Raw genomic sequence first — 69,162 nt, forward strand, 5'->3', positions numbered from 1 at the left:
GATGCAAAGGGGAGGGCCAGGGAAGGAAGGAGGGCTTCGCAGCCTGTGAACATCAATCCAGGGCATGAGCCAGTTCATACATGGCCAAAATTGATTACAACAAAAGCCCTGGAGCCAGGAGTAAGCTTTGCTGCTTTAAAGATGATGACAATGACTGCAGAAGAGGAATCTGACCTGAGGAGGTGTGTGTGAACATCAGGGTTCCCTGCAGTGGGAAGGCGTTAAGGCTGAAGACTATTTCCCTTGGTTTCTGGGTTTGTCAAGAAGCACGGGGCAGTGGAGACTAAGCATATGGCACAGGCATACGGTGTGTTTGGTCTTTAGTGAGGAACAGGAACCCAACTGTCTATTTTTGATGCATTTCTTATAAGAATGAGAAAAAGAACTACTGGAAAATGGTGCTTTAATGTGAACATTAGTCTTCCAATCCTCTTTAATTGGAAGTACCATCATACAAGCTGGAAAGCAACCCGTCTTAAGGCTTTCCAAAGCTTTTTCAAGGCAGAGGTGATCTATTTTCTAGGAAAGGCCCCTAACAGGTTGGGTGCTTGGACATGCTCTCCTTCACTTAAACCTGGCAAGCCCCTGGTAACACAGCCTGAGCTGTGTATTATCCTCTCTCAGCAGGAGGAGGCTGCTCTACGCAGAGCCAGCTCATGGGGTGACAGCTCTCCAGCAAGCCCCAAACTGCAGAGATGGATGGCAGAGAAGGTTTTGGACTGGAACATCTACGGTGCTGGAATGAGCCCCTGTTTTATGGGCCTACAAACACCAGCACAGAGCCCAAAGCCAGAGAAGTGGGAGACAAGAACAGAGAAACAGATGGGAGCAATTTATCTGGCTGTTCTCATGAGCATCTTCCAGGGAAGAGTGATTAGCCTTATTAACTGATTAAATGATTAATTAACTGATGAACTGAAATTATGGATCAAGGATCAAATGATTGCAAGGTAAGTGTATTTGGAGTACTTTTCCAGGAAGCGATGTATTTCACGTGCCTTTCATGAAAACCAGAGGCCAGGAGGGGAACTGTTTGCAGCAGCAGCAGCAGAGTGTGGGGTCAGCAGGACAGGAGCAGAGGCACAAGGAGCTGCAGGGCCCCAGCAGGACACGGGAGGTACAGTGCCTGGTGTGAAGTGGGAAGCGGGACAGACCTACTCCCTCTCCTGGGAAATGTGACCTGAGATAGGCTGAGAAAGTTGGTTCTGTTCAACCTGGTGAAAAGAAGGTCTCATGGAGATCTCATAGCAACCTTCCAGTATCTGAAGAGGGACTACCAGGAAGCCAGAGAGGGGCTCTTCATCAGGAGCCGTACTGATAGAACAAGGACTAATGGCTACAAATTGAAAGAGGGAAATTTAGGCTGGATATTAGAAAGAAATTTTTTACTGTGAGGGTGAGAAGACACTGGTTGCTCAGGGAAGTTGTGGATGCCTCAACCCTGGCAGTGTTCAAGGCCAGGCTGGATAAGGCCTTGGGCAATCTGGTCTAGTGGGAGGTGTCCCTGCCCATGGCAAGGGTGGTTGGGACTAGAGGATCTTTAAGGTTCCTTCCAACCCTTAACACTTTATGATTCTAAATGTGGCAGAAAATCTCCCCTGCTTAAGACTGGATTCTTTTTTTTATAGAACTCTTCTTCTTGCTAAGAAAATGGGAGGTTGGATTCATGCCCAGGGGAGCATTTATTCCAGTGGCACCAGCCACTCCCTATGCATGCCATCTCCTCCAACCCACACCTATATCCAACTGTGTCACCAGAAAAGGAAATTTGAAGGGCTGAGACCAAGCTGCACAGGATCTGCCATCTCTGGTAGACAGCAGCAGCACTACATTCTCTGCATGCACCTCATGCAGGCCTGGGAATGAAGAGGAAATGGAGGAAAGCACAGGATTTTGTTTTATCAGTCTAGTTCTCTTCATTCCTTCATTCCTAAGTCTATTTCTCTCTTTGGAACTTCTTCTTCTTTTCCTCACCATCTCCTAAGCTGAGTCTCTCTGAGCCCACAAAGCCAGCTTGGGGGGACAAGGGACAGGCACTGTGGAGCTGGCATCCCACTGAGCCTCTGCAAGTGACAAGGGAGGCAGTTCCAGCTCTAATGATGTTTGTCTCCAAAAAGGCTGTTTAGGTGAGACAGTTACAAATTGTATTTTATAAACTGTATTTCTATAAGTGGATTTTTTTTTATTTTGCTAGCGGGAAGAGGCACTTTAATAATCCCACTTGTGATTAATGGCAGGGTGTCTTGTCAAAGCAAAGACCGCTGCAGCTTCGGTTCTTTCTCGAGGAGCAATCACAAGTGGAAAATAAAGAAGAAAATGCACAACCTCTCTGCCTGGAAAATATTGATCTAGACTCTTCCTAGGTAAAAGATACTCAGTAAAATTCTCTAAAGAGTTTTTTAGCCTGTGAGCTGAAGAGATTTGTAAACCAGATCCTGCTCTTTTAGGGGTAGAGAAAATTTCAATCACTCTGGCATGAGAACATTTGGGATTTAATGATTTATTGTCCTCATTCCCTGAGAAGAAATACTAACCCAATTACAGAGACAGGGACCCAAGGCACTGCTGTATTAAATCACTGGCTCATGGTCTCCTGGAGAGGCTGTAGGGCTGAATCCAACTTCCAGCCCTAGGTCTGCCTCCAGCAGGTCCACGGAAGCCATCAGGGACAATTGGAAAACTCAAATATCACACTGTGAACATAGCAAGGACAACTGCAATTCCCATTCACCATCTTCACCCATCTTTAACTCTCAAAGTCAAGTGGTTTCTGTAACACCCTCTAAAAACAAAATGTTGGTTGAATGATCATACAACTACAGCCTGAAAAGTACCTGATTTTCCACAGCATCATTGCAGAGTTTGGAATAAATTTTTATTTTAAGAAGTTGTATGTGTGAGAAAATGAAGAAGCACATCATTAAGTCATGTTTCCTGTCCTAGCATGTGATTTTATTGACATATTTCTTGTCCAGAGTCCTGTACATCTGTTCCCTATTAAAGTCATCTCTTAACCTCTATCTCCATTTTTATCTGGGAAAACAGGAATTTACCAACCGGACCTCAAAGTAACTCCATCATATGTATGTACAGAAAACTTAACCAAATGGGAACTGCACATTAATAGTTGAAATCTGTATTTGACTAAGCTGAGGATCAATATTTTTCTGATACATGATTTGTAAATTAAGTTGAACTCAAGTTTTCTAAAGGAAAAAAAAAAAAAAACAAAAAGGCAAGTCATTGACACCAAAACGATTCCCAACAGGCATTTGCCATAGGGCTGAACACCTCTGCCAAGAGAAGTTCCACAGTCCCAGAAGTGTAGCCACCATTAGCACTGGAGATGTTTCTGACCCCACCATTGTCTGGGCTGCTGTGCTCTGCTGAGCCTTCACCACACACAGAAAGCCAAGTTTTCCTCCTCTTTATGACATCTGGGTACAAAGTGAATGGCTTTTGTCCATGTTACCCCCAGCTTTTACACAGCTTTTTTGGTTTTAAAAACCAAACTCAAGCATTTTAATCACTGGGGCAAATTTACACTATCCTTAACAATACTCTCCTTCACTCCTGCATATTTTTTCTCTATTAAGTGGCAATTAAGCAGGAATGAAATTTTGGTAAATGACAGTATTGTCCCAAAATTGTTTTTTTCACCCAGCCTGCAAGAGGCCAATCCACACACATAATCCAGATATTTGATTTATTTACAGTTCTGCATAGAAAGAGGTGCTAGCTGGCAAATCCACAAAGCCAGCACAACAACTACCAAAACTTCTCATTCTTTATATATTTTGGCAAACGAAGGCAGTAATGACCCTTGGCTATAAGTTACCTAATTCTCTTTTTAATTAGTATTCTGTCTTCTATTGGTTAATGGGCCTCTCCCTGCTCATGCTAATTAGTCTGCATGCTCAGTGTCTCTCTCCTTTTGAGCTGGTGGTTTCCTGGGTCAGTGGCCATGATCTCCCCCTGCCAGAATTACCTTTTACTCTGTAGGAGCTGATTCAGCACAGCTGCTGAGCTGTCTTTATTAATTTCTTCCTTACCTTGGGGGTTCTGCCAAATGTCTTTGTGGCTTGTAAATTCTGCATTCTTCGTGTCCACTATCTGTGGTACAACCCTCTTCCCAAGCTTTGTTAACCTCCCCTGAGGTCACTGAAGAACGTTGATCCCTAAACCTTAACAAGGCAGTTCTACTGTCAAGTAATTTGTCTTTCTAACACCTGGACATCACTTGGAGTTTGTTTGTTAGCTCCTGTTCCACAGATTAAACCTCTTTTCTTGTTGATCAGAGTTGAAAGTACTCAAAGATCAAACATTAAAGAACAACTTCTCTTAAGAAATTTTTTTTAATAGTTGACATTTTGCGACAACGCTGTCGCTTTACGGCAGCCGCGCTGGTTGCTCGCTTTTCCGGGGGCTGGCGGTTTTCTGCGTTTACGACAGGGCGCTGCCGTCGCGCGGCGCTGACGCGAAGGGCGCGCCGGGGCTGCGCGCGGCCCTTTCCCCGCCCGCCGCCGCCGCCGCCGGAGCCGCTCCCGGATCCGCCGCCGGATCCGCCGCCATCGGGGCCGCGCCGGGGCCGTGCAGGTGAGGGAGGCGCTGGGGTCGCACCAGAGCCGCTCGCCTGCTGCGCTGGCACCTCCCGCGCCTACCGAGACCCCCCCAGCCCCGCCCCGCCGCTCCCGCCGGTTCCGGTGGGGCCGCGTCCCCGCCTCTCCCCGGCACACGCAGCGCCCACCGGGCCCCTTCCTTCCTCCCCGGGCCTGGTTGGCGAAGGCGCCTTCCCTTGGCGGTGGCTTGTGCCGGAGCAAGGCCTCAGGTCTCGGTGCCACACCGTGCGGCAGCTGAGGGTTTGAGAGTTTTTTTTTCATTTTTCCACCTTTAGAAAATTTAAAAATGGCGAAGTTTGTGGCACCTGTGATCCAGGACAACCCCTCCGGCTGGGGCCCGTGTGCTGTGCCCGAGCAGTTCAAGGACATGCCGTACCAGCCCTTCAGCAAAGGAGACCGCCTGGGCAAGGTACCTGTGCCGTGCTGGGGCCCCCTGCATGCTGCCTCCCGTGCTCGCTTTTGTTACCCTGGCTGCTCCTCCGGCACCCTTGGCAGTGCGTCCTAACACACTGTGAACACCTAGCAGGGCTGGCAGGCAGAGCTGGGAGTCAAAAGGATTAGACATGGAGCATATGTTGTGTTAATGCTTACTTTTAACTGTTTGTGCTCGTTCTTAGGTGGCCGATTGGACAGGAGCCACGTACCAGGATAAAAGATACACAAGTACGTGTGGTCTGCTGGCTGTTTCTGGGGTTTGTTTTCTGCAAAGTTTCCTTCCAAGCGTCGTTCCTGCTTCCATGTCTCATACCCACCCTGTAATTACCTGCACACCTCAGCAAGACAGGCAGCTTACTTTAGGAAGCGTGCTTTACCCTTGGGAGAGCTCTGTGGGGCTCTCCCTGTCCTTGCGGCTTACTCTGGGTTTTTGTACTGCCTGGGCTTGTAAGGGAGGTGTGGAGGGGGAGTAGACATGCAGGTGTAAGGCAGGAGTCCTAGTTTAGATATCACACTTTGGTGAAGGCAGATGGGGAGAGAAAGAGGCAAAGCATCAGGGTTTTTCCTTAGGACCTTGGTGCTGAGTTGCTTTTTTTTGTTCCCAGACAAGTACTCGTCACAGTTTGGGGGCGGAAGCCAATATGCCTATTTCCACGAGGAGGATGAGACCAGCTTCCAGTTGGTGGACACGGCCCGGACGCAGAAAACAGCGTACCAGAGGAACCGCATGAGGTTTGCACAGGTAGGGTGTCCCTGAGACAGGATGAGAGGGAGCTTCAGCCCCACAGGATTCTTCCCAATTAATCTGTTCCTTTTTCTCTCTGTCATTTCTGCAGAGGAACCTTCGGAGAGACAAGGACCGTCGGAACATGCTGCAGTTCAGCATGCAGACACTGCCAAAGAGTGCCAAGCAGAAGGAGAGGTGAGGCTGCAGAGATGGGCATACTGAGCTCGGGTTGGAGTGTGTGAACATACTGTTGATGAATTTGAAAACTTACAGTAACAGAATCTGCTGGAGCAAACAGTCAGCAGAGAATTTCAGGGTGTTTTGAGTCCAGTGCTGTTCTAGTGTCAATAGTACTTAAAAGCATGGATTTCAAATGGCTTCCTAATAATTTAGGAGAAATTTTTAGTTGTGTTTAGAAAGTAATGGTGGTATTCTAAAGAGTGAATATCCTTTCTGAAAACTGCATTTCAGTCTTCAGGTAGAACTATATAAAGAGCTGCTCAGAGCTAAGAACAGACTTCTTAATGCCTTGGGTGTCTTGATCAACAGATGGCTCAACAAATGTTTCAGGAGATCAGTGTCTGAAAGCAGTGCTCCTCTGGTAGTGGTTTGGAAGTGGAGGAGTGGTTGTGGCATATAGGAATCACAGCTTTTCTCACATTTGTCATTTTAGAGATCGTTTGCGCCTACAGAAGAAGTTTCAGAAGCAGTTTGGAGTGAGGCAGAAGTGGGACCAGAAATCACAGGTAGACAAACTGATGAGCATTGTGCCCCCTCTGATGGTTAGGTTTCTGTGGCTGCACTCACAGGGCAGCTCCTCTCGCACAAATCCTGATGTGTCTCCATTTCTCTCTGTACGTGTCCCCCCTCTGGCCGCACAGCAGAAACCTCGTGACTCCTCTGTTGAAGTTCGCAGCGATTGGGAGGTGAAGGAGGAGATGGATTTCCCTCGGCTGATGAAAATGCGCTATCTGGAGGTGTCAGAACCACAGGACATGTGAGTTCCTAAGGCAGCCCTTTGCTTGCTCCTTGAAGTGACCGGATTTTTGGAAAGCGGGAGCTCAGAGGTCTCCTGCCTGGTCCCAATGTTCTCTATGAAGTACCAAAACCAAGGGGAGGTAATGAAACACCCAGCAGGCCCTGTGTGGTTCATGGGTGGTGTTATCTGTAAGAGGGGTATCCAGATGGTCCTCTTATCTTTGCAGAGAGTGCTGTGGAGCCCTAGAGTACTATGACAAAGCCTTCGACCGCATTACAACAAGGAACGAGAAGCTCCTGAGGAGCATTAAGCGCATCTTCCATACCGTCACCACTACGGATGACCCAGTTATCCGAAAGGTATCCACCAGTTTGTGAAACTCAGTGTGGGCTGTTGTTGGAGACCAGCTGTCACCATCAGACCAAAGGGCAAAAGCAAGAAGCATTGGTACCAGTATTTTTCTGAGGTGGAAGGCAGAGCTAGATTAAGGCAGAGGTAGGAACACTGGCCAAGGAAAAGCTAAAATTCTGGAAGGGCAAGCAGACCAGTACTTGAGGTATGTTGGGAAGAAAACATAGATCAGAAACATGATCCTTGGGCCTTGCTTTTGAAGGTGAGGAAGGCTCAGACATTTCTTTTTTGTGACTTGATTTGCAGTGAGAAGCTGTGCATTTTCCAACAGAATTAATATTTCTTAGCAGTTTCTTACTTTCCCCTTGTGTGGGTGAGGGTGGGCCAGGATTGCTGTGTAGTACCTTACGCTTTGCTGGCAGTCGATGGGGTACTCACCAGTACAGCTTTCTCAGTCAGAACAGCAGAAGTCAGTGATCTGGTTTGCTAGCACTTCTTGTCCTACCTAGGGAAGGGATATCTATTCTTATTGCTGAAACAGTTTTCTCCTCCTTCTGTATTCACAGCTGGCCAAGACACAAGGGAATGTGTTTGCCACAGATGCCATCCTGGCCACACTGATGAGCTGCACTCGTTCTGTTTATTCCTGGGATATCATTGTCCAGAGAGTTGGATCCAAGCTTTTCTTTGACAAGAGGGACAACTCAGATTTTGGTGAGGAAAAGTCCTGAAAGGAATTTCTGCAGCTGTAGGGTCATATTTTCTTCATGCTTACTTAGGTGTCCACACTGAGCCCCCTGAACAAGCTTATTACTGCAGTATGTGTGATAGCTGTGTGGGGAACTTCAATATTGATCTGCTCTGATGTGGGGCTAGCAATTCACTAAAGCTGACATAGTTACTCCCCCAAGTATAACCATTTGCATCTGGTTTTCTTCCCAGACCTCCTGACAGTGAGTGAAACAGCCAATGAACCACCACAGGAAGAGGGCAACTCTTTTAATTCTCCACGCAACCTGGCCATGGAAGCTACCTACATCAATCATAACTTCTCCCAGCAGTGTCTGAGGATGGTAAGGTAGAACTGTGATGAGTAGTGGGTCTGTGCTCCAGAGTCTCAAGAAGAGGCTTCATTAAGGCTGCTTTAATACAGAACAGAAGCATTTTAATTGACAGTTGTGTTATACCAGTGGTCTTTCAGTTTTGAAAGAGGTGGGATTATTTCTGGTGAGCAGTGTGACTTTGTTGTAGAAAGATTTTCACCTTGATTTCACAGAGTATCATCCTACTCCCATTGATGATGTAGACAGGCTTCTCAGTACACTTAAGGAAGCCTAAGTGCCAGTACAAGTACTGCTTATAGTGCTGTGACTAATGTGGGCATGAGGCTTTCATCAGCTGTCTTAATGTTTTGGTGTTTCTCTACATAAGGGAAATCAGCTACTGTTGCTGTAAAAGAATATTTTTCCAATAGAGGAAAGCTGTCTCCTAACATGCTCTGCTGTTTTCATCTTCAGGGAAAGGAGAAGTACAAGTTTCCCAACCCAAACCCCTTTGTGGAGGATGACATGGATAAAAATGAAGTAGCCTCTGTTGCATACAGGTAAGTTGATATTTCTGATGCCCAGATTTGGCAGGGGGCAGGATGTCAGTGTGATACAGAAGCAAAACAGGTTGGGAGTGTTATTGATAGAAGCTTTACCTTGAGAGGGATTCATGGATGACCTCACAGTGAAAAGATAAAGGAGGAAAGGATTTTGCTGAATGCTTACATGGATCTGGAAGAGACCGAAGGTCAGAAATAACCAGCTGGATTGTTTATTGGCAGGTACCGAAGGTGGAAGCTGGGAGATGATATAGATCTCATTGTCCGCTGTGAGCATGATGGAGTGATGACAGGAGCTAATGGAGAAGTGTCATTCATCAACATCAAAACACTGAACGAGTGGGATTCAAGGGTGAGGAAGAACAGGATCCCCAAGCTAGCTCTAACTGCTTCACTGCTGCCTGACATGCCAGGTACAGCAGGGAAGATAAGACAAACATCTGGCCGTGTTCCCCAGATGTTACATTCCACTAAGGAGTGTAACTCTGGTAGACAAGCAATGCTGATGAGATTCTCCCCTAAATGTGAGGTAGCTGGCTTGAACCCTCTTGTCTCCCTGGGTGTTCAGCATAGTAGCCAGTCTGTTCTTATGGTTCTCTAGAATTCTTTCCTCACAAACTGCCCCTTCTAACCAGTGCCACAAATGTTGAGCAATCCCAGCTGTTTGGATTTCTCCCTTCCCAGTGCAAGAGCTTTCTCTGTAGGCTGCAGTTCGCACTCCCTCACGTGGTACCATAGGCTAGACAGCTTCCCTCTGTGATGACAAGGTGGCTGAAGAGATGGCTGCTGCTGGCTTGTCAGGCTGACCCTGGTTCCGATTCTCCTCTCAGTATTGCAATGGGGTGGACTGGCGCCAGAAGCTGGACTCTCAGAGAGGGGCTGTCATTGCCACGGAGCTGAAGAACAACAGCTACAAGCTGGCCCGCTGGACATGCTGTGCACTGCTGGCTGGATCAGAGTACCTTAAACTCGGGTAAGGGGGGCGGTTCACACCAAATGTCTTCCAGGTGCATTTTCTAGTATTAAACTTGGTGTATGGCTGAGTGAAGCATTTACAGAACAAGTAATGCTAAAATCACCCAGTGTTTGAGTGGCCAAAAAAGGAAAGCTTGTGGTGAGGGCACCAGCCTTGGTGTAAGCTGCTTCCTCTCAGCATCCAGCTGTGACTGACCCCACACACGAGGGACAGGTGGCCTGTGTGGGCTCTCAGCCTCTTTGCTGTGGTCACCAACAAGGGAAATAAATACAGTGACTGTGGTGCCTCTCAGGTATCTGATTGAGATCTTCAGTGCCCTGTAACTGAGAAATTAGGTGGTATGGGGAGATACAGCCACACCTTTTTTTTAAACTGTCAGCTTAAAATCAGTTGAGTACTGCAGGTAATGAACAAGAGGTTTTTGCTAAATGAATTCTAGTGGTTCTGCCACCCTCAGTTCCATCCACAGACACAGAATTTATTCTTTTCCATCTTTTTCATTCCAAACTCCCAGCTAATCGTGCTATTTCTTAATTTTATCTGTGGGGCTAATTCTTCTTTATCTTTTGTACCTCTCCATCCGATTTGGGGATTTCCAGGTGCATCGCAGATTGACAGTTTGTAGCCAAGAAATCCTCTTAGCTTTCAGTGTTGGAGTATTAGGATTTTTCAGCCCAGAAAACAAAAATAACATGACCACGCTGCTTTTCTTGCTGGTGTTCTGCTGTCTGGGCGTAATCTCCTGATACCCCTGTGGTTTCTTCTTGCCCCCCAGGTACGTATCCCGTTACCATGTGAAGGATTCTGCCCGCCACGTGATCCTGGGCACACAGCAGTTCAAGCCAAATGAATTTGCCAGCCAGATTAATCTGAGCATAGAGAACGCCTGGGGCATCCTGCGATGCGTCATTGACATCTGCATGAAGCTGGATGAGGGGAAGTATCTCATCCTCAAGGACCCCAACAAGCAGGTGATCCGCATCTACAGTTTGCCTGATGGCACCTTTAGCTCTGATGAAGATGAGGAGGATGAGGAGGAAGAAGAGGAAGAGGAAGGTTTGTAGCCTACTTGGGGCTTTATGCTTTAAAGTGATGTTCTAGTCTGTTATGTATGATTAAGTCCAGAGTTAAAGGGTCAGATCTGACCAGTGCAATGGCAGGAGAGGAACAAGGCTGGAGAATGTATGGTCCCAAGGATGGGACTCTGTTGAAAAGGTGTGGGTGACATTGGGAGTACTCAGCTGAAAGAAAAACAGCACCTAGTTGGAGATGCAGATGTTGTGCCTCTGTACAGATACTTGATGAGGACTGATTTTAGCAGGGTTTGTGGGGAGGTCCCACATCCAGAGCACTGTGTGGCAGAATGAAGCCTGCCAAGAAGCCCTTCATTCAGCGGCCCTAAGGTCTGCAGGAGTGGGTGGGTGCTAATTTCTGTTGGTTCTGGGATATTTTTTGACTGCAGTTTTAGAAATGGCAGTGACTATAAGGTGACACATTTCAAATGCGTGGTGACAGAGCGCAATTGAGGGAACGTGGTGAAGGCTTTTCTGAGGTGACTCTTGAAGCTGAGCAATCACTGGCTGGTCTGGATATGAGTTTTGGAGCATCAGTGGTGCCCAGTGGACAACTGCTGCCTTCCCTTTGCTGCCTAAAACCATCTCTGATGTGAGATCTATATGTGCTCCACTGACAGAGGGAAACCATTTATCCTAGAGCTCTTGCTTCTGTGATAGGAAAATATGCCCCAGATTATTTTTAGGCTGTAAGCTTAGCCTCGCTGCTCTGGATTTTATTATGGAAATGTTAGTTGGGTTGCTGCGTAATTTGCTTAGGAATGTAAATTGTTTATGACGAGTGTGTGGTCTTGGCTGATGGGCAGGTTTGTTGGGAAGCTGGACAGAGGCAAGGAGACAGTTGGAGGTGGGATGAATTTCCCAAAGTGACAGCCTTGGTTTTTTGTGTTCCTTGTGGCATTTCCTTGACAGCAAGGGTTTAATTTTGGGGTTTTCTTCCTCCAGCTGCATTCACCTAATTTCTGCTTCTCTTCTTTTTCAGAGGAAGAGAGCTGAACCCTGCAACCAGCACTGAGGGAGGGGCTGCAGTGCCCGGGGAGCCCCAGTCCCGGGGCTGGGCTGTGGCTGTACCTTTGCCCCGGCTGTGCTGCACATCGATCATAAACGGGGGAAAGCGGAATAAAGTTGATTTTGCCGACTTCCGGCGCTGTATGTGTGTGTGTGTGCCTGGTTCGGGTGTCCCCCGCGGTCACGGCTCCGTCCCGCGCCTGCCCCTTTAAGCGCCGCCCGCCCCCGGACACGTGGTGCGCGCGCCGCCATGGTGCCGGCGGCGGGAAGCGGCGGTGGCGGCGTCACGTGACGCGGGGAGCGCGCCGCCCCCCTCGCTCGCCCCCGCAGCGGGCGGGAGGCAGCGCCGTGCCCGCCCCGCCCTGCCCGGGCGGCGCGGGAAGGAGCAGGGAGCGGAGCGGGAGGAGCGGAGCGGCGGGAGCTCCATGGTGCAGGTACGGCCCCGGGCGGGACGGGTCCGGGCGGGCGGCGGCGGCCCCGCGCGTCACGTGCGCTCCGCCTCGTGCGCCGTTTGGCGGGGGCGGGGGCATCAGGGCTGGGACCGTATTGGCGGGGGAGCGAGGGCAGTGCAGGGCACCCCCTCTCCCATTGGTTGGGGGGCTTGCGCCGCCCGTCCCCATTGGCTGGTGAGGCGCAGAGGCGCTCGCGACCAGCAGTCCACAGGTGCTGCCCCACCTTGCCACCTGTGTGGTGTGGCGGGGGCCGCTGTGCGCCCATTGGCTGGAAGGCCCGGGACCCCTGCTGCTATTGGCTGGCAGGGAGAAGGGCCTCGCTCCAACTCCCCACGCTGTGTGGGGGGGCGTCATGGCCGCCGGCTCTGGGCGGCGGTGGGCCAAGACTGGTGCGGTCGGGGATCTCCTCTGGGGAGGCTGCAGCCCCTGGGGTGACGCCTCCCGGTCCTCTTCCTTTCAGGGCCGGCTGCGGCAGCCCCGCCATGGCCCCGGCGTTCTGCGGGACGCTCCTGGGGCTGGCCCTGTACGCCAGCAACCTGTGCGCGATGAGTGGGGCCGCGTTCTTGTACCACGACTACTGCGTCATCGGGGCCGGGCCCGCGGGCTTGCAGGCGGCCTATTTCCTCCAGCGAGCCGGCCGGGACTACATCGTCTTTGAGCGGAGCCATGCTCCCGGCAGCTTCTTCGCGCTCTACCCTCGGCACCGCAAACTCATCAGCATCAACAAGCAGTACACGGGCAAGTCCAACAGCGAGTTCAACCTCCGCCACGACTGGAATTCGCTCCTCAGCCACGACCGGCGGCTGCTGTTCCGACGCTACTCTCGAGACTTCTTCCCCAACGCTGACACCATGGTGCGTTACCTGGAGGACTTTGCTTCCCTGCTGAAGCTGCGGGTTCAGTACAACACAGCCATCATCCATGTGACATTGGAGAAGAATGAGCAGGCCTGGAACGGCCATTATTTTCTCCTGACTGACCAGGACAGGAAGAACTACAAGTGCAGGTAATGGGCAAACCTGGGGCTTGACATTAAGCTCAGAGCTTTGCCCTGTTGAGGCATGAGTATCTCTGTGGATGGAGATTTCACAGCCTCTTAGAACCTTAATCACCATCAGGGGCGGAAAACATTTTTTAGGGATTGGCAGGCAGATGGGTGGAATAACTGCTCCTGGGAAGGCATTGCCTTTCTCGAGCAGTGTTTTGCTTTGGGCGGCTGAGGAGGTTGCGAGGGCAGACACAAATTGGCTGCCATGGTCATCACTGCAGCGTCTGTCCTTGATAAGTATGCTTGAAGGCACTTTTGTTTTATCATTAGATAGTTGCTGTCTGTGGAAAAAGTAACTTAGCTGTACTCACAGCCAACACTGCCTTTATTACAAACTGGATTGAGTCAGAGCAGTGACATCTTGTTCCCGTTTTCCCGCATGGGCTATGGGGTGTGTCCCAGACAAGTGAAGCCCTTGGTTAGTAGAGAGCTGGAACAGGCAGGGGGGAAGCAGAGGAAAGTGGGATTTTTTGGGGAGGGGCAAGGATTGTGAGAATACCCTCAGGGCTGCTGGTCGCTGAATTCCCCTTCCACTCGTCCTATTTACGTGTGTATATCCCGTACCACCACTGAGCTCCATTCCTAAAAACCTCGAAGTTACTCGTGTGAACATACGGAGTATATTTCTCACCTCTCCTGAGAGCCTCAGCTCTATGACAGCAGGTCGTGCTGGCTGTCACTTGCCGGTGTGCTGCTGGCAGGCTCCGAGGGGACAGAAGGCAATCCCGGACACCCACGTACCGCAAGCGAGCTGCTCTCGGGATGCTGTGTAAGCAAGGCTGGGACAGCAGGCAGTGCTGCTTGCCTCAGCCGCCTGGTGCTTCCATCTAAGTCACAAAAACTTCCTCAAGAATCAAGTAAAAGCTCTTATGGAGTGATATAAAAAGATCACTGTAGTTATTTTTGGTGTTAACAATTAGCGATGTTGCTAATGTGTTTTTATGACTGGCAGTTACATTTCAAAATATCAAAACTATTTCCTGTCTGTCTTAAAAATGACTTCTGCTCTGCCAAATGTCAACTCAAATTTTAAATCCAAATCATTTTTATGCAACATGTTATCAACCTGTGATACTGTCAGTGAGTTCATACGAGTAGAAGTTGCATTCATGAACAGGCGAGGGAGATGCATATATACACAGCACCCACACTGACTGTTGCTATATATATAACAGTGTTCCTAGTTGTCCTGAGGATAGGGAAGAGAGGAGCAGGTCATTAGTTGAAGCTAGGTAGAGGTTTCTCTTGAAACCATGGCCTGTGCAGCTGGTCCAGTGTCACTGTGGGGGTCACATTGCAGCCACCTTCCACAGTGGGAGGAGGGAGGAGGAAGGAATAAGGAGATGGAGCCCCTTTCCTGAAATTCCTGCATTTCCATGTGCTATCCCTGTTCTTGCAGCTCTTTGTTGGTTGCTGCTGGGACGTGGGTTCCCAATGTGGTAAACTTTCCTGGCTCAGAGTATGTTGAGGGTTACGAGACTGTGTCCATCAACCCGGAGGACTTCACTGGCCAAACCGTGTTGATCTTGGGCCGAGGGAACTCAGCCTTCGAGACAGCAGAGAACATCCTGGGTGTCACGAATTTCATCCACATGGTGAGCCGCTCCCGCGTGCGCCTCTCCTGGGCCACCCACTACGTTGGGGATCTGAGGTAAGGAACTGCTCCTGTTCCCAGGCAACACGCTGGACTGGTGCTGTGGTCATGGGGGCCATAGGGGAAATATGGGGCTTTCCATAGGTTCTTGCTTTAAAGCAATCCAGGTTGCGGTTGCTGAACACAGAGGCTTGGTGAGAGCTTTTTAGGACCTAAAATAGAAATGTGTCCGCTTGGAAACTATAATCTTTAAAATGTACTGGCTCTCAAGTTATTCCCTTGCTTCTAGTTACAGAGGAAAGTTAGGAGGTTGGCTACATCCTGCAAGGACAGCCAGGCTATGTTACCTGTGCTGTTCCTGTGAGCCCTGAGGCTCTGGGGATAACCCTTACACTGAAGAGGAGTTGGGATGCCTGATGAATTATCCCATTTTCAGAAGCTAAGACAGAACCTCCTTTCTTTACATTCTTGTATTTTCCGTAGAGCAATTAACAATGGCCTGCTGGACACCTACCAGCTGAAATCTCTGGATGGGCTTCTAGAGGGCGACCTGGAAGATCTGGCTATCGTTAAGGACAAAAAGGGAAAGCTGCACATCACACTGCGGTTCTACTTGGAGAACAGGAACATCAGCGCAGGCATCGACTCCATCACCCTCCCTCAGGATGAACTGGACAATTTTGCCACCCGCGCACCTTACGACCGTGTCATCCGCTGCCTGGGCTGGAAGTTTGACTTCTCTATCTATAATAGGTGAGGGAGAACCAGGATCTCCATGAAAAAGGGTATTTAGGCTGAAGGGCCTGAGTAGGGAGGAAAGGGAAGAACAGGTCTTCTCCTGGCAGTATTGCTTGGACCTCCGTGTGCTCTGAGCTGCTTGGTGCTGCACAGTCCTTTGTTTATCCTGCAGGTAAGGCTGTGTCCCAGTGGGAATGTGTGTCACTGCCCTCTGACCAACAGGCTTTAAGGCTGTGCCAATGGGAGCAATGAGACCTGAGTGACACAGAAAAGCTTGTACCTTTAGAACTTAACATCTTGACCTGCCAGATCACATGGACAAGGCTAGCAATGTTTGGGGTTTTTTTTCTGAAATGAGGATGATAAAGGTGCAGATTGCTACAAAAAGGTTTTGTTGAGGAAAAAAAAATTCTCTGAGGATGCAACCTTCATTCCACCTTGGTACATCCTGCAGTTGAAAATGATACTGCTAACTTCACTGTCTTCCAAAATTCGTTGTTAGTGGGTCAGCTGAGAATTAGACTTTGTCCAGGGCTATCTTGAGATGAAAACCCTTATCCTCCAAAGATCCTCATTTTAGTAGTAAACTCCACTGAAGGCAGCAGGGGTATGAAGCAGAATCTTGCGGTGGCTGCAAAATAATGTGTATCAGAAACCCTTTTTATTTTTCTACTCCTGTCCTTCCTGATAGTCTGCTCTTCTCTTTTGCATATCAGATCCCTGAGAATGATGCCAGGAAAAGGGAATATTAAGAAGTATCCTCAAATCAAACCCAGCTACGAGTCTAGAGGCACTCGGGGGCTCTTTGTTCTTGGCACTGCTAGCCATTCAGTTGACTTCAGGAAATCTGCTGGGGGCTTCATCCATGGATTCCGGTATACAAGTGAGTACTGGGGTGTACAGAAAGGGCAGAGGTGGAAATCCTCCCTCCCTTCAAAGGAACAATCCATAGCTTACTGCTGGAAAGCGATTGCCCTTAGTCTTGTTCTGGCAATAAAAAGGACAAAACACAGTCAAGCTGCAGCTGCATCATCTGAAGTGGAGGAGAAGTGACTTGGGGTCATATACAAAGTTTTTGGTTGTCTGTCTTTGTTTTGTCTTGTATCTCTCTTGCCCACTGTCTGTTATTTATGTAACACAATAGATTTCTTCCTGCCAGAGGCTCTGCCTTGTGACAGGCTGTGGGTGAGAGGTCTGTGCTGTGGAGTTAAAACCCAGCAGCTGTGGGCAGTAGAGAGAATTTCCTTCTTTATGTGTGTGTGCCCATCCTTATCATTAAAGGACTGCTGAGAAGTAATAAAATATCCCCAAGGACCCCCCGCCCCCTCCCCCACCACTTAGCATGACATCAGCTTTCTGAGGGCATCTCCACTGCAGTTACCAGTGATTGGGGTGGGAGATCCTGAGCACTCCTCAGGATCTATTTTATTGCCTCCTGCTGCAGCACAGAGATTGGACTTCTTACAGCATGAGCTTGCCTTGTTAAATAAGCTGTCTTTGTTTCTGTTCATGTCTTAGCTCGGGCAGTCCATCGCCTATTGGAAAACCGTCACCATGGTGTCCCCTGGCCATCCACAGTCTACCCTATTACACAGCTGACCAATTCCATCATCAAGAGGGTAAATGAGGCCTCAGGCCTCTACCAGATGTTCAGTGTCCTGGCTGACATCATACTGCTGAGAGAGTGAGTGAGTGAGTAATTATTCCCGGCACTGCGCTCCATAATTTCATTTCTGTTTCTTTACCACTGCCTCCCATGTTGCCCCCACACCAGCTGTGCTGTTCCTGCCTAAGGATGTTACCATTGCATAGGCAGCCACCCTAAACCTGTACTACTGCTCCAATTGGTGCCCAATTGTGCACTCTGTTTCTCCCTCTTAAAGGGCTGAAATCGTCCAGACCTTCCCTCTAGGCTCAGAGGTGTAGTACTCTTTTACTGACCCCAGGAAAAAACTTTGTTGAGCAGTGCTACTGTAGAGAGACTCCCATAATCTAGGAAAATAATGGTATCTTGTAACAGTATCTGCAGCCTTTATAAGCTCTGCATCAAGTCCAGCTCAGATTTGTAATGACCAAAGAAAATTACTATCTGATGACGTTTTGGCTTTAGCCTTGACCAGCTGGGAGTGGGTTGGATCCCAGCTGGCTTTCTCTGGTGGAAAATTCCTATGGTGTTTCAATTCACAGGAATGCCACAGAATTTGAATACCTGGAAGAGTACCCTATTGGAGTCCTGGCCGAGCTCGAAATGCAGACAGGAAGAAAGGCTCGCAATGGGCTCTTTGTCATCATTATGGAGTATGGGAGGAATTTCTCTGGGGCTGACAAGGATGTCTTCTACTACAACCGTGCTGTGGGAGAGGCGCAGCACGCCTGGCAGTCCAACTTTTTACATCCTGTTATTTACTATTACAAACACCTCCCAACAGGTAAGCTTTCCTGCTAATTGTGTGACACAACCAAAACAAAGAGGGATAAAGATAAATCAGAGCCAGAGTGGGGGTGGTACCTGAAAGCACTATTCACCCTTCCTGTGAGACACCTCCCACCACTGGATGAGCTGAAAAGGAAGCTGAGAGTTGGCAAGAAAGTTCCATCCATAAGACTGATATAGGGACTGGAGGGTTGTACCAGAGACCTCACATTTGAAAATAGGAACAAACAGGCATACTGGAAATTTCCCCATGCCCAAAAAGAGGAACAGTTCTTCCCTTTGGCTGGCACCCTATGTGAATTTTGCAGAACCTGACAGATGAGGGTGTTGTTGTTTGGCCATCTTGCTGCGAAGAAAAAGCTGCTCTCTGGCAGGCCCAAGTCTGAGAGGTCACACAGACAAAGAGGCAGCCAAAGGCAAGGATTTGAAGAGGAGTGTTCTATCCAGCAGCAAGCAGGCTTAGGGCAGACTTCCTTGGGAAATGAGAGTGTTGAAATCTTCATCTCCAGAAACCCAGGGTTAGGGTCCAGCTTGCCTTCTCGGAAATCAGCATGATGGGTAGCAGCATTAAACACAACGTAGCCCATCTGGCAGTCCCTGCCCAGGGGGAACAGGAGTGAAATGACAGGAATGCTACAGACAGGGACAGAGGGCAGCTGTGTGGTGGCAGGGCTGTTAAGGACAGAGCTAGCAGAGTGGATTGCAAATGAAAGTAATGGATTAAAAGGTCAGGACAAAAGCGGAAACAGCTGTCACAGCTGCTTTCCATTCCCCAAGCTCTTTTTAATGCCATTTTGCTTCTAAGAGACTCCCTTAGTGTTCTCTTGGCAGAGCGTGAGATGAGACTCCGTCCCCCGGACTGGCCTCTGCCCCGGCCAAATGCCATCCATCACGTTGTGGAGGACTTTCTGACAGACTGGACAGCCCCGAATGCTCACATCCTGCCACTGAGGCGGTTTTTGGAGAACTGCCTCGGCACTGACCTGCGCAATTTCTTTGCAGGTAATTTGTGCACAGGGTTGAAGTGGCAGGAAGAGGAGGAGCAATGTGAGGAACAAGGGACAGAAGTGATCTCATATGCAAATAGCTGAGATCTCCCTGTGGTGAGCTGCTTGTGTCTCACCATCAGTCACACCTCCTCAAGGCACTCACCAGATGGTACAAAGTGCTGTTCTGTGTGTATGTTCCCAAAGAGTCCTTGCTCTTGTCACCATTAGAAGAAGACTAGCCCAGGCATGCCAGGACTTAGAGAAAGGCATATAAGGTCGGGTTCAATCCATTTTTTTAGCTGCAGCTTTCTTTCTTCTTCATTATCTGAACATGTCTTTGTGCCATTGTGTACTAGATCTCATGTACTGGTGATTGGATTGCTTTCCCATGGGAAACGGGAGTGCTGTGATGTGAGAGGTGAAGAGCCTCTGCTGCCTCCCTTCCTGGTCTTAACACTGGTGTGGGACCCTCCTGCAGAAAGCCCATGTGGCACACAGAGGGAAGCCATCTTGTAGCACAAAGAATATGCCAGATGGATACAAGCTCAAATACAGCTCCTTTTTCTCTCAGTGTGCAGACTGGGGATCCCTCTCTGCATCTCCTGAGCTTTGCAGAAGTACATCAACTACTGTGCTGCCACCCAGGGAAGGGAGTGGGTGGGAAACTCCAGCCATCTTCCCTCATCCTTTCTGCCTTTTGTTTTGAACAAGTCCCTGATAGTATATGGGAGTATTTCCCTACGGGGTATCTCTGCTGACTCTTAACTTTTGATCCTTTCCCCTGCAGAGTCCTGTTTCCTGTTTGCCTTCACCCATCAGAAGCTGCCTCCCTCCTGCCAGCAGGGGTACGTTCGAATGCAGGGGCTGCTGGGGAGCCAGGAGCTCCGGCAGCGTGCGGTACAGGCTGGGCTGCTCCAGGATTACACTCACACAGACTTCTCGGGTGACAGACCCCCTGACAGCCACCATGGGTCACAGGAGCACTTGAGGAGAGATCATGGGATACCACTTCGTCCTCTGCAGCATCTTGTTAATGCCAAGGATGAGCTTTAACCTTTCTTGCTCCACACTGAAATCCATAGGTGCTCTCGTGACAGTACTGTAACAGAGATCCACAGCAGGATTCTGCCCTTTCCAGCATCCCTTTTCCATCCCCATGCCTCCCACTGATCGTGAGTTGCCAAAGACCTGCTCAGATCTTGCTGTTACAAAGAGGACCAACATCCTCTGGAGGACTGAGGGACCAAAACCCAGCGATGCTGAGGTTCCCATGTTGTCCTTGCAGAGTTCAGAGTTGCCTGAAGACAGTGTTGGTGTTTATCTCACTGACCAGTATCTGCAGTGATGTACAGAGGCCACAGAACTGAGCACAGGAATGCCTGGGAAACTTCACATGTCATGTCCCCCTCAGAGATGGCCTGCTCACAGCCTGTGGCTCTCTGGTCCCTGGATACCCTACGCTGTGTATACTTGAAGATTTTTTTCTGCATTGAATCCTGAAGTGGTACTCCAGGCAAACTTCCTGGTATTTTTCCTGCATTTGAGTTAGGGCAGTTGTGTAGCTTGAGTGGGGAAAGATTATTTTCTTTTAGTTGCTGTATAGGTCAGATAATTTATAATTTCTAGAGAACACTACAAGGGACTCTTTCCTCCACAACAGATGAGTAGCTTGCTTGGAATGCCTGGGACACAGAGACTTACAGAGTTTGGGTCTGCTGTCCTCATGTTTTTTTTCTCCCACACCAAGCAGCCTAGAAGGTTAGCCTGTCTTTTATAAAGCATGACCAATATTTCTCCTATTTGCACTATGTCCCATCAAGAAAGTTTGATGTTGTTAAAATGCTCTTTCTCTGTTTTATTCCCCTCCAGTCACCTTGAGATTTTAGAGGGACTGACAGGGAGGTTGTCTGCACTTTACTGCTCCCCTTATCAACCACATATGCTTGCCTATCACCTCCCCTTGGACTCCTTCCGTGGGCCTGGAGTTGCAAAGCAAGAGCAGTTTTGAGCTTGACCTCATGATGTCCCTGTGATTTCTAGGAAATAGAGGAGGGATGAAGGGAACAGGCTTTTATCTCCACACGTTTTCCAACTTTTTAGCTTCTTGAAAAATGCACACTATTGCTTCCAAACTGAGGGGGGCTGTACCTTACATGTACCTAAAGCTCTCCCAATCCTATGAATTCAGCTGCTGTTTCCCTAAAACCTCAGTTCCTTAGAGAGGCAGGGAAGCAGAAGAGGTCAAGGAAGCAACAGGGGAGTTCTTGCTCTCTTTGAGAATGCTGGGCTCTGCAAGCAATGCTGCTGCTGGAAGACAGTGCCTGTTCACATGCAGCTGGAGAGGGTGGCATGGGCCCGCTGGTCTGTGGTCACCCCTGAGTGTAGGGATCCAGGTTGGTCCCGGTGCCCTTCCCGTGCGGCGCGTTGTGGAACGGAGTTAATTGCTGTCGGGGGGACTGTAGAGCTGTGCACTGCCAGGAAAGCTAAAAGCAGGTGAAGCTCGCAGCCCCTTGCCTAGCCTCAAGCTGAAGAGAGCCGCCCGACGGAGGGACCGGCCGTGGCACCGGGACCGGGATCGCCCCACGGCTCGTGCTGCGCTAGCCGCGCCCATTGGAGGGCTCCGCCGCCAATCAGCACCGAGGGTCCGCCCTACGTGACACATCCCACCGTCCCTCCAGGGGCGGGGCGAAGCGGCCTAAAGGACAGGCACGGCAGCCAATAAGAGTTCCCGGCTCTCCGGGCGGCTGCCAATGGGCTGTGAGGACGGCCGGCCTGTCCGTAGAGTCTTCCGGCGGCGGCGGCCAATCGGCGCAGGTGGGCGGGAGTTCGGTGTGTGCGGGTCGGCTCGCTGTGTCGGTCCTCGCGAAGGTGCGGGCGGGCCTGCGGGCTCGGCGGGTGCAGCGGGGCCCTCCCTGGCCCTGCCCTCCCGCCCTCGGGCTCGGAGAGCAACGGGGGCACCGGCCTCTGGGGCTGTTCTCCCCCACAGGGTTGGGGCCCTGTGCCACCTGTTGGACATGGGCTGACGGAGCCCCGCGGTGTCGGAGCAGGCCTGGCTCTGCCCTGTGGGTGGGGGGGGGGGGGGCTGCCGTGGGGGCAGCAATGCTCCGCAGGGCTGAGCGAAACGGGGAGGCTGTGCCTGAGCTGTCTCCCTGTGAACGGGGAGGAGGCGGGCTCCAGCTGGCAGCCCCGTGCCCGTTGGGCTGGAGCCGCAGAGCGGGGCAGGGCTGGGCAGGGGGCCGAAAGCCATCCCGTCATACCCCATAAGCTTCTCTCCTGGCGTGGGGCTGTCCTGCCGCGGGGGCTGGGATCAGGGCGCTGCTGCAGTGGGACCAGCCGTGGGGTGCACCCGTCCCAGCAACCACTCTCCCCACAGATGGCCCAGAGGCTGGCGCTCCAGCGGCTGCTGGCGCTCCCCACGCGGGGGCCCCTGGCATCCCACGGCAGGGCCTTTGGCACCTCAGCCGGCCGCAGGAGCACTTTCAACGTGCAGGATGGCAGCGACTTCCAGGACCGGGTGGTGAACAGCCCCAAGCCCGTTGTGGTGGACTTCCATGCACAGTAAGTTCCACTCGTGGCTCTTGCACCCCTCTCTTCCACCACCCGTGCAGGTGTGTTCCTGTGACTTTCCTGATGTGGTGGCACTCCAGGCTCACCATGGAAGAGCATGCCTGAGGGCTTCCCAAGCTGTGGAGTCCAGTGTTGAAAGATGCTTCTGCTCGTCAGGCTCAATCCATGAAGATTCCCCTCACAGCTACAGCCTGCAGCAGTGTCAAACAGGAGTGCCAGGAAGGCTTTCCCCAGGGTGGTACAGCTGCACCTTCCAGGTGCTCAGGTGTCACCCCAGCCTCAGTGTTGCATCATCCTACAAAAGATGCCTCAGGAAGAAGCTCTGATATCTGCCCTATTTGGCTTCAGGGATGCAACGTCCTCAGAGAGCTCTGCACTTGCTATGCCTCACCATTGTTAAGGTGTATCATTCCATGTTTCTTAAAGCTGCATGGTTTTGAGGCTCTTTATAGCAAATGTTTTTATGTGTTAGTAACAGCCATGTGACACCAATGACAGCATTTGTCATCAATAAAAATGCTGTGATCCACCTGCCAGTAAAAATATTCCTAGATGCTATCTGCTCTATTAACAATTATCTTAACTGATTAAGATAATTAACAATATTAACTGATTATCTTTGAGTTTTTCACGTATTTTCTTAGTCCTCCAGTTACTGTTACGTGAGCCTGTTACGGCTGATTTGGTGCAAAGAGAACACAAAACAGCCAAAAAACTTCTGCTCTAAATAAACCAACAGACAAACCACAGTGAGCACCAGCTGGGATCATCCAGGGAGGAGAGGACAATTAATTGAAGCCTGAAGCTGGATGCAGAGCTTCCTTAACCTTTGACAGCTCCTTTGTGAGAGAAGTGTTTTTCTAAGCCTTGGTTCAGGAATTGTATTTCCAGGCTGGCTCTTGAGTGGAACAGCAGTGGTGGTAAAGGCACTGGTGTTCCAGCATGCCTTCCATGGCTGCACCTGCCTCTCCTAATGTGCCCTCTCTTTTCCTGCTCCATCAGGTGGTGTGGTCCCTGCAAGATCCTCGGCCCCAGGTTAGAGAAGCTGGTGGCCAAGCAGGAGGGGAAGGTGCTGATGGCCAAGGTGGACATTGATGATCACACAGACCTCGCCATCGAGTACGAGGTAGGAGGTGGAAGAACACGGACTTTGTTTGGCTGGCAGTGCAGAGGTGCCTCCCTATGGAGAACTGTGCCTGCACAGCAGCAGCACTGGAGGGGAGGGGAAGCCCAGAGCCTAGAGGTTCCTGATCCATTGGGTCACTTGTCAGTAGGTGGATTTTGCTGCTTGGCTCTGCTCCAGCTCTGCTTGTTGTGCCCAGCATCCCCACCTCTGATTCTGCAGGGAGGGCTCTCTAGGCCTTGCATGTGTCTGTGAGTGTAAACACTTCCCTGGCCTCGAGGAGCCTGGAGTACACATGGCATTTTGCTGCCAGCTGGAGTGCTCAGGTGCAGGGCAAGATCGTGAAGTTACAAACCCCACTGTGCCGTGCTACTGAACATGGTTCTTTATGCAGCCAGCCTGTCCTCTCTTTCCCTTCCTTGTTCAGGATCTCGAGCTGGGTCATAACGTCCCCATCCTTTAGCTGCAGCACAAGGAGACACAGTGAGTTTTGTTTGGACAGGTAGAAGCCAGGTCAGAAAAAATAACAGGAGCACATGTCCCGCTCTTGAAAGGGGAGGACCTTGATGCTTACACTAGTGTGTGACGTTACTGCTGGGTGTGTTTCCTGTGCTGCCTTTCTCCCAGGAAGAAACAGAATGACTGGAGAAGGCCATGGCTTTAGTTTACATGATTCATTTATTTGTCCCCTCTGACAGTAGTTAGGTAGTTTAAGAAACACAAAAGCCCCTCTGAGGGCCGTGCTTGCCTCTGTTGTCTCTCCTTGCAAACAACCACTCTGCCTATGGAGTTTGGGCATCCTGCTGTTACGTTTTACAGGGGAAAAACATGCCTCATTTTCACTTGGGTATCATGCAGATGGATCTGCTCCCCCTCTGCAGATGAAGTCCTGCTCCCAGGGTGACAACTAGCAGAGCAAGCTCCTCAAGCTGCCCTGAAAAGTGTGAACTATCTCCTGAGCAAGCTGTCAGTTTATTGAGCCTGGAGAAGATGCCATTCCTACACCCTGCTCAGCCAGAAGGAGACGGAAGTGGGAGCAGCTTGTTCGCTCCCACTCTTTCCCCAGGGAGACCTTTCTGCCCGTGCTGTGGTGGGGTGCCCACACAGCTGGTGGCCACAGTCATGATTTGCAGTTCCCACAAGCTCAGCATGAGAGCCTCCGGTGCTCTCCAGGGTGGAGGCGTGCTGGCAGATACACCCCAGGCCAAGGAAGATGGCTGCTGGCTCCTGAGCAGGGCTGGCTGCTGCAAGCCCAAAACACTGCATAGCTCAGAGGGTGCTGGTGAGAAGTTGAAGAGGATGAGGTGTTTTTAGTGATGATCTGGAAGTGTGTAAATCCTAATAGACGCAGGGAAAGCTCTGGTAGCAACCATGCTAAGGAGAAGAGAATAGAGATTATTAGCTCAACTCATGTGTTGTTCCAAACCTTCCAGTAGATAGAATGAGCTGAGATTACAAGAGGATAATCTCAAATGAGTGGAAAACGACAAGCAGGGTGTGTGCATGCAGAGAAAGGTCTGTGAAAAGAGGCTGAAAGTCCCAAGTTGTGTAGCTTTGATAATGTGCTGGGTGTCCTCTCCCCACGGGTGCTGAGGGAGCACTGCCTGCTGTGTGTGTTTGTGTGCAGGTAGGACTGAGGCTGCAGGAAAGGGTCAGTTTCTAGCAGTTCATTCAGGAATCTTATTTACAAACATGGTGAAGTTTTTGTTTTGCAAGAAGCCCTCCTCCACTTTTGGAGTGATGCATGTGTGTCTTGTCTTGGCCATTATCCCCATGGCTAAAACACTGTCCTTAGACTGTCTGCACATACCATAGCTGCAAACAGGTAGGGGGATGGGAGAATTTTGTGCTCAGATCTTCAAAGTTTGGAGCATCCTTTCTGAGGCAGAAGTTTTGTTCATGGTGCTGAGCATGTGCTTGGTTTTGCTTCATTTTCTGGGAAGTTACCATGTAAGAGAAATGTAAGGGCTGATGAGAAGGCGCCAAGTTGAGATCAAAGAGGGACCAGAGTGTTTGTGAGAGATCAGGAAAACCACAGGTGGTGTTTAGAGGGAATCAGAAAACATTTGTTTTAAAGTCATTCTTTAGGGAATCAGATGTCTGCATGCTGAGGAAGTCTTTGTTTGGGGGTTTTTAGTGTCCATGCCACCCCCACAACTCCTTCACTAGCTGCCAGGAAGTCTCACTCCATCCGTGTTTATTCCCTTGCCCACACACACACGCAGCCCTAGCTTGCTGCCTGCTTGCACAATGTCCTCTTCAGCAGCCTCCTTGGTGCAGAGGGAGGCAGTGGGAGGGGGAGGCCCCCTGGAAGAGCTGAGGAATGCTGGCACATTCCTTTATACAAGCCCTTGGCTCTTAGCCATCCCAGCTTAGCACAAAGCACGGATGCATTTCCTGCAAGTAGGAATGTCCCCTGTGCCCTTCCCTGTCCGGTTATGCCCAGCACAAAAGTGTTTTCTCTGGGGACTCCCTGTTTTATCAAATACCTTTCATCTCTGGTTGTGGCCTTTCTCCACTGCTCCAGCCAGATCCTGACCTCTCGCCCCAAGAGCAGAAAGGGAGAAGAAATACTTTTGTTTATCTGCAGTCTCTTAAAATTCTTTAGATTCATCTCTTGCCTTAACCAGTTGCCTCTGTGTGTGGTGACCAGGAAAGGGCAGCCCCTTCTGTGGCCACTGTGGGTGGGCAGCTCAGGAGAGCCACTGGGTACAGAGGTGGTCATTCATCAGTGGAGCTCCATCCTGTTACCTCCTCACTCAGAGGCCTGGGTGAAATACTTCCCCATGCTCTGTTGTTTGGCATCTGAGCTTGTATAAAAGTTTCAGATGGGGGAGAATTCCCTTGGTATGGGTGTTGCCAGGAATAACCTGGATGGGCATGTTTGTTTGTTTATCTGTGGTCAACACTAATCAAAAGCAGACTGATTTTTTCTATAGAAATGCTCTTCAGGGAGGAGTAAAGTTTGTTTAGGTTCAGTGCAGATGGGACCCAAAAAAAGAAAAAGTGCCCTCAACTTTGCATTCTAGAAATTCTCATGATATTTGCTTCTCAACCAGCAAAACAAAGTACATGCTCCATTAATAGGCTGCCCTTACTGCAGCTGGCAGGAAGGAAGCTGACAAAAACATCATGTTTTCTGAGCAGAGGAAAGTTGCTCTGTGCCCCCAGTTCTCATCTGGCTCTGCAGCACCAGCCCCAGACCTTCCACTCTTTCTTTGGATTTGCTCACCTGCACAGAGGGAAAGAGACAGAGGAATCAAGGCCATGTGAAACTCGTGGGTGCGCTGGTCAGCCTGCAGGGCCTGGCAACGTGGTGTTGGCTGCTTCTCAGGAGAGCTTCCAAGAGTTGCCTGTTCCTCACCCCAGCCCTAACAGGGGCCAGCTCTTGTTTTTTTGGATAGGACTGGAGCAACTCTGCTCGATATTAACCCACTGTGCAAACCAGAGGGAGGCTCATTGGAGGTTTGCCTTCTCAGGGACGGAGCAGCTGAGTGCAGTACATCTTTTCTCTCTCTCAAAATCACAAGGGAACGTATTGGCACCATCGGCAGTGCTGGGGCCCAAGCCCTCTGGATCTGCTCCCTGCAGTCACTAGGAGGAGCTGAAGATTGTGCATTGAGCAGCCCCGACGCTCCCATCCCTTCAGATGAGACTGCACAAGCCCTGAAGGACACTGTGGGGAGCCACGCTGGACTGCCCGGCTGGGACCGGGTGGGAAGGGAAGACAAAATGTCCTTTTCATCTCAGGCTCCCACTGGGAGAAAAGCCAGCCCTCTGATGGGTTTCCAGAGGGATTTACAGATCTTTGTTGGCAGCAGGGCTGGCAGTGCACATGGGAAGGCCCTGCAGGCTGGAGAAGAGTCAGCGAGCAAGATAAGGACAGGATCTGTTTTGGGGGGAAAACTTTGCAGAGATAAGCTGTGGGGTCAGAAATGTGATCAGATCTTCCATTGCTGTAGCTCTCCAAGCTCTGGTTGTTCCTTCTTTCAGTCATGTCCCTGGGGTTTCTGCTGTCACCAGTCAACCAGCAAGTCCTTGGGGAATGTTGTCATTTCCAACACTGTTCTCTTGGATAATTCCCAGCAAACTTTGTTCTGAGCTAAAAAAGCAGCGCCCAGAGCAGCACAGCTGCCTGCTAGCTCTGGTCAGAGGGACTTTTTCACTTCTTACCTAATCATCAGGGATCTGCACTGAATGACCACTGGTTTGTGACCAGTTAAATAACTGAAAACAGAACTGGGGAAAGGAAGAAGGCTTGGAGGGGATTGTCATTGCCATAATATGAGCAGGAAATCTGCCTGTGCAATGGTGGGGCGGGTTAGGGTTAGAGCTCCAGTCCTGTCTGGAGAAGAACACGGGTCCAGTCTGATGCTACCCTGGCCATAAAATGTCCAAAGGTCATTATGTCTGAGATGTGTCCTAGGTGTGTTCATTTATGAGAGGACAAAAGGAAAGGAGGAGAAGAAGCTTTTGTACTGAAGACGGGTTTTGTATTAGTTGTGGTTTTGTCTTTAAACATTTGGGTCTTATTTAAACTCAAAAAGCAGCTCAGCCTTATCTCCAGTAGAGTGGTGTAAGTCAGTGCAGAGAGGGGGAACACGGAGCTCAGCTGGCCTGTTTTGCAAGTGGACATCTTACCCTAGAGCAGTGCATGCTCAGCTCCCTTGTAGCCACTTCCTTAGACTTCATTGGGAGACCAGGTGCAGGTGGCTTTCTGCAGGCTTTGCTCACCTGTCTCCCTGTTTCTCTTGCCCCAGGTGTCAGCAGTGCCAACTGTGCTGGCCATGAAGAACGGAGACGTTGTGGATAAATTTGTGGGCATAAAGGACGAGGATCAGCTGGAGGCATTCCTCAAGAAACTCATTGGAGCCTGAAGTAAAAGGGTTGGCTGTACCTCTGCCTCTGGACACGTCCATGTTGTGCATTCCTTGCCTGGGAGAGCTGTGGGCAGGTCAACTGGCTGCCCTGTACAACCTGGGGGTTTCTTCTGTTTTGGTGTTTTTAGGAGATGGAAAATGTTGTAACCCTTCCCTCCTTCTCCCCCTTCTCATGAGCAGCAGTAGTTGCAAAGGGCGCTGAGGAGCAGGGCTGCTTATTCTCAAAACGGGGAATGTGGCTGGAATTAGGAGCCTGTGTTTATCAGCCAAGAGCTGACGTGCAGAGCTGCTGCTGAGTTAAGAGGAGGAATGTTTTTGTCTTTGCCTCACATCTGATAGCCCAGAGCAGAGGGCAGCTGCTCCCTGCAAGATGATGGTACATACCTGCCCTGGGTGGGTTCGTTTAAAGCTGAGAATGCCTCTGCCTTGTCTGTGAAACCTGTCTCTTTCTTCGTCTGTCCTTGTGTTGATGGGAGAGGTACAACTCCTCCCCAAATCCATGGGCTCCCATCATAATTTAATAAGAGAAAATAGGGAGAAGTATTTTATAGATCTCCTTTTGTATGTCTGCAGCAGTAGAGAACTTTTGTCAGTCACTGCTGTCTAGCCAGGAGAATAAAACTTAATTCTCACAAATCTGTCTGTCCAGAGAGGTGAGTTGGGAGTATCAGCAGCACAGTTTCTAATGATGAGTTGGGAAAGTGCAGGTTATGACTTGATCCCTACTAAAAGGTAATGTGCTGAAAACAAAATAGGGTATTCTTTCCATGGGGCTTTCAGTGCTGCCTGCAGGACCCCCTTTGTGTGCTGCTGGATCCAGGGGGCCATAGGGAGGACTCACCTCTCACACACAGATGAACAGCTGCTCATTGCACACAGGGAACCTGAGCTGTGCTCCTTCCCCCTGTGCTTTTCTCACCCCTCCCCTGTCTGTGGAGCCTGAGAGCCTCCCTCTCCCTGTTGTGAATAATTAAATGTGGCCACATGGGTGAGCCCTGCCAGAAGGCAGCCTTTTGACTTCAATTGCCCTGACCTTTGGACTAAGGGTACCAGTTGTGGGCTTCTATCTGAGCAGCCTTCAGCCCTTCTAACCTCTTCCTCCTCCTCACATACACCTGTTTCCTGTCAACCTGGCTTCTGAGTGCTCCCAGCCTCCTCCTGAGCTTGCAGGCAGAGCACAGCACCAGCACTGATGATTACTGTACTGTTTAATTCCAGCTCAGCTTGCTTATCTAAGCTGCATGAGAACATTGTAAATGCTTAATAACTATGTACAAGCTGCCTTTATTTTTTTTCTTTTTTTTTTTTTTGGCCACAGCTTCTGTTTCCTTCAGTCAGTCTTAAATCTGCTTTGGCATTGCTCCATTTTACCTCCGTGGTATATGAGCAGCCAGGTAATTTTTTTTCTGCACCTCTGCAGTAACAATTTATGACTTTTGAAGGAACCAGGGGAGTGGTGATCCAAGTCCTGCTGCAACTGCAGTGCAGCTGGCTGGCATTACTGCTCCCACCTGCTTCTGTTCCCCTGGAGCCAGGGCCACAGCACAAGGTGGTACTGGTCTCTTGAGGTGGGTGCCTCCCACTGGGGCTGGGCTGACCTCACCGCTGGCACGCTACTAGAGGTGATGTCACTTGAATGTAATCTGGTAAAGAACTGTTGGTCAGTTACAATCAATAAAAACTGGCATTTCATTTTATTCCAGAGATCACAGAGGCTGTGCTGCTCCTGACCTCCTCTGGTTTCAGGCTGGGCAATTTCCCCTGCAGTTTCAGTGTTTCTGCTCAGTAAACACTTCTAGTAAAGACTCTCCATTTTCCTGCACAAGCAGGAAAAGTAGGGGAACAGCGTCACATACCCAACAATAATCAACTTTCTTGCCTTACCATGCTACAGAACAGGAAAAAACACCGTGACTTTGCATTGTGTAATTAAGGGGCAGTATAAAATAGTTATTTTATTGCTTCCTTCTAAGGAAAAGCAGAGCTAAAGTGTCACTCAGCTGTTAAAGTGCCAGCACATTTTAGGGTGCATTATGGGGAAGACAAAACTGTTTCTTTGAGATAAATGCTGAAGACCCACGTACTTGATGCCTTGTGGGAATCCTTCAGAACAGTGTAACAGGTGGACAGTAGGAGGAAGGGTTTGGGGACAGCTTGAGATTCCTCAAGTAGCCTGCAAGGTTTCTACCACAGGACAGGACTCAGAGCAGAAGGGTATTTTCTTTGCCAGGTTTTTAATTCAGCTCCCTGTTTGCCAACTGCTGGAGAAGGCTTCAGGGATTCCCACAGCGGTGTTAATAACAGGAGGTGCAAGCAGGAAGCAGTGCCAGCAGTGTATTTATGTAGTGGTTAAAGAGGGGCTGCACAGCAATTCTCATGGCACCTGAATGTGATGTTGGCCTTTCCCGATTGAAGGGAGCTGAAGCAATGAGTAATTCCTCAGCAGTAGTTGGTTTTTCCATGTCAGCTGGGAGAATGTTCTCCAGTGAGGATGAAGTTTGTTTTCCCTTTTGGAGTTAAGCACTTTGAATCCTCCTCTGATCTGTCAAGCATTTGTTCTCTCCTACCCAAGCCTGTCTATTTAACAGCAGCTTTCTCAGCTCTTAATGTTCCTCGTTTCTATTTTAAGAGTACATGGCAATCAGTGCCTTCCCAAGGGGAGCAACACTCAGCTAAGCCCACGTCTCTTCCCCATGCATGTTTTGAACCCAACGCCAAGGGTCAGGCACAGTGCCTCTGTCCTCACAGCCTTGTCCAAGGCGCCTGATTCCAGGCAAGTAGAGGTTTTCCATTCATTTCTCTTGGCTTTACACTTTGTATCAAGCCCTAACACAGCTGCTCCTTTCCCCAAGATGTTTGTGCCTGCCTGCTGAACTCCGAGTTCATCTCCAGCTGCTCTGGCTCATAGTGAATATCTGCAAGGAGGGAGGGAGAGCTTTGCTGTCTTCTCTACTAGAGGTGCTATGCCAAGACCAGCTTCAAGGGCTGGTAGAAGATGGAAAACTCAGGTTGCTTGGCTTGCAGCACACAGTGGGCTGTGTATATGTGGTCCTCTGAAGGGGATAGTTTGGGCCAGTTTGTTTCCAGTGAGGTCTGACCTTGGCAGCCTGGCCAGTAAATCCCTTGCCTTATCAACAAATAAGATTCCTCCTGTGCAAAGAAGAAAGCAAAGACCAGCTCCATGTCAACAGGGAAATGGCCCCCACTGACACTGCCTTAGGCAGGGCCTTTCACCAGCCCAGCCAGGCTGTTGGCCCGAACAGTTTGTTAATCACTCTGAGCTTCCCCTCACACGCCTCATTTTTCTCATCCAAGTAATTACAGGATTCAGACAGAATCAGCAGTTAAATTCTCCAGCCCTGCAAGGCTGTTTGCAGCAATGTTAAGCTCTTGTGTTGTTCAAAACTACTGCTTAAATGGTGGCAGGTGTTTGCTGTGACTTTCCTGCAAGTTAAAGAATAACAGCAGCTGCAATAGCCTAGTCAATAAAAAGATAAGATAAAGCTACCATAGACTTGATTTCCAAGCCAAAACCAGACTAGAAGACTAGATCACCTGTTACACAGTCTCTTGTCCTCCTTACCTGCCCCTGCAACACACCCAGGCTCAAGCTGTGGTTTAACCCCAGCTGACAACTAAGTACCAGGCAGCTGCTTACTCACACCTCTCCTGGTGGGATGGGGAGGAGAATCAGGGGGAAAAAAGGCAAAACCAAAAGTTGAGACAGGAACAGTTTAATAATTTGAATAAAGCAAAATGTATGAATAACATAAAAATACTTGAAAAGGGAAACTACAAAAAGAAAGAAAACACGAGAGAAATGAGTGATGCACAATGTAATTTCTCACCATTTGGCTGATTGATGCCCAGCCTGTTCAGTGACTGGCTGGGCATCACAGCCTAAGCAGTGACTGGCTCCTTCCAGATAACTCCACCAGTTTATATACTGGGGATGATGTCCTATGACATGGAATATCCCTTTGGCCAGTTTGGATCAGCTCTATTGGCCATGCTTCTTCTTAGCTTCTTGTGTAGCTCCTCGCTGGCAGAGCACAGGGAACTGAAAAGTCCTTGCTTTAAAGTAAGCTCTGCTTAGAAAGAAGTAGAGTATTGGTATGTTATCAGTATTATTCTCATACTAAATCCAAAACACAGCACTGCACTGGCTGCTAGAAAGAAAATTCACTCTGTCCCAGTCTAAATCAGGACACTGTCCATCACCACGTAGGGGTGGTGTTCTGCCACGTCCTCTTTTCAAGGATGTAGGGTACCTGTGTGAGCTTTGTGGTTTCTCTGCCTCAGCATCTCTGTAACTTCAGCAACACTTTTCCCCTTAAAACCTTTTGTAGGCAAAAACCAAAGACTGCAACTCTCAGGAAAGTGGTAGCCCCAGGCTAGATGCAGTCTGGAAGCAGAGGCTGTGCTGAGCGTGCCTGGTTGCTTTCTCTCTCTGTGCATTCTACCAGCCAGGGAAGGATGGAGGCAGGAGCAGCAGGGGAAACCCTGAATTTCTTAGACCAGAGGAGTCAAATGGGTGAAAACAAGAGGCCTACAGGGATAGACTGAAAATGGGTCTGCCCACATCCCAGTGGGAATGGAGAGAGGAGAAACCCTGTGGCTGCCTTCCTGGTGGCAAAGGGTCCCTTGCCCAAGGGTGGGAAGTGAGACAGGGAAACAGCCTACAAGGAGAGGCCAGAGGGGGACATTGGAACTGCTTGTGTCCTGACGGTGGAGGACAGCTGGAAGCTGCAGGCAACAGGGCAGCATCCAACTTCCCACCTCACATTGACTTCCTAGGTTCTCATGATCCAAAAGTTACAATAAAAATGCACTAAAATGGATGGGTTCTCTCCATGGCCTGCAGGAAATAAGGTCCCTACAGGTGTATATGTATATATATATACATGTTTATCTACTCCCATACTCTGGTTCTCTGTTGTGACGAGTGCCAGGAGTTTCTGTGACTCACAAATGTCCCCAGCAGCTGCAGCTGTTGACAGAAAAGGACACGGGCCAGCCTGCTCCCACCCAAGGCAAGGCTGAGCTCCCTGTACCTTTCTGAGCCTCTCCACACTTCTCTTCGCTGTGCTGCTAAAGCACCCTGGCTCCATCTCTCTTACGAGTGGACAAGTGGTTGAGCAATTTCCTGAAAAACAGGAAATTTTTGCAGTGAGAGTCCTCAGAAACACTGACTTCAAGTCATCCAGGGGGTACAACATGCATCAGAGATTTCGGTGTTTTCCAGAGATGGTGACCTCTGGTCACCCGCATGGCTGCAGCTCCTCCATGGCAGCCCCACACAGCTGTCAGTGAGAGGGTGGTTGTCCCGGCAGGCTCTGCACAGGGAGCTTCATGGCCTTGGGAAGGAGAGGAGCTGCATGCCCCGGGGTTTCTGTCTTGCTCCATCGTGAGGCAATAACGCTTCTCCACAGGCAGCGCCAGTAGCCGCGGGCGCAGGGACTGCAAGGGCTCCTTTCCCTGCAGGTGGCTTTACCCGCGGGACCATGGCACAGGCAGCAGCAGGTAACAAACCCAGCCCTGGCTCTGGCTGTCACAGCGGACAGGATGGAGAAGGAGTGATGCAAGCTCCAGCATGCCTGCTGGTATTTATATAACATCGTTTTGCTTTAATCCAGCTCTTTAAGTAAACTGTCAAAGCCCTTTCTGTTCACTTGTTCATTAGGAACCTTTTTCTTTCTTTTTTTTTTGACTGCAAGTTTCATCTTTCAAAGCTTGGCTAGTTTTGAGTGATGCCGAAAAACCTCATTTACAGTGGCTTTTTGTTCTGTGCTGGTATTGTTCAGGCAGAAGTGGTTGTTTTCTTTTTGTCCTGGCATAGCTCAGAAGTGACTGCATAGTCTGAGCTCAAACTTTCTAAAAATACTTACCCGTGAGGAGAGATCCAGCATGGCACTGTTCAGACCCAGAGATTAACGCCTTGGAAAGGTGCAGTGGTCTGAAAAGGAAGCCAGTGGCAGTCTCCTGCCAACTCTGGTCACCGTAAGCCCTGGAGCTTCAACACGTGGCAGGCAGAGAGGATCTGCAGAGGGCTGTGGATCTCTGAGGCACCAGGGAAATCCACCCAGTGCCTGCAGAACCAGCCCAAGGGAAATACTTTCTGAGGAGAGGCTATAGGGTGACTCAGAAGCCATAAAGAGAAGCACTTCTTGCTGTTTGGAGAAGCAAGGCTGAACAATGAGCCTGCTCTGCACCAGAGGTTGGTCTTCATAATCGCATCCTCCTGTTGGAGCGTGAGATGGCTCTGCGGGAAGAGAGGATGACAGGCACTGAGCAGAACAGAGATCAGACATGACAAATTGCAGGAAAGCATGTGGGAGCTCCTTTTTGTCTTACCACTGGCTGATTGCAGGAAGCTTCCCAGGTGACAGCTTTAGCAGCTGCTGGGACAGGAGACCTTATTGTTCAGCACTTGTGTTTACGGCTATGCCAGTTTTTGGCAGGAAGCTACAAGAAAAAAACCCCACATTCTTCCTTCTTGCTTGCCAGGTCTATTCTCAAGGGGCTGATCCTTCAGCCTAAGCTATTTCAGCTCGCTACCTGAGGAGATCCAGCTTCCCCTTCCCAGCCAGGCAGGTCCCATGGGCTTCATCCTAAAATCCTGGCAAGAGCACGGAAACTTTTCACAGAGCTCAGGAAAGACTAAAAGTTGTTGCTATCACACCTACTACTGCATTTCTCACGCTAAACTGTGCGGTTGCCCAGCACTCCAACCCCCTTGTACCTGTCTGAACCCTGTTTAGTTCTCGTTCCCCTTTCCCTGACCTTGGGATCAAGTTCTGTTCTCAGTTTTTTGGCAACTCTCAGGAGGAAGCACGTTTGGGGTTTTCCTAATCTGTCTGGCATCACACATAAAGGCAGAAGCTGGCAGCATCCTTGAGATGAAAGGATGCAGGACCGCGAGGGACCCAACACTGCTGGTCTCATTGGAGCCTCCAGCACAGAAACTGGCACCATGTGGCCATGTCTGCAAGCAAACTCCTTAGGCTGCTGTCATCTCCCTGTTCTGCTGCTCCCCCACAATGCTGTGCCTCCCTGTGACATTGTGTCCAGCCTGTGGTGGCCAGCAGCACATGACTGACCCAAGGGCACTGTTCCCAGCTTCGTTTCTCCAGCTTGCAGCTGGGGTCATGATGGCTAAGTTCTGCCACTGTTACATCCCAAGCCCTGTTTCCCTGCCTCCTTTTTCCTTCCCTCCCTGGGGTTTTATACTGAGGCCAGGAATGATGGTCACGTCCCCTCCAAGGAATCAACAGGCTGTGGCATTTCCGTTGAGGGCGGAATCTGAGGCTGCTGGCAGCAAATCCCTCTGCCATGGAGCTGATGAGGCAAGGAGGCTGGTGTGTCACTGGCTCTGCTAAGGGGTGTCAGCCGGGGTTTTCCAAGGACCAGATGCACCCACTGTGTAATCTCACCTGGAGAGTGCCTGGCTGCAGTTCAGCCCTGCCACGTTTGCCTGTGCCTGTAATGTCCCAGGGTTTTGCAAGAGCGCCGCAGCCCGCAGCTGCAGGGAAGGCACGGCGTTTGGGTGATTCAGCCGAGGAGCCTCTGTCCCAGCTGAGTCAGGCCTTATTTCAGCATCTCCCTGTCCTGCTGCAGGGGGTTATGTCTGCAGATTGCAGGAGCCTCACAAGCTGGGTCTCCCCAGCACTCCTGCCCCTTTCCCCCCCCAGCCCAGCATCCTGGCCAAAGCTAGCTCTGGCTGTGGCCGCTTCCTCTTTGCGGGACTGCTGTGCACAAACAGCTGCATCGTGTCAGCCCGGCGGGCTGCACTGCCCTGATAAATGACCCAGTTCCTGAGAGCAGGGATGGAGCTGCCAATGTACAGCTCCCTATGCTGAGGGGAGAGCAGCAGATAGCCCAGCCATGCTTCGGGAACCTCACTGTCCTCATCTCATCTGTCTCCCACCAATACTGTGTCTCCCAGTGTCTTCTCCTGCCACACACACAGCAGCACAGGTAGTACCCAGGGTGTCTACATCCATAAACCCTGCTTTGCAGAGAGGTGAATGGCAGCACCATTGGCACTTTGGAAAGCCATGGCCTTTGCCTTGGAAAGAGTCTGCAGAGGCTGAGTACCTCATAAATGATGGTGTCCTCATAAAGAGGGAGGAGGAGTGGCCTCCAGCCATCGCCCACGGGCATCTATCAGCAGCCCAGGAGCTTGGGCTGGGGACACCAGAAGATGAAATGCTGCCCTACAGGGTGTTCTCTTGCCCCATTTCTGCACCAGCCTGTGCTGACTGTCCTTTCTCACATGAGGGCAGGGGGATGGGACAGGAAGGCCCTCATTATCCAGGGCTTGCTAATTAGATGGGAATGTTATCTCCAACCCAGATGTCAGCTCTGACCTCCCTCTAACCTCCTTCTAGAAATCAAAACAGACACAACTCTGTTTGTTTTAAAATAAGAAAAATAAGCCTTTGGGGTGAAGCAGGAAAACATGGCCTTGGGGGTACGTCTGGGGAGGGAGGAGGGCACAGAACCAGATAAGCCTTGGTGAGGTTCTCTAGGCTGCCAAGCTGGGCAGGACTGTCAACCCTGGCCTGGGCAGAGCACAAGGTCCCATGGCTCATGGTGGCTGTGCACGTATTTTGGGCCTTCTAACATGTGGTGATGTGGTGCAGACACAGCTTCTTGTCCCAACACATCCCAGGGCATCCCAGCTGGATTCTGTAGATCCAGATGTGGAGCTGACAGGGAAGATCAGCTGAGCTTGTATTTCACCTCTCTGCCTTGATTTTTGGTATTTACAAAAGGGTCTCAAAAGGAGATGTTGATCCCTGAAATAAATTTTGCCTTTCAAATCTGACCTGAATATCTTTTCCTCATGCCACCTAAGCAGTCCTTAAATTATTTCAGAATAAAAGGAGCTGGGTGACATAAACAGCTGGTGATTATTACCCTTGACTTATAGTAAAACCTTGTTTTATTGCATTTCTGTAATAATTTTCTATAGCTGGGGAACAAACTTTGCCTGGCTCTGATCTGGGTCAGACCTTTGAGAACCTCACCCTCTGTTAACCCAGATTTACATCTCCATTCCACATAGCAAACTACATTGCTTCCTTTCCTCTTCTGTGTAAGATTACAGCTCCAGCCTGGACATTAACACCAAGGAGTTCTTTACCCAACACCCCTTTTCCTTCTGTGTCAGGCATCCAAGCACCCACAGCTGCAGCACCAAAGCTCCTTATGACAGAGGCTTGATGTAGTTCTTGCAGTAAAATGAGGAGTGGATGTGGCCAGCTAAAAACCAGCACCTCAGGGCTTTCTTCTGCTGCTGCTGCCTCTGTAGCTTGGGGCAGTCACTGGCCCAGCCTTGGCTCTACCCTGCCCCATCCACCAACACCACAGTACCAAGACTTATGAAGACACCAGAGGGATTGCTCATTTAGCCACAATCCCAGTATTTCAAAAGGCACTGCTGATTCACAGTTACACAACATTTTGCCTACCATATCCCCAAGACAGCAAGCAGATAAAAGTTTTGAAGTGTCCCTTTTTCACTTGCCTCCTTCAAAAACACCTGTTGGCCCCCTCAGTAATGGGTGGTTTTTTTAATGCTTTGAAGGCTGTGCCTCATGCTCATGACATCACAGCAGTGGTGTGTTGCTCTCTGGCAACATCAGCAGAGCAGAAAATTATTTCTGTTGTCTTCCAGACATGGCTACTGACTGGTACACCCTGTCTCCCTGAGCTTCAGGGTTACTGAAGCAGAGTAATAGCTGAGAAATGAGTAATCAAGAAGCTACCTGACCAGATTTAAACCTGACTGTAAACATCATCTCCAACAATAATGGGAAGGAGGATCTGTGCCTGCTAAGGTGCAGAGCTGCTGCAGGAGGACCGTGCACAGACATCCCTGGGACTCAGTGTGGATGGCATTCACACAGCACACCTGCAGGAAAGCTCTGCTTACAAAAACCACCACAGCTCCAGGGCCTTGAGTGAATTTGCACCCATTTTTATGACCTAAACTCCCGAGTCAATATTTACCAAGAGGCGGATGCACAGCTGCCCTGTGATGCTGTGTACACACACGGACGAATGCTGGTGCTGTGCAGGCACACCCCAACACTCACACTCAAAGACTCGAGCTTCTACAAGCAGGCAGAGACACCTGCCCTCCCTCCTCAGGCTGCTTCAGGATGGTCCTTCACATTTGCAAGAGGGACACTGACAAACTGGAGCAGCTCCAGGGCAGAAGTATGAAGCTGCCCAAGGGAGCTGGACCATCTGACACACGGGCAGGGTCTGAGGGAGCTGGGTTGGTTGGCAAAGGGACAAGAAAGCTCACAAGGGGGACTGTCTAACCACTGACTTCTACTACCCAAGTGGGGGTTATGTGGAAGGTAAAGCCACATTGCCAAATGTGCTCAGTGGAAGGACAAGAGGGAAAAGATGGTGGATTTGCAATCCTCTGAGTTTTTCAAATCCCACTTGGATATGGCCCTAAGCACCTTGATCTAACTTTAAGATTGGTCCTGCTCCAAGCAGATGGTTGACCTGGAGATCTCCAAAATTACCTCTTATGTTAAATGATGCTGTGATTTTGGTAATGGGACATATTTGATAGTAGGCATTCTTTAATTCAGATACTGATTGCAACCACTTGCCTGTGGGATGCCATAAGAACACCTCTGACCAGCCACACAACTGAATTCAATTAATTCACAATATCCCTGAAAAAGAGGCTTTCTGGCCTCTACTGAGCTTCAATTCCCTCATAGTTTCTGAGCAGCTTGTGGGTCTGGCTGCTCATGACTGTGCATTTTCAGCACCTCTGTAGCAGGCACGTAGTCAAATGTACCAAGAAAATTATCAAACTGGAAACATCTGTCTTTCTTTTGATTCAGGGTTATTTCCAGCTGAATCAGCTGGCTGTCATCCGACAGCAGTGGGAGTGTGAAGATCAGAGGAGGGAGGGGAATAACCATCCTTCAGAGACTGCTCAGACTTGGGTTGGCTTTACACAGTCATCAAACCCCAACCCTGACCCTTGAGAGGCTGAGGAGAACATGATGTTTCACCTTTGCAGGTTAACGTAACCCATGTTGCTCATCCCAGGGCAAAGTGTGCACAGCTCATCTTTCTTGAGAAGAGAAAGCAGATAAAGAGTGGCTGTGTGGTAGGCATAGGAGAGGGCATCTCCTGAAATCACTCCCATCTGTAGACCACTCCCACAGCTCCTGCCCCTCTCTTAAAATATGTGGTGTGAGATTTATAACAGCTCAATAGGTGGTAGGGAAGGTCATTACATCTGGCACTTCTGCAAATTGGGGTGTCTGAGAACTGGTAAGTCCATTTAGGAGCATCTAGCCCAGGCATTTCTGCAAGTCAAATACAGCCCCAGTTATGAGAAGTGTATCATAGAGGAAGCTCTTAGTGCCTGTTTCATAATACAGAGATTAACTACCTCCTGCAGTGCTAAATATGACTGGTTTTGGTGAAGGCTGCTGAGGCCTGGCTTTGTCAGTGTGTGCTTTGCCCTCTGGAAAACCAGCCTTCCACAGCTCCCAAGTGGCAACCCTTGCCTCCTGCTCCTTCCCAAATCACACCTGTATTCACAGAGGGAGGTGGGTGCTGTTACATTCTATTTTATTTTCTTTTTCCCCTGCTGTTGGGAGAAATTGAGTCACACCAGAGTGATGGCCATGGGCTGATAGAAGGCTAAAAAAAATAAAGTTACAGCCTGAATCCACACTCACCATACCCTCCTCCCATCCCAGGCAACATAGGCATGTGGCTTAACTTTTCATGTCCTTGGTTTAATGAACTCGTGTCAGGAATTTCATGTGCATAGCAACCTTATCTGATGACAGTGACATTTTCAGCATGTTTATGTTCCGTTTTATTCGCAAACTGTTTCCAGCATAGTTCAGCTGGGTGGATTGGACAGGGCTGAAATGTGTAAGAACCCAATACACATACTGGAAGCTCAGCCAAAGTTACTGGGGGGCTCTTGAAGCACATCCATGGGCAAAAGGATCTGCAAATGAGTTTGTGCACCACATTTTCCAGCTGCAGCCTTTCACACACTCCCTTGTGTCCAACAAGCAACGCTGGGGGGGGGGGAATGGGGAGGGTTGTTTGTTTTTTCTTTTTTTTCTTTCTTTTTTCTTCCGGTTCTCAGTACTGTCACAACCAGATGAGAATATGTTTCCCACGTCGGCTGTGGGGGCACTCTCCAACCTCCCTGATATCCACAATATTACAAAAGCAGACATCTCTGCTTCACCACAGCTCCAGCTAGTAGGAGGTATGGGGAGAAGGGGAGGGCAGTCGAGGCGTTTTGTAGTTTGAAATTTGAACAGCTGGATTCAGCAAGGGTTCCCAGGGTTTTTCCCGGGAACGAGGTCAGCGGCTTGGGCAGGCAGATAGCCTGGGAGCAAACATCAGGAGTGCCCCTGGAGGCTCCACCTCCGCAGCTCTGCCCCGACTGGAGCGCTCTTGCCTTATAAGGCTGCGATTGTCACAAGGAAAAACAGCCATAAATAGTTGTGTGATTGTTACCTGCTTCGCTCTTCCCAAGTCAGGCTCTTCCTGCCTGCAGCTTCCAGAGCTCCCCTCCCCACTCCAGCTCCAGAAAGGCGGTGTTTCCCATGTCTCTCACATGCATGTGCAAGTCCAGGTCATGAGATCCAGTTTCTCCAGGTGCTCTGCCCTGCGTGGCTCCTTGCCTTGGCCTTTGTAGAAAGTCTCCTGCCTGGGCCTGGGACTGTTCAATTGTTTTACAAAGTGCTGCAGGCGAAGCACTGTGGTCCACCCATCTGTCTTTCTCCAGCAGCTCATGGGCCAAAAGTTTCCTTGGTTTGAAGGGTGTCACTTTCCTTCTTCAGTTTTGGGCGTATGAACAGGATACGGTGTTGGAGGAGAACACAAAACAGTAGATCAGGGCAAAATAAGACACTTAGCAAAAATGGCAAGCTGCCCTATGTTTCTGTTTGTTTCTTTTCCAGCGTGTGAGATCCATACCTAAATGCAGAGAAGACCTTGATATCTCCTGGAAGGAGATCGTGATGAGTAAGACACCGTGGGCTGAGCAGCAGCAAAGTCTTAGACCAGCAATCAGGAGACCTGGTGTCAGACAATTATTTGCTGTTTCCTAATGTGGTTGAGTTTTATCCCCCCCTTCTCAATTTTTCTCTAAGTAATGAAGCAATTCATTGTCAGTGCATATTTTAAACACTGACTCTCTTGGTTCCTGTCTTAGACCCAGCACACGCTTCCCAAAAGTTTCCTGTGGGCCCCAAGTAGAGCAGTGTAAACATTTTCCACCGTACGTGCAGTAGCTCTGTGCTGCCATGGGGTCCTCAGCTCCCTCCTGCCTGGTCACTCAGGGTAGGACCTGTACATACTTCCTGCCTGAAACCTGCTGCAGGCATTGAGGCCACGCTCAGCCTTTCTCCACTTCTGATCATGCTCTCACACTGAGCTTTCCTGGTCTGTCTGAGCTTGAAAGCTCTTTGGGGAAAGCAGCAAGAGCTGATCTTGGCTTCAGAATCAGTCTGTGCTTCTGCAATACAGGGAGAAGGAAAGAGTGATTTGATGTGCAGCAATAAAGGTTGGAATGCCTATCTTCCCTAGGCTATCTGCAGTCTCTTCCAGGGAGGAGAGGCAAGTTCCCAATAAGAACTGCTGTGCTTGGGAAGCTGCCACCAAGAATTATGAGTTTCCCCCTAGACAGTCTTTTCCAGGTCTGCTGGCAGGATGGGTTACACAGCCTCCATTGGGAATGTAGGCAGAGCTACTATTTCCCCAGTCCCACAGAAATGTTACTCCCCTGCTTTCTGGGCAGCTCCTTGACACAAAGGCAACTTTGAATATGTGGTGCCTTCAATGTTGTAAAGGTGTTGGGCAAACAGCACTATCAGAGGCAACAAGAGAAGTGTGGCGCTGACCGGAGACTGAATCATAATGTGCTTCTTCCAATACCATGGATTCACATGCCTTGCTCGACCTTTCTCCAGAAATTAAACAGAAAACAAGATTAGAGATCAGCAGCGTGAAAGGTTTCATGCTAACACAGGGTGAAAAACGTTTGGTGTTAAGATGGCCGTCATCCTTATAGTACAGTTTTCCATCATCGGGACTGCCTCTCTTCGAGGCAGCACAGCCCCGAGCCCCTGGGGCTTGCTCCTTCCCTCGGCAGGAGGCAGAGGGAGGAGGAGGAGGAGGGCTCCAGTGCCTGGGTGGCTGGCGCTGCCCTGGGCACAGCGGTGCCAATGGGTGAGGTCACTGCCAACAGGGAGGAGGGCAGGGGCCGCTCCCTTCCCAGCTGTTGTGTGTCCCGGCTTTGAGCACATGCTGAGCAGCCAGCCGGGACTCCGGCATGCAAGATGTCTGGAGAAATTGCAGGCATTCTCACTTTCCTCTCTTTCCTCCTCCTGGAGGGGTGAGAGTAGCAATCATTTTAGGGCACACAAATTCCGATCACATTCTTTCTCATGCCCAGGCATTTACACCCGGAGTCACTTCCATTTTCGGTTTTAGAGGGGACTTCATACTGAACTTAAAAGACCTTGGTCTCTTGTATCCTGAAGAAGCACAAAAAATATGCATCTTTAAGTGCTTCTAATTACAGTGGTATTTTTCCTCCTCCTTTACTTATTTTCCTGCTTGGGTTTGGTTTGGATTTTTTTTCCTTGCTAATTAGAAAACTAATTTTAGAAATTAGTCTTGTCCACTCTGGAAACCTAATAGAAAATTAGTAAAAATGCAATAGCAGGTAAAGTAAGCCTGGGGAAAGGTAACTGTTTATAACTGAGGGGTTTTGTTAACTCCTGTGCCTAATTAACACACTACAAAGGGGAGCCTTTGTTGAAACTTCCACACCCTGCTTTTTCAATTAAAGTACAAGAGAGATCATCATAAAAAGAGCTTGGAGACAGCTGGTATGTCCCCTAGCAAAGCTAAACCTGATTTAGCATTCCTTAAACTAAAATAAAAAAATTAAATAAAATCCTCAAAAACCAAAACTCAACAACAATACCAAACATACACATACTCGCTTTCTTTTTCTGCATGTGATTCTTTTTCTCCATGTAATGCAAAGCTCTTTCTCATTAGTTCCTAGTAGCAACAAAAACCCCTTAAATTATGATCCTCATTGCTGATGTGTTTTTAGCCCACAGGAAAAATGGGCTGGGATGATTATTTTCAGGGTTATGATGGCTGGTTGAAGAAACTTTGCAAGAAAGCTGAATCATTGGGTGAGCATCTTGTTTTCATCTTTTTTTATTTTGCTATCCCACATCTAAGGGGCAGCTTATGAAAATTCAAAAGGCTTTTATACATGCGCATGCCTCTATAAAGAGGCAAAGAATTACAGGCCTCTGCAGTGTCTCACAATTAGCTGCAAACTTAGGTATAAGTGTGTTTCAAGCTCAGTGTTAGATGCAGCTGTAATCAGGAGAGTGGTAGATCTTAGTGGTAAGAGTTTTAAGGATGCTTTAACTTTATGTACAAACAGAAAAGTCAAGGAGGAAGAGGACAGGATTTACCACAGGTTCAATGACTTGCCCCATTAGGTAAAAGAGAGCAGTGCTACCTTATTTTGTGTTTTAGGTCTGTGTCATGCGTGGGTTTATAACTCAAAGTCCAAATAATATTCATAATATTCTCTTCCACAGAAAACGTTTTAACCTCCTTTTCTTTGTTGTTTTGGTTGTTGTTTTGTTTTTTCTTCCCTAGGACCAGTGCAGTGCAAGAAGGCAGCAGTGTTTGCAAGACTCCTTACATCTTGGCCTCACACAAGTTGCTACCTCACCTGAAGGAAGAAGTCCCTGGGCACCCTTGTCCTGTGGGTTTGATTCCTCTAACCCTTTCCTGTCTCTTGGTAGCTGAGAAATTGCAGAGCAGGTGCTAGCCTGGGCAGCTCAGAAGCCTGCTATTCCTCAGTGAGTTATTGATTTTTTACCAGAATCCGTGTGTTATAAAAGCACACAGGATGCCCAGTGAGTTGCTTTCTTTGTTCCAGAGCAATCTCGGGAAATGATGATCTGATAAATGGGAGAGAAGGGTGACTGTGTTAAATGGAGATCATCTTCACCTCATCTGAAAGGAGGCTTCCCACAGTGATGGCACCTCATGTATCTGTGTTGGCAATTTCGCACATCCTACAAAGCTAATGCCCCAGGAAGTCCTGGTGAATTTTCTGTCAGCACTGTCAGTTCACTGACCGTGAACTCCTCTGGTGCATCCCCCTGACCCAAACCCGGAGCTCAGAATAAGGATAGTGCACAGATCTTTGTGCCCAGCTCCCTGCACTGGTCCATATGCTCCCAAAGGCAGAGCAGACCAGCAAAGCCATACAGAACAATCTGTGCTTACAGAAGGAAGCTGGAGGAGCTGGGAGAATTGAAGAGGCTCTCAAGGGAGCAGGAAAAAAGTCCTAAATGTGGGAGGGAATCTTGGCAGAAATGAAAGGGGGGTTGTTGAGCAAAGCATGCACTGGCTCCAGATGCACAGAGCTTGCAATATGTTATGCTGAGAATCTGTGGGTGTGTTTATAAGACCTGCCACTGACTTGCAAGCACAAAGGATGTAGCCTCCTCTTATCAGAAAAATGTGGACTTCAGCCTTGCAGAAGAGGGGGAATGAATGTTCGGGTAACTTCACATTGGGTCTTCTTTCTGGTTGTAGCCTGACAGAATGATCCCAAAGTTTGGTTTTGACTGGACCAACTTTGGTTTCTGGCAGATAAAAGTGGTGTCTTTAATTGGGGCAGGCTATAAACGAGTTAGTTCCCCTGCAGTTCCCACAACAGAGCTACAGTGGGAATTTGGATGACTTTCTACAGCACTGGAAAAATCCCTTGCTCTTAACATCTCTTGGGCATACTAGAGAATTTCAAGCTAGTTTCACTTTGTCCTCAGCCAACTTCCTGGAATGAGAACCACAGGGCCACTTCATTTGAGCAAATATTTGGCCTTGATTACTGTAGCAGGCTGAGCCCAAAAACAAACAGTGGACATGGGATAAACTGAGAGGCACCATTAGTGGAGAAGAATCTCATACAGTAACCTCAGGAAAGGCAGCAAGCTGAAAGTAGTGGTGCTTTCTTGGTTTTTTGTAAGGAGGGTGTTAAAAAAAAGGGTGACTAAATTCACCCTGGAAGAGGGAAGTGAACATTCAGCTAGATGCCTTTTGTTTAGAGGTCCATTAAAGGTGGCTGATGCTGAAAAGCAATTAAAACAATGAATAAATTTTGTGAAGTAGTTAAATGCTGTCACTCTTATGTGTTCTCTGAACCAAGTCCTGTTTTATAACACAATCACTCTGCTACTGAATTCTTGGTTCTGTGAAAACATGGCCCAGCCTAAGACCTACAGAAGGAAAATAGAAGCAAAGGTGACAGAAAGCTCTCCACAGCCCTACCTTATCAGAGTGAATTAAACAGTGTTTAGATGGATTTGTCAGTCTCTTTAAAGTGTATTTTCCTTATCAATACCTCACCCAAGCCTGGCTTGTCATAAGCATGACAGGTGCAGTGTGACAGAAGGGCAGGATGCTGTTCTCCTTTCAACTTATCCTCTGCTAAGAGGAATGCCCCCAAGCCCTTCTGAACTCAGGAATCTGAAGCATTTCTTACGCCTCTGAGAAAGAGAGAAGGAAAAGGAGGTATTTGAGATGCTAATAAAGGCTCCTTTGCAATTGTTGAACTGGGGAACTGTGAGGCGAGGGCAGACAAGCCTAAAATTTTGTACTTGCTGAATTATCACTGAAGGACCTAAGGTGTAACAGATACTGTGAAAATTATTGTTTTCTTCAGAAAAATACCCCACCAAACAAAACCAACCAACCAAAAAAAAAAAATCCAGCAGTTGCTGTGCTTTTTTTGAGGCAGGTAACAGGATGTTTTCTGATGGCATTTAGGACAAGTCTGGGTAGGCCCAAGGCAGGAAACTCAGATTCCTGAGTTCCAAAACTGAGTTTTGGGACAAAGATTCTTTTGCTGGATAGCTTGTATTCATGTTGGTCCTTTTTTATACTAGTGTTGGATGGCAGCTTTTCTGAATTTAAAGCTGACTAGAACGTAGTGAGCAGCAAGAGAACAGGGCTAGAGGAAACACAGTTTGGAAGAGGATATAATGAACTAAAAAAATGTCTGTTGCTTAGCATTGTGGTTCCATTTAAATGGCAGAGGTACCTCTTGGATGTAAAGAGCTCTGGGCCATTATTCTTACTATGCCAGATCAGGAATGTGGTGTCTGTAACCATGCCAAATGGAATTGTAATCTCATCTCAGGGACTGGAGGAACTCACAAGCTCCAAGAAGACTTTTCCTTTGCCTCAGACAGAAGTTTTCATCTAGGTGTGTTTCTGAGGATATTTCATGACTTCATAGCACAGCTGTTTGATTATCTGCATCCCCAACAGGATGGTGTCATTTGCATTTTATTGAAAGAAGGGACTTTGGCATGTGATAAATACACTTATTGCAGTAGTGTTAGAGAAGTGTGCCTCTGAATGGTATCCCAAATGACCACATGTATGTAAATGGTTTGTTTTTCAGCTGCAGATATTGTCATTAATGTATTGAGAAAGTAAAAACATGTTCCTTTTTTACTAAAGTTGAAGCAAGAACTACAATGAGAGAGCAGGAGTTCAGCAGGTTGTTCACATGGAACTGTGTGGGTGGTGGGTTGGGGAGAGGTGAAAAATAGAATAAGTGTTTTAAATGCTAGAGTATACCAGGTACAGCTCCTCCCTTCCTCCCCTATCTTGGGGTGCACATACATTTCCTTCTTAAATTTTCTCCATCAGCAAAGTTAATTTAAAAAAACTCCCATCACGGAGCCTCAGTTGTGCTGATGCATCTCTCTGAGGGCCTATAAACTAGATCAGTGAACTGATCTTTTTTTCTTGACCTTCTTTTTTTAGCTGTTCTTCAGTGATCAAGTGTACAATATGACTTTTTAAAAATCTTCACCATCACTGCTGGAGCAGTGGTAAGCTATGTCATAGCACTAAAACTAAATATCTAGTGGGAGAGTAGACAACACCTTAAACCAGTTTTGCTGATGAAGAGGGCATGATGGAATTGCTCCTTGACATGTGAAAGTGAGCCAGTTAAGCCTTACCTTTTCTACAGCCATGCCAGAAGCTGGGTAGCTCTGCTAAGAGTGACACCATTCTGTAAGAGAAGGACTGCTCTCCTCCTAACATCTGCTCCTGGCTGCTTCTGAGACAGGTTAGCCAGGACACATTTCACTGACTTGTTCTCTGACACACACGCCCCTCCCAGCCCTCAGGGGAAACATCACTTGCTTTCACTCCTTCCACATCTCTTAAGATGGCTTTCCACCTTTCTTTCATACTCTCACAGGTTGGATGTGGCATTTGGTTTGGGAGGAGAACAATAAAGAATTGGTATAAAGGGTAAAGGAAGTTATGTGCTAATACGTGGTGCTTAAATTGCAGACAAATTTCAGGTTGCTCAAAGGCACAAAGTCCACAGACAAAAGTGACTTTCTTCTACAGACCTGCCTCCAAAGAGCCACTTCCTTTTGCTGCAACACCTGAAAACGCTTCAAGTTCTCATCTGCATTTATAGCTGCTGCTTTGTATGGGTGTATCTATTAAAGCCAATTCAGAGTTGCTTCTCTAAAGAAATTCTAATTATGAATCTGCACTGAAACAACTAAGGTTTCAAGTTTTGCAAAAGCAGAGCTCAGGCTTCTTAGCAACACCGGATTGTGACATTCTCCAGATCTGCACATGTGTGGTTTCTGTCTAAAGACATTGTGGTTAGAGTTTAGCAATGTGACTCCTTCCATGGAGTAAACACCTTTTTGTCTCTGTCACTCCTCTTGTTTCACTCTCTCCAGCTTGTCAGTAAGAAACAAGTTTTGAAAGAGTTTTTTTTTCTGCCCCCCAAAGCATTGAAAATTATTCACCAAAATAATTTGGCCACTTTTATCTATTTGTCAGATACAAAAATCAAATGTCCCTACATTTATTCCTGATTGATGAAGTGCAGGCTTCTCCCAGTGCTTGCTGTTTGCCAACAAATTTAAGCAAAGTTTGCAACAAACTTAAGACCAAACTGGTCTTGGATTAGACCAGTGTAGGGGAAAACACTCTAGTTGAGCAAAGTGGCCCTTTGTCTGGTGTGTAAAAGTTGGCAAAGTATCTCTGGATGCTCACTGCCTCATAGATTTGTTTCCCTTTGGAAATACTACAGTGCCATTAATTAATTCCCATCAAACTGGTAAATCTCTTTGCTGTTTAGATGTTTTCCAGAATTCAGTGACCATTACAGGTTTGTTCTTCCAAATCATGCTGGCTTGCAAACACTGATGGAAAATATGAGTGAAGTTGATCAGAAAGATCCACCTAAACATCCTGTGAATTTGTAGAAAGTAACAGATGTATAAAATCAGTCTGATAGCTCTTTAGTCACTCTTGTTTTCCTCTGAGGCGTGTCCCCTTTTTTGGGTAACTTCCTGCCAACAAAAACCTATTGCACTTGTTTTCAAGATAATCAAGCTACAGAAGACAGACATTTAAAATCTGACTTGGCTCAAGTATGGCACATCTACAAATCTGATCATGAGGGAAACACACAGTTTTCTATAGAGGCGGGATACACTTTTTGTGAAGGGGGAAGATGGTGTAAACCTGTACTAGTCTTTGTTCTGAACTCAGTCTTGATGCTTTACTGATGAAGGCATCAAGAAAGTTTTAATATCAATTAAACAGGAGAGGGACCAAGTTCTTAGATTTATATTAAAAAAAAAAAAAGAAAAAGAAAACAAAAAAGGGCCAAACATTAAGAAGTCCAGTCTGACCTTAGCCTTAAATCTGAGCATTAGGAAGAGCAGAGAACATTCGTGAGTGTGAGAGTCAGAGAAAAATAAAAGAATTTAAACCACCAATAATATACACTCTTCAAAAATGACTTTGTGACAACCTTTTTATGTCTGCATTTCATGCTTCCAGTCATTATCTTTTATTTCCAAAGTAACTATGGCTGTCAGTTCATGTTGCCTTTTGTACTAGCTTTCCTAGCTAAGATCTGCTACTTTTCGTCCTTTAAAAGCAAAGTAACTATGGCTGTCAGTTCATGTTGCCTTTTGTACTAGCTTTCCTACTAAGATCTGCTACTTTTCCTCCTTTAAAAGCTCTGTTTAGACTTGATACTGCTTTCCTTTGCTTACCTTTCCTTTCTCAGCCACATGGCTAATCATGCAGCTTCTCATGTTCTTAAGAAGCTTTTGATATATTTGGTTACCTCCATTATTTTCATTCTGCTTCATTTTTGTGGGAGAAGTTAAAACCATGTTGTTCAGCTAATAAATATCTGTTCCATATGTTGGTCACTTTTTTCATGGCTGAGTATGAGCCACTGGATTGACCATAGAATTATGGAATGGCTTGGGTTGGAAGGGACATTAAAGATCAGGCAGTTTCAACTCCCCTGACATGGGCAGGGACAGTTTCCACTAGACCAGGTTACTCAATACTCCATCTACTCTGTCCTTGAACACTTCAAGGGATGGGGCATCTACAGCTTCTCTGGGCAACCTCTGCCAGTGCCTCATCACCCTCACAGTAAATCCAAAGGTATCTGGTTATGTAGGTAGCTGTCTGTCACAATTCCAGCTTCCTTTCATTTTCTACCGTGAAGCACTAGCAAAGACGTACCCTGTATATTCCTTTCTCATGACCAAATTAAATTCTCATTTGTATTTTGCATCTGTATTTACATTTCTCACCTCTGCGTCTAACAGTGACACTTCTGTGTCCCTGATACTCAGCTGTACAATCACCTTTCAGTGATTTCTCCCACTGTCTTCTGTGTCTTGAGATAAAAATGTCTAGGATTGTTTCCAAACTGCTGCAGTGAACCTTTCTAAGCTTTAAGTGTTTCACTCAGACAAGAAACACTTACTATAGATACTTCTCCATTAACTTCCCTCTTTATTCAAGCCTCTTTAACTTCATTTGCCTCTTCTGCTTGTAGCACTGATACTGCCACCAGTAAATTTTGCCTTGCATTTTCTGTCACTGGCACTACATCTGCAAATGTACCCTCCTTGCACAAAGTAGGAAGTCATAAAGGGAAGGACCCTTGTATTTCTATATTCTCATAAAGGGTGCAGTAAACCTTATCTGCTTTTCTGGATCTGGCATATGGATTAAGATATGCTGTACTCCTTTCAGAAGGACTTTGGTCTCACATCCTGACTATTGCTTCCTCCTTTAGCTCATCCTGAAGTTCCACTTAATATAAGGAGGCAGAATTACACCACCTTTGTCTTTTCACACATCAGTCTTTCAGCCTGCCTTTTAAAATACATTTCGGGCCTCTGTGAGCATGTACACCGGCTGTTCAAAGACCTCAGCAGTATCAGGGGCTGCTTACACTCACGCTTCTGCCTGCCTCAGCCTTGTCCCTTAGAGTCCAGTGAAAGGAAACAAGATCCTTTACCTTCCGGGTGAAGGATCTGGGTGAAAAGTCTTATGAGAAACCGAGGAACCTGCAGTTGTTGAGCCTAGAAAAAAGGAGGCTCAGGGGAGACCTGATCAATCTCTACAACTGCTGGAAAGGAGGCTGTAGCCAGGTGGGGGTCAGTCTCCTCTCCCAGGCAGCCACTGACAGGGTGAGATCATGGCCTCAAGCTGAGCCAGGCTGGACATTAGAAGGAATTTTTTCACAGAAAGTGATTAGACATGGGAATGGGCTGCCCAGAGAGGTGGGGGAGTCACCATTCCTGGAGGTGCTTAAAGAAAGACTGAATATGGCACTCCGTGCAATGATGTGGTTAACGTGGTGGTGTTCGGTCATAGGCTGGACTCGATGATCTCAGAGACCTTTTCCAACCTAAATGACTCTGTGAAACAAAATTTTGACCGTTGCAGGTATTTTGCACTACAACGAGGCTGAGTGGGAACCTCTTGGCCGGACACCCCCAACCCCATCTCGGAGGACTTCTGGCACGGCCTCGGGCGGCGGGGCCGCAGCCCATGGCCCCGCGGAGCCCCTCTCCTGCTCCCGGCCGCACCCGCTGCCCTCGGCAGCACCAAAGGCCGGCGCGGGGCATTGTGGGGCTGCCGCGGCGTGGGGCGTTGTGGGGGCGGCTCGGCCGGGCTCTACCCGAGCGGATCGGAGCGGGGGAGCCCTACCCGACCCCGCAGCCAGCAGAGTGGAGCTCTTGGCGCCCCCGAAGCCCCTCAGCCGCTGCCGCCGCTCCCCGCCCGAGCGGCAGCGGTGCCGGGCTGAGCTGAGTGGGGCGGGGCCGGGCGGGGCGCACGGGCGTTGCTAACGGCTCAACGGCTTCCTCAGCCTCCGCACATCTTGGCCATTCTGATTGGTCAGGGTGCCCATCAATCTTCAGGAGCGGCGGCACCATTGGCGACCGGGGGGCGGGGCGGCCCCGCCCGGGCGGGCGGGCGGCTCAGCAGAGCCGGTGAGCGAGCGGCGGTCACGGTGCCGCGGGAGGAGCTGCAGCCGGAGGACGCCGCACTCTTGCCGTGAGGAGCGCAGCCGCCGCCGCGGCGTTTCTTTTCCTCCACCGTAGCCGGGCTCAGGTGAAGCCGGTTGGGCGGGGCGGTGGGCGCGGGTGGCTCCAGTTTTCCCCCCTGGCGCCGCGCTTTCCTCCCTCCCTCGCCGGGTTTGGCGCCTCTTTGTCCGGCCGGGCGAGAAGGCTCCCGCTGTCCCGCCGCTCCGTGTCCGCTCGGTCCCCGTAGGACCTGCCGTGCTGCTGTGCCCCCCGTGACTCCTCCGTGCCCCGGGGCCGTGCGTGCCCGCGTAGTTGCCGCTCTGCTCCCTGCACGCCCCGCGAACCGGCCTCCCGCAGGTGGGGTGGGTGACTGGCGCCCTGTGCCGCCGGAGCCAGCTCCTTCCCCTCCCTCCTTCCCTCCGCTGCCCGGCCCGCGGGGGCAGCGGGCAGGGGCCGCCGGGGGCTGCAGCTGTCAGGGCTGCAGCCTGAGTCACGGGCTGACAGCCCTCCTGCAGACACCGCCATGGGCTTGGCTTCCGCCCGCCCGCCCGGCTCCACTTCCTCGTTCGGTTTGGGCCAGGAGAAAGGGAGGGAGGAGGGAGTGACAGGGCAAGATGAAGCTTGCACCGAGAGCTCTTGCAGATAGCTTGTGCTTTCAGGCATCACCTCCAACCGAGTAGTAAAAGTTCTCCGGCTTTGAGTGGTATCTTTACCGACTTGTCCTCGGTAGGTGTGGAAAGTAACAAGTTTCATAGCCCCCGAGCGCGGTGCCTTCCCAGGAAGTTTAATGAGAATTGCTCCTAATTTGCCTAAACACAGGGTGAAATGAGTTTTAAAAGAATAACATGCTTCTGGTACTAAAAGGGGATTTTTCAGAAGTAAACTGCATTGGTCAGCAAACTCTGCATACAGTGACTCTTTAATTCCACTTTGTTTTCCTCTTTACAATTCCTTTCCTTCTTTTTTTTTTCTTCTCGAAGCACTGTTTGTGCTCTTGATCTTTCTTCTGTAGGATTTTCTGCCATATCCTGTCACGATGTCTTGAGCCACACTCCATCTTAGAGTGGACTAAGAACCTAAGCTTTTTTATAACTGGGCAGGTCTTCCAAAACAGAGTAATCTCTCAAACAATGCATTAAAAAAGTATGCTTCAAACTTGTAAAGATACTGTAGTAGTCTGCAGGCCAAGGTCCATCTATAATTTGCCTGCTGTAAGGAAATACAAGGTAACTTATATGGAGACTGTTGAACCGTGGATTGAAAGATTAAATTACACATTCTTGACTCTTGTATTCATCTCCTGTTCATAAGGCTAGGTATGGTAAAGTTTTAACTCCAAAGTAACAACCCTCTAATCAGTTAGTGCCTGTGTAAAATGCCTTTGAAATTAGTCACTAGGTCGCGATGTGACTAAGTTCACTTATTGATGGCATTCCAGCAAAAATGGCAGCAAAAATCATGGTGCAGATAGGTATTGACTCATAGATGCACTGTCTGCATCTGTAGTGCTCTCACAAGGCTTCAGTGAGATAAACTGATACTTTTATTAACTAGAAAGTTGTAATGAGGGGAAAGCAATTGATAAATATAAGTGGCACAGAAGGGTTTTGAAGTTGTTAATCACAATTTTCCAAACTATATAAACACAAGACTTCATGCTAATCTGACCGTGTGAAAATAACTACAAGGAAATCATTCAACAGTTCTGTGATGCTCCATATCAGGTGGAACTGCTGAAATGATGTGTTATTGCACTTATTCATTCTGTGTGCACTGTCTTTATGGAGGTGGACAGGCAAAGTTTTCTATAATACTAAAATAGAAGCAAAATTGGTAGTAGTGGGTAAAAATGGGGATCTGAACTTCTTTACTGACCTGAAACGTCCAAGTGAGTGTGACTGGCACCAAGCTGGTGAGTGATGTGGTTCTTTTTGGAATCTGGTGTTATCTCTTGGATGCTTGACTTGTGTAGCGAAGGTCTGACTTTGGAAGACCTTTGGAGAAGCGTTTGCACCACTGAGTAGCCTGTGTCTGTTTCTGTATAAACAGGAAGACTTAATCATCAGGTTTTGTCTGCCTCAAAAGAATGAGTGGAGAAACTGAAGTCCTTTTATTGGCCTTTGCATAGATTGTTAAGCTTTTTCTACCATGGTTCTGGGTTGGTTTTTTGGTTGTTTCTTTGTTTCTTTTTTTCTTTCAAGTTAATCTTGTAAGAAAAAAGTTGCCAGATGATAATTTCATCTCAAGAGATAAAGAATAAGATTTTTTTCGTTATTTCCTCTGCATAGATTTTGATGTGTTTCAGAATGTTTTAAGAAGACAAATAGCTTGTGAGAGCTACACCATAATATTTTAAATGAATCTAATGAAAAAGTAATAATAATAATGAAAATAAAAACAACCTTGTCCAGTAAAATCATAGGAAAGAGAACAGAAAAATCTCTCACTTAGGAAGCTAAAATAATTTTTGTTGTCCAGCATATTATTTAGGTAATATGAAAAATGTTGGAAAGTGTTCAAGCTATGTAGCCAGTGGTAGCTCTAATACTCACTCATCTTCAAGTTGAAAACTGCCTTGCAGTTAGATGCCACAGGTGCATCTTGAGTCTCTTTGCAACATTACTTAGCACTGCAAATGTGAGACTTGCATTTACCACTTCAACAAACTATCTTGAAAACACGAACCATTATTATCTTGGAAGTCTTTAAAAACAGTGTACTGACTGTTTTCATGTAATAATTCACAGGCTGGTTGTGTGTCAGGCTATTCACGTGCAGGTACAAGGGAGTGCATGTATATCAGCTACTGCTGGCTTTGTAAAAATACACTTCAGTTGTGTCTGTCTATATCCAAATTTCAGATTTGGTTCTGTTAACGTCCAGAACAAAAGAGACAGGACATGTGTCAGAGGTATTGTGATTTCTGAGCTGATTCTTCTCAGTCTTCCATTTCCACCCCATCCCTAGGCCTGTGTCTTGCCCAGATTGATGTCGCTTATGGATTAGTGTGACCGTAATAGGGTGAGATTATAAGTGGGCCCGTGGGAGCTACAGGAACTCATCTAGTTAATGCAAGGTTTACTGAAAGGGGAAGTCAAAGCTAAGGTTGTGTTGTCCCCCACAGTACATCTACTTTTTGGTGTGGTAGCTTTCGGTTATTGGGTAACATGCTGAAACTAACTGATGACTGGAGTGCATTTTAGAGCCTCGCAATTAGTGTGCATGTCTACTAAAAGGTGTCCAAAACCTTAATCCTCAATGTATGATTTAATGTATTTTTGTTTGTTTGACTTAATAATGCCGCCAGTGCCCTCTAACATAATTTTTTTCTTTGATTTCTTGTGTAAATATCTCGTTACTCTTTGCTTTCTTAGTTTATAATTGAGGCAGAGCTGTTTGCATGTTAAGTAGAGAAATTGTGTGCCTGACATTAAGTCTTCTGTGGGTTGGAACAAAACTATAATAGCAGAGGATTGCCTACAGCAGCATTGTTTTTGCTGGCAGTTGTTCTAACTTAATGGTGGCTCGGTGACCTTGTACCTTAAATTTCTTTTCAGTTTAACCACACCATGGTTCTAATTGAGTTTTCTAGTGTAGAAAGAGATGGAAACTAGCAACCTGATTTTAATAGAGTATGCTGAAACGAAAACACAAATGCAACTTCTGCCCTGGAAGCTAATGCAAATGGGTGTTGTCCAACTAAACGAAATGCATCAATTTACAAGTTCATCTTAATTATGGTTTATCTGCTTCGCTTTTTTCTTCAGTGGCTGTGAGAACTTGTTTGGAGTACTTGAAGTAATAATCTCAACACTGATTCGTCTTGTAGTCCTAGGCCACTGTAGTGGTTTAAAAGCTTCTGACCTCACTCTAACCCAGTTGTGTTCAGCATAATGGGTTAGTCCCCATTTTCAATTAATGGTCCTTTGGCCTGTTACCATTCATCACAATCTCTTGCTGTTCTGAGCATCCTGAAGAGTCTGGAGAAACTAGTCTAGAGTCTAGAGAAACTAGACTAGTGTCTGCAGTTTTCTGGTGATGGAGCTGTGATTGATTTCATTGTGTGATACTTCTGGAGCTAGTACTGCTAAGTCATGTTTTTTTTAATCATAGCAAAAGGGAAAATTGATCTGGCATACTTTGTCTGCTATAAATTTTTTCTTATAGAAGTATTACAAATGTATTGCTGCTGGTTGCAGAGAGGTATAATGAAATGTAATGCTGTATGCTGTGTCTTGACTCCATGACTATACTTATGAAATTTATGCCTCTAGAGTTTTGTACATAGGGTTTGGATTCTGCTTGTCCTCATGACTAGAAATAGAAATTTCTCCTAATGCATGTATGCTGACTTTACTGAGAGCAGTAAATAAAACCACATGGGTAAGTGACTTCAGTAATCTCAGGCTAATAATTAATATGTTAAGGGAAACTTAACTTGAAAATCTGTATCATGAAGTCTTCTTAACTGATGAATACTTCCATTCATCAAGAGCTACCATTTTAATGAGTCTCGCCAGGAAATCCATTGTGATATATGCCTCTGCACAGAACTGGAGTTCTGATTTGCGTGAAAGCAAAGTGGGCCTTCAGACTTGTAAGAAAAAAGGTTTAGAGAAATTTTACAGCTCTATTTTGTCACTTGTGTGCAGTCAGAGTTTTTTTTTTTTTTCCTGCTGGGCAGCTTCCTGTTTAAAATCTTAGACTTAAAGCATGCTCTTGTAATAGTTTACTTCGCTTTTTATTGTTTGTAGTGATGAGAGTACATTCACCTGTGTTTTTCTTTTAAGCTCAAGATTTGACCAGTTCATTTGAATTTAGACTCTTTTACTCAACCTTGGAGGTGCAGTAGATTTGACTTTGGTTCAAGTTGGTTATGGTCAACAACCAACCCAGTTAGTTTTAGTCACAGAATTGTTTTAAATGTCCAAGAAAAAAAAAAAGAAAGGAAACCTACAGCCAAATTTCAATTAAAAATTTAGTTGCTTCTGTTTATTTTGAAATGTGACTGACTCAACAGTACTTATCAGTTTGTAGGTCAATTGTTAGTAAGTTCTTTTTGACAGGGACTGTTACATGTAGGTCTGCTTGCCACTTATTGCGAGAGATTCCAATCTTTCTGTGCCAGAATTTATAAAATCAGTTTTTTGAAATGTGTGAACAAAGTAATTTTAATTGATGTGCTATCAATTTAAGAAAAAGAAACCTTATCTTAGGATTTAGACATACTTGAACAGGTATAGGGTGTTTAGATGAAAGAACTTCTCAAGAAATACTGAATGTAAGTCTGAAATCAAACCACTGAACTGGATTAGTAAGTTCCTGGCTAAGCACTTGAAACTAGTTGGTTTATATGGTAAATTGATTTTTGCACCTTTTTTTAAAATGTAGATAAAAATACTCTCAGGCTTCTGTTTTAGCTGTATCAGTCATAGTTCTAAATGTAGAGGAAGGTATTGACACTTTGCTTTGGGTTTTTTGGGTGGTTATGAGGATGGGTAGCTGTGTGTTTAACAGTTAGTGAGTGGAACAGGTCAGAAGGGGAAGATTTGAGATGAAGATAACCAGAAACAGCAATTTAATTCATAAATTCCTCATTGTGGTAGCTATCTAGAAAACAACTTTACTTTTTACTTGTAAATGCATATGAGGTAGTCTAAGAAATATTTCTTTTGTATTAGTAGAATTTTATTTTTTTAGCAGAATGCCACTTAAAGATATTTTGTTTTTCATAGTTGTGGTTCAGACGTTGCTTTTTTCCCCGTTATTCAGAGATAGAAATGATTTTATCCCTTTCTGACATCAAGTGGAATGTATTCAGACTTCTCAGAATTGTTTAAATAAATGGAGGTATGGATGCAGATATACAGTTGACTACCTAATATAGTTAAATAATTGGATTCTTGGAACGGCTGTGTTTCAAGTGTATGTGTCTGCATACTGACCAAGTAAATATTCTTTCTTAGAGGAGGATAAATACCAAATAAGATTTCTCTACAAGCACAGAAACTCTTTAAATTGTGACTTAAGATCTGTGACTTTACCCAGGCAATAAAAGCTAAGCGAACTGGTTTATGTTGCAGTATGAATCTTTATAGCAGACACTAAAGTCTGTGACGTTTCATTACACAGTAAATTATTGTGAATTGGTTTAATGGCCCTTTCCAAGTTTAATGCAGTATATGATGGGAAAAGTAAAATGAGAACACACAAATGTGATGAGAAAGATGTATTAGTCATAAAAGAAGGATTGCCAATTTATTAGGCAAATTAATGTAACTTCTAAAAGCTATCTACATTGCCCATGTAGCACTGACATATACATGTGCAAAATCAGTTTATCTTCTTCTTGCACATGGTGGGAGCTAATCTGTTATGTGGCAAATCCTATTTTTTTTTCATAATGGGCAGAATTGTATAAATAAATTTTAGTTCTTTAGTGCTCAAAAAAATTGATGTAGACTTAAGTGATAAATGTCACCATGTTGTATTATTGCTAATTCTGTTAGGAAAAAGTGCAGCTGCAGTAGTGGTTCAGCTCTTGCTCATGTAGATAAGGAGAAGAATATCAGAGAGTCACGGGATTGTTTGGGTTGGAAGGGACCTTAAAGATCATTTTGTCCCAATCCCCTGCCACGAGGGACACCTTTCACCAGGCCAGGTTGCTCAGAGCTCCATCCAACCTGGCCTTGAACACTTCCAGGGATGAGGCATGCAGAACTTCTCTGGGCAGCCTGTTCCAGTGCCTCACCACCACAGCACTGCTGTGTATATGGGTGTGGACAATCTTGTTAACTATGGTGGAAACACACAAAACAGTTTTGTGTGGTCAGTGTTTCCTTATGTTGTTTTTTGTCCTTTTAGGGCAGAAAGCAAAACTTTATTGGAAAGTTTCAAATTATATTTGTTTCCTTGTATGGAAACCATGGAATGTCATATCAGTCACCTGTCAAAAGGAGATAATTTTCTTTTTTTTTCCAAAAAAGTCTTTTCTAGAATTACCAGAAAATAGAAAATTTTATATGCCATATAGCCATGATTGTAATAGTCCAGACTAGGTTTCTACTTCAAGTGCCCTTGCTTTTATTCATTTGAGATTGAAAGATGAGTCCTTTCTTCTCCTCTAACACAAAAATCCGTGTTTCAGGAGATCCAGACAGGAGGACACGGTTGGGTGAATTCTAAAATTAGTGATGCCTAATGCTGTTCCTGTTTAAAGACTGATATATTTGCCAATGAGAGAAGAAAGCACAGGTCAGGGAGGGAGCAAGCTAACCAGGAGACAAACTTGAGTGTTCCTCGTGTGCTCTACTGCGCCAGGAGCTTTCTGGAGAACAATGCTTATAATGGATAGCTAAGAGGCTGTGCCAGACCTTGAATGCAATAGGGAAATGCCACAATCTGGATTTTCAGACCATCTTGAACATGATATTTGTGAGCATAAGTATTTATAAAACAAATATAATACAAATAAAAAATAAAAAAAACATAAATACTTTCAACCTGGCCTCCTTACGCATCCTGGAACGTAAAGGCTATGTAGCTTTTTCTTCTTTGTTTAAGAGTTGCTGTGTTCTCATGTCCAGAAAAAGTCATTCTTCAGACCCCTACCTCAGACATCACTGTCATAAACAGAGATGTAGGTCTTCTTATTGAACTGTTATGTATTGCTGGAGGGGTTGAGAATCCAGCTTGGATCCTGTAAAGACAGTACAGATTTTTGCCTGCCATCCCCGTAGCTGCTGTAAATGTGCAGCAGAATGATTTGAAACAAAAATAAAAATATGAGATGTACCAGAAGGCTGCTTGTACACAGTCCTAGTTTGGCACAGTAGGCTGAACTGGAAGTTTCTAGAGAAACTTCTGCTGCAAAGTAAAAATAATACTTTTCAAAATTATTTACTGGACATATTTACACTGATGATTTGTTCTTTTCATTATGAGCTGGAGGATGATTAGTAGTATTGATCAAAGCAATTTGTCAGTTAATGTTAGCAAGAGTAATTGTTCCTGTAAGATGACTTTATCTTGGCCAGGTAAATGCTAAATATTTGCATCTAAAAGGATGAACCAGCAGATGTAATTGTTTTATTTCTTGTTCGCTCTTGCAGTGAATTGAAACCCGGCATTGACAAAGATGACAGAGAGTGCTAATTGATGTATGTAGAGCTACCTTATACAGTGCCTCAGAGTTCTTGGCAGATACATTTTTGCCTTAAATCAGAATATCAGGGAAGAGATGAAAAGTGACCCTGAGGTAACAAAGGTTAAAACTTTCTAAGCTCTTCCCCCCTCTCTCCTGCAATGTCCGTAGGGAACTCTGCATGCCTGATCAGAACTTATGCAGGCCATTATGCCTCCTGAAAACAAGTCTTCCAGCAAAACAGCTTGAACAGCAGGGATGGGCTGCAATTTTCTGAACTACAGCTGTCTCCTTAAGTGGGATTACTTTGCTGAGTGGTCACGAAGAATGTGTTCTCCCCCTGGAATGTTTTCCTTGTGGGCACACTGTCTCTGTAAGAGGAATTCTCTCCTCTGCTGAGAAGGCATGTACTGTGCTCCACTAATGAGAAACAACAGTTGCAGAAAGTGTATTATGCAGGATTGTAAACTTTGAATATTTATTCAAAGTGAATGGGGTTGGGTGGCAGCCAGCCTAGCTTTGTCATGCTAAAGACTGGACTTGAAATCAACAGAAGGCTACCCTCCCCCTCCCTAAATCAGTGTTTGGTGTGTTTAAACAGCATGCACAGGCTTCATAGAGCTGATTAACTGTATTGGTGCCATCTACATGGTAGTGTAGTAGTCTTTGTCTCCCTGAACTCATAAGGTGCAATTAAAATAGAGGCAAGCATACCCGCCCTAGCATTAACTTAGGAAGCTAGTGCCTGCCTTTATTTGCCTGTAACCTACAGTGGTTAATTACTGCATGCAGTGTGGTTGCCCAAGATTGTTCCTGTGCTTCTGTAGCCCGTGGTGAAGCCACTGCATTTTTACCCTGTTTTCAGTCTTTGGTACCCAAAAGTAGCCTCTTCAGATTGGCATTAATATTTGTTAAATGAACATATGCCATGCTTGTGGGACTGTTCTCACACTCCTACTGTATTTGAACCTAGTGGAGAGAAAAGGTGATTATTAAGTGGCATGTAAGTGTCTTGCTTGTACGTGGCTTTGTGGCCTTTGCATTTTGCCATGGGATGTCCCAGCTGCCAGGGCAAACCCCTTCTGTCAGCTGTTACAGCAGAATATATGAAAGTGCTGCTTCACACATACCAGCGTGGTGCTTGGCAGCTGATGAAGAGGGCTGGACATGGAGAAACCGAGAAACATTTATTCCATGTTCACTCTTCTGAGGATGTGTGTTGGGTATCTTTAGGCCACTTGGAAGATGTGGAATTTCCTTCAGTTTCTTTCTTTTGTCTTGCCTGTAGTCTGGCCAGTAAGTCACTTCTGTGCAATAGAAGCATCACTTATGCATTAAATAATTAGATTCCTCATTCTTGGTTCTTAGAGCCCCACATACAGAGAGGGCACTTTAGTGCTCTACCTAGAGTTTAATTTACAGTAATAAACAGGGTAGCTGGCAAGTCTGGGCAGCACTACAGTCAAACTGAATATGCAACAATAATTGCCAGCAAACTGCATTCCAGTTGTGAAATAAATCTTTCAACAATGTATTGTGTGAGTCAGACTGTGACTGGAGAGGAAAGCAGTGAACTTCAGTAAGCCTAATAGCAGTCATTGAGTCCCAAATAAAGCTGAAATAGAAGAAATGAGTCTGCATGGCAGCATTCTGAATGGAAAGGGTAAGTGCAGCTCTGTGCCTTCAGCGTGGGGCTGCCTGTGAGGGGGTGTTAATTGCGAGCTCGGGTACTTGCCTGGTGATGTATTCTCTGTGGGATAACTGAAATTCGTGATTCTTGCGTTCAGCCTGAAGCATCAAGCACTGGTGTGCCTCAGTGTATTGAACTTGAGAAATAAGCAGCTATAACCTGTCCATCAGTTTAGCTTCTTGCCAGCTTTTCCCTTTCCCTCTGCCTCCTTGTGATTCATTTCTCACCCTTAGTAATTTAAACTCTGGTTTTTATGTAGGTGTTGCTTACAAATTGGAGCAGTTTGGGCTAACAAACTTTACAGTTTTCTTTTCCATAAATATACTGGCACTTGGAGCTGTGAAGTGTCACTCTAACCTAAACAAATGAGATCCGAACAGTTCCTTAGTGAATACAAGGGAGTTATAGGAAGTTTTTTATTGGTAGGTTAGGGGTTTTATAATGTCAGTTCATGGTCGCTGTAGCTAGCCTGGCCATTAGAGTCTATTTCAGACTAGTTTAGTCTAGCGTTCTAGCTGCTCTTAAATCTAATTTGAGGAACCACATTCAGCTGGCTGGGGAAAGTGAAATAGTTGAATTGCAGGAATAATACAAGTATTAGCTGTTCAGATCACAGCTAAGCAACGATTCCCATCATATGACTGTTACTGACCAAACTTAGTTTGAATCATTAGCAGCTTCTCAGATTTGTTTTTAAATGCTGTGTATTAACAAATAATCAAAGTCTTCACTGAGTGCAACTTAGTTGTACCTGAAATAGAGCCATGAATGACCAGTAGTGCTGTAACTTTCTAGTGCAAAAATCTTGTCTTGCTTATAGAAATGGTGTGCAGTCCTTTTGTTCTGAGAAAGAGCCTTTTGTCTTGTATTGCACCCTCTGACAAGCTGCTAAAGGTAAGATAGTTTGGAAAGTGGTGGCAAAGTTGTATTCATGAACTGCCTTTAAAAGCTGAACTCTTTAAAGAAAGGGAAATTAACTTGTAGTCTAAATATGTTTGCTGTTTATTGTTCATTCTTTTTGTCACCCTTTAGGGTAGTTCCTCTTGCACTGCAAGTAGAAAGGCCACTAGGCAAACCATGTGGGAAGATTGTTTAATATGAAATCACAGAAAATTTGTAACAGTGTCTTACTGGCAGATATGAAACAGAAGAAAACTTCCAGTAATTATCCACTTACATCCCTTTTCAGGCTGGCTCAGTCTTACAGCAAAGTTCTGAAGTGTTGATCTAAATTGCCAAGGATTCAGTGCATGTATATGGCTGTTTAGCATCCTCAGTAGCACAAACTTGTCATAATTCATTAAAGCAGGGAAATGAAATGGTGTGTGAATAAAACTGTCTATTCCGGTATAGTAATGCATCTTTGCTAGGAATGAGGCTGAAGCCAAGAAAGAGCAGTGTGGGGATCCCTACTTTAATGATGGTTTAGGTAACTCAGATTAGAGGTATTTCCTTGCCCAGCCAGTGCTCTAGTACTTGTAAGTGTGATGCTTTAACTCTTGCATTAATGCTCTTATGAAATAAGTATGGAATTCTTATGAATTCTATTTCTACTTCAGCTGTTAGCTCCATAGGTAGTAAAGCTCAAGCTTATCTAATTGAGCAGTGGCTCACTCCCAGGAACAATTCTGTGGCTGCTGACAGAGTAAATGTCTGGGGGGAATGGGGGATGTAATACAAATAGTTACTGAAAATTTAATTACAAATAGGTAATGTTCTGTGCTTTTAGCAGTTGTAAAACACTTGTAATTGAAAGAAAGGGACCTTACAGCAGAGGTAGCCTTTAGACCTTTCCAAACCAGATAAAGTATTTGTTCCCAGGTTTATGGGAAGCACTTGATGTTGCTTTAAGTAGAGTGTGTGTGAAGTGTCTTATAATTCAAGCCTTAAGGCTATGAAATTGCAGGAGACTAAGGCAAACTTCTGTCCATATGACTGTATTCCAGTGCGGGTTTGGAGTAATTCTGCCTAATTCAATGGGAATGCATGTCATCTTAAGTTAAATCCAGTGTTTGACTTGTTCCTCTCAAAAGAATCTGTCTGCTGGGAAATATGTATGTCAACAGGGCAGTTGGTATTATTTTTTAAGGTTGCACTGCATACTGATGTCTTGGTCCTATCCTATTCATGACTGTAGAGAGCATTTTTTCTCACTCTGTGACTGTATGGCATCTTTGTGGCAATTACGTAGTTAGTTAAATGACAAAGAATATCTCTTGGATTCTGAAATAATGGAAAACAAGCAAAGTTTGACCAGCCTCTTCCCCAGACTGCTGTGAACCACAATAAGGGAACATACTGGGTTAATGGGGAAGTGACTGTAGTATGTAATTTTTGGAAACAATACTAGGAAGGAGACATTTAAACTCAAAACAAGGATGGTCTGTCTTCCTTCTGTATTCTTTGGTCCTCTTGCCTATAGACTGGCATCAAAAAGAATATTGTTAATGGTATTCTCATCTGGCAGTTGCACAATAGCTATGTAAAGATAAATGTCCTTGTCCTACATAATTATCTACACCCCAAATGCAAACTACCAGGCAAACAAATTGCTTCCTAATTTGTTCCTAAAACAGCAATGATTTGCATTCATTGTTAGTTGGTGTAAGAGCTTACTGGGCTTGCTTCCTTCCTTGACCGCCACTTTAAGGGATTTTTAGAAATGCCCAGTGAAATGCAGCATAAGCTAGGAAGATAAGTTTAAGAGTCCATGAGATGGAGCTTGCTGAATCTGATTCCTCTGGTACTGTTCTTGTGGAGAAGACAAATTAATGGTTGGTTTGTGGTATTGCTAGTTTAGACGCCCTGTGGGTTCGCAGTCAGCCTCCAGAATAGCTCTAATGCCATGTTATCTTAGTTTGAGCCTCTGTCTGTTACTTGTACTACATGAGGATTCTGTTCTGGAGCTCAGGAGAGCTAGTTTAAGATGGTGATAAGAAGGCTGCTGCTGCCATGCAATAGGGGAATTTTCAAGTCTGTTTCAAGTCTGAGGTGCAGACCCTTTTGGAATCTCCTCACTACTGTTTGGTAGTACTTAATATATATTAACTTATATAAAAATATATATATATTTATATATACACTAGATTATACTATATTAATATATATTTAATATATTAAAAATATCTTGAACTTAGTGTTTGGTGAGATTTTAGAATAGCTGTGTTAGGCTATTTCTCCTCTTACTGTGAAAGTTGTTTTGAGCCCTGAAAATAAAAAGGTATAGCTGCTCTAGAATGATCTCTTACTGGCTGAAGAATGCACTCTTGTAGTATGTGAGATAATTTGGGATTCTGTTCCTGCAAGGAATTTGATTAACCTCTCTGTAACTATCTTATTTTCTTAGTTCTCTTCAGATCTAGGACTGACTGGGGATACTCTTTGAAAGATTTATTGTGGTTTTATCTACTCCTTTGCCAAAAAAAGAATTAGTCTTTATCCTAGAATGTATCTGAAGGTATACTGAATGCATGCATGTACTCTAGCAGTGAGGAAGTGAGGACTGTTTCACTGTAATGTAGGACACTTCAGATGGCTGGTTACTTTGGATTCCTCAGGAAATGATGAAACTGAATTTAGCTGAAGCATAGTGCCTCTGTGTCCTGCCTGATTATAGCCAAAAAAGGCAACTGGTTACATTCTGGGAGTTGCATAGGCAGGAAGCTGTGTAATGGAGGGCAGAGCACAGCTGTTGCTTTGCCAAACCTGATACAACTCTGAACACAATTGAATATTTATTTCTTTTTTTTTTCTTTTTCCCCTCTTTCCTTCCACTCCCTTTTTTTAACCATTTGATCACAGCCTGCAGATGATACTCTGCAGTGTCATGAAATCCTAGTATCTTCTGTTGAATTGTTGGCCTTCTTTATTTGCTATATACTCTGTCAGGCTTGCTGTTATAGGATGGTCTTGGAGCTCTCCTGACAGCTCAGGTTTTTTATGGCAGCCTCCAGACTGCTGCATCTTGTCTTTACAACATATCTCTTCATCATGTATCCATGAAAATCTAGTTTTCAGGAATAATATGAGAAGGAGGAGTTGCTCTGAGAATCACCATTGTGGTTGAGGTGGAGGTGTCAGTGACCCTGTGGGGAAGGAAAGATGAGGTCAAGTGTGGAATAGCTGCTTGGCGTATCCAGTAAGGCTTAAGACAAAGATTTTAAACTCAAACTAAAGGAAGTGATTATTTATAGAGTGATTTTCACTTTGTTTGCTGAAGAATTTTTGACTGTGAATATACAGCTATCCATACAGTGTCTGGCACAAAGTTACATACCCCTTACAGTGATACATTTGTTGAAAGGAATTTCCCTACACGCTTACAAATGACTGGTGTGGGCATTGGCGCCCATCATTATTATGGCTGATGCTTTTCTGGCTTCATTCACTGTTTGCTAATGCTGGGACTCTACATCTATTGTTGCTCTCATGCATGTTTTGGGAATTGAGCTGCTTCTGTCCTGCTTTCGATATCTTTTTGTCTGCAGTGTGTGCAGTCAGACTTCACTACTTGATTTGCTTGCTGGTTTGTAAATATGAATTCTGTAGAGAAGTTATCCATATAGCTCCTGATAGCCTTCTAGGACATGAGTACTCATATTTTCATTTTCTGTTCTTTAGGTAATAAAGAGCTCTAGTTTCTATTCAAGCTATGAGAAACATATATTGAGGACACTGGTATCTTTGTGAGGAAGAATTTGAGAAGTAATGTTTATGGGATCTTGTAAAGAGGCTGCTGTTACATGGTTAATGAGCCTTGACGCATGCAGTCCTTTTCTGATTGAAAGGACTTTTGAATGGCACTAATAAAATTGCTGCCTTATAAACTGGAAAATCCCTGGCGGTAGTGTTCTGGTTTTGATGAAACACTAAATCTAGGGTGCCATTTTTCAAGTATGCAGCCTAAGTCTCCCTTCTGTAGGGATGAAACTCTCTCCTCTATCTGACCACAGCTTCATAGAAGGATGTTAATAGAAGATATTTAGCTGTAGAGCTTCCTGATTTATTCTGTTACTATCTCAGAGATATTGTGCTACTGAACATTATCTAGGAAAAAAAAAACATATAAACTGGTGGGTTGGGTACTACTACTAAGCTGGTGATGGAAAGTATCTAATATCAGTCTTAACTGGTGTCTGCAAATTACTGCTATCTTTTAGAAGTAAACTGCACCTCACATTTTAGGCTGGTTGTTGACATTTCTGAGAAGTTGTGGGTTTTGATTTATAGCTTATCAGGATAAGGAGATACAAAGTAAAAGTGTTGATTACACATTTATGATTTTTTTTTCTGAGCCAATATCTCTACCAACTAGAGCAGTGAAGGGTTACTCTTGACCAGAATGTTACTGACATAGTGTCTGATGCTATGAGGATTGGCACAAATTGTTTGGTGCTTGCCACTTTAATGTGCTTCCTCTTTTCTGCCAAATAATGGCTTCCAAATGCTTAACGGTCGGTGTTTTGTTGTAGGTTTTGGGTTTTTTATAAACTGCTTGCTAGTTTGGTTTTTTCATACTCTTGGCAAGCAAAACCTTGGCCTTATTGGAAGTTTGACAACTTTAGCAGTGCTTGCTAACATGAAATTAAAGGAGGGAGAGGCATGCTCTAATGACCAGGGATTCAGAGTACTTAGCATGTGCCTGTCTGCCTCTGAGAAGTTGCAAGGCAAATTGAGGCTTTAAAAATAACTTTTTTCTTTGTTTCCCCCTTTCTTCACAGGTCCCCAGTTGTAAACCATAATGTCGCAAAGAGACGCAGATAAGTACCTTTATGTGGACAAAAACATCATCAATAACCCCCTGACTCAGGCTGACTGGGCAGCTAAGAAGCTGGTATGGGTTCCCTCAGAGAAGAATGGCTTTGAGGCAGCTAGCCTGAAGGAAGAAGTGGGAGATGAAGCCATCGTGGAACTGGCAGAGAACGGAAAGAAAGTGAAAGTAAATAAGGATGACATCCAGAAGATGAACCCCCCCAAATTCTCTAAAGTAGAAGATATGGCAGAGCTGACGTGCCTGAATGAGGCTTCTGTGCTTCACAACTTGAAGGAGAGATACTACTCAGGACTGATCTATGTAAGTAACCTTGTCTGTTGGGGTAGGAGTTCCTGATGACATAGCGTGTGAACTTAATGTAATTGCTCCTAAATGCATGTGTTAGCCTTTCATTGCCCCTATACACAACTCATCATGTGACCTACCTTCCTCCCTCTACTAAAAATTTTTTCACTAAACTACGCCAATCCCCCTCTAGTTAATGTTGAAAGTTTCAAAGAATGCTATGGTAAATCTGGCTTTAATGTTTTAATGTCTTTGTTTGCAGGATGTTTTGAATGCCTTTTAACTTTCTCTTAGCAAGACACAAGAGCAGTTGGGTAGTGGTAAACAGGGAGTCTGATCTGAACCTAACCAAATAATAATAATAAAAAACACAGTCCTATTCCATCCAGCATCTGAAATGTGTTTCCCATGTCTGGAGCTTCAGTGGGAAAGAAGTGCCAAGCTTTTTGTGTGGATCTCAGAGCATCTTTCTAGAGAGGAAACATGTGTGCCTGGATGTACTTAGAGATAGGAAATGTTCCTTTTCTTTCCGTCCCCAAATGGACAAGAGCAGAGATTCCTGCTTCTCATTGCTGTGTAAATAACAGACACCATTTATGGGACCAAGGGTCATACCCAATGAAGCAGGCAGCAATCACTTCACTCAATATCAAAGGCAATAAATAGGGGAAGGAGACTTTGGAACCTTGACCTGGTTCTTCAGTTCCCTTCTGATTTTTCCCTTCATGTTGCCTATGTTTAGCAAGCAGATGTTGGTCATGCTAGCCTCTGCTTTATTAATACTCTGCAGTTATAGAATGAGTTGTTAAACTCAGTGGTAATGTAAAATTTGTGTGCAGTGATTGGTTAAAACAGGACTAGGGAGAACACAAGGGAGAAACCCATGACTTACTAGTGCTGTGTCTGCTCTTCTGGAGTGGCATGAAGGCATACAGATGACTATTGGAGAAATTATCAGAGCCTATCTGAAAGATGCAAGGCTGATACAAATTTAGTCTGATTTCCACAGTCTGATGTCAAAATTTGAAAACTAATGTGATTGGAGGTTTACGTAGTTTATTATTTTTGTAGTTAACGACTCCTTCCACTATTGGTCAAAATCTACTCTCAGGTGGAAAACTCTTGGTATTCAGATGAAATAGGATATGCAAGATCCATGTGTAACATTTTTAGAGTAGGACATGCTGCTACATTATATAAT

General features: G+C 46.6%; 4 protein-coding genes and 1 long non-coding RNA gene across 6 annotated transcripts in view; all 5 read left to right on the forward strand.

Moving 5' to 3' along the window:
• Positions 1–4,488: 4,488 nt before the first annotated feature.
• EIF3D (eukaryotic translation initiation factor 3 subunit D) lies at positions 4,489–11,904 on the forward strand. Of its 2 annotated transcripts, none has more exons than XM_036401444.2 (15): positions 4,489–4,596; positions 4,895–5,028; positions 5,237–5,282; positions 5,660–5,796; positions 5,891–5,976; positions 6,455–6,527; positions 6,663–6,778; positions 6,987–7,119; positions 7,678–7,825; positions 8,054–8,184; positions 8,629–8,714; positions 8,940–9,069; positions 9,548–9,690; positions 10,469–10,749; positions 11,749–11,904. In XM_036401444.2, exons 2-15 carry the CDS (start codon positions 4,906–4,908, stop codon positions 11,760–11,762), a joined length of 1,647 nt encoding a protein of 548 aa, XP_036257337.1. In that variant the 5' UTR covers positions 4,489–4,596; positions 4,895–4,905; the 3' UTR covers positions 11,763–11,904. The 2 variants fall into 2 exon arrangements, with proteins under 2 accessions (XP_036257337.1, XP_036257338.1); XM_036401445.2 differs by having other exon boundaries at positions 6,666–6,778.
• Positions 11,905–12,083: 179 nt separating this feature from the next.
• Positions 12,084–20,869, forward strand: FOXRED2 (FAD dependent oxidoreductase domain containing 2). Its single transcript, XM_036400653.2, has 9 exons — positions 12,084–12,208; positions 12,687–13,232; positions 14,674–14,925; positions 15,352–15,621; positions 16,323–16,489; positions 17,125–17,290; positions 17,794–18,035; positions 18,872–19,042; positions 19,817–20,869. The coding sequence occupies exons 2-9, from the start codon at positions 12,709–12,711 to the stop codon at positions 20,080–20,082; spliced, it is 2,058 nt and encodes a 685-aa protein (XP_036256546.1). The 5' UTR covers positions 12,084–12,208; positions 12,687–12,708; the 3' UTR covers positions 20,083–20,869.
• Positions 20,870–22,284: 1,415 nt separating this feature from the next.
• TXN2 (thioredoxin 2) lies at positions 22,285–30,303 on the forward strand. Its single transcript, XM_036400654.2, has 3 exons — positions 22,285–22,587; positions 23,599–23,722; positions 28,480–30,303. Exons 1-3 carry the CDS (start codon positions 22,403–22,405, stop codon positions 28,594–28,596), a joined length of 426 nt encoding a protein of 141 aa, XP_036256547.1. The 5' UTR covers positions 22,285–22,402; the 3' UTR covers positions 28,597–30,303.
• A 12,398-nt stretch (positions 30,304–42,701) lies between these two features.
• LOC118698044 (uncharacterized) lies at positions 42,702–45,845 on the forward strand. The gene is made up of 2 exons (XR_004981830.1): positions 42,702–44,519; positions 44,600–45,845. It is a non-coding gene; the product is annotated as an uncharacterized LOC118698044 (long non-coding RNA).
• A 6,233-nt stretch (positions 45,846–52,078) lies between these two features.
• MYH9 (myosin heavy chain 9) overlaps positions 52,079–69,162 on the forward strand; it is a 70,269-nt gene continuing 53,185 nt past the window's right edge. Inside the window, 2 exon segments of the mRNA XM_036400652.2 lie at positions 52,079–52,158; positions 67,624–67,976. Of these exon segments, the coding sequence (XP_036256545.1) occupies positions 67,644–67,976 (333 nt within the window). The 5' untranslated portion in view covers positions 52,079–52,158; positions 67,624–67,643.

Source organism: Molothrus ater, chromosome 5, assembly GCF_012460135.2.
Source record: "Molothrus ater isolate BHLD 08-10-18 breed brown headed cowbird chromosome 5, BPBGC_Mater_1.1, whole genome shotgun sequence".
NCBI classification, from domain to species: Eukaryota; Metazoa; Chordata; class Aves; order Passeriformes; family Icteridae; genus Molothrus; species Molothrus ater.

Bases quoted from the DNA above. Each gene is read 5' to 3' on its own strand.
- EIF3D (XM_036401444.2), top strand. From the start codon at position 4,906: ATGGCGAAGTTTGTGGCACCTGTGATCCAGGACAACCCCTCCGGCTGG. The intron at 5,977-6,454 runs GTGAGGCTGCAG...TTGTCATTTTAG, and splicing joins AGTGCCAAGCAGAAGGAGAG to AGATCGTTTGCGCCTACAGA. The intron at 9,691-10,468 runs GTAAGGGGGGCG...CTTGCCCCCCAG, and splicing joins TCAGAGTACCTTAAACTCGG to GTACGTATCCCGTTACCATG.
- FOXRED2 (XM_036400653.2), top strand. From the start codon at position 12,709: ATGGCCCCGGCGTTCTGCGGGACGCTCCTGGGGCTGGCCCTGTACGCC. The intron at 18,036-18,871 runs GTAAGCTTTCCT...TTCTCTTGGCAG, and splicing joins TTACAAACACCTCCCAACAG to AGCGTGAGATGAGACTCCGT. The intron at 19,043-19,816 runs GTAATTTGTGCA...TTTCCCCTGCAG, and splicing joins CCTGCGCAATTTCTTTGCAG to AGTCCTGTTTCCTGTTTGCC.
- TXN2 (XM_036400654.2), top strand. From the start codon at position 22,403: ATGGCCCAGAGGCTGGCGCTCCAGCGGCTGCTGGCGCTCCCCACGCGG. The intron at 22,588-23,598 runs GTAAGTTCCACT...CTGCTCCATCAG, and splicing joins GTGGTGGACTTCCATGCACA to GTGGTGTGGTCCCTGCAAGA. The intron at 23,723-28,479 runs GTAGGAGGTGGA...CTCTTGCCCCAG, and splicing joins ACCTCGCCATCGAGTACGAG to GTGTCAGCAGTGCCAACTGT.